Source organism: Vespa crabro, chromosome 1 (genome assembly GCF_910589235.1).
Source record: "Vespa crabro chromosome 1, iyVesCrab1.2, whole genome shotgun sequence".
NCBI lineage: Eukaryota > Metazoa > Arthropoda > Insecta > Hymenoptera > Vespidae > Vespa > Vespa crabro.
Window position 1 is genome coordinate 9,259,779 of NC_060955.1, and position 72,089 is coordinate 9,331,867.

Consider the following 72,089-nt stretch of genomic DNA (forward strand, 5'->3'; position numbering starts at 1 on the left):
AAAATGCTGGCTATTAAGAAAAGTTTCATTTTTTTTTTATAGATATTTCATATTTACATTAAAATTTTTTTTATGTATTATATTATATTTATCGATCACCAAAAATTGTTTTCGATTGTATAAAAACAAAGTGTATTAAAAAGAATAAAATTTTGAACCTTTTATCAAAACAGGAAAATAATTTTATTTATTTCTTTATTTTTTAAGCAATTTCTCTATTTCTATACTTTATTTTCTACTTTTTTTTCTTTCTTCAGTATATGCATTCAAATTAACGGTTTATATTACAAAATCACAATGGAAGAAAGAGAAAAAAACGATAAAATACAGTTTCTTTGAAGATATAAAATAAATAAAAACGAAGAATTAAATACTTTCGATAAATTTTCACAGCGAGGACAAAAAGCTTGTTGCTTCTCCGTCTCTGTCTCTCTCCCTCTCTCTAGTAGATATATATGTCTTTAAAAAAAAGATAGATACTCTGTGAGGCAAAAAAGTAGTAAGACTTTTACTAGAAAACTAACTTTACTAAATTCTTACTAGAAATTTGAAAGAAATTTACAAGATCACATTACTATCTTAGAGGTTATATACTGTCGTAGACGCTGCTTCCATTCTTTGTACCAGTGTTGAAAACCGTTTATTTTATCGCCTTTAAATGGTCTGCCACAGTTCTTTGGATGTTATTCATATTGTTATAATAATAGACTTTCATTTTAAATTTCAGTTAGAAGAAAAAAAAGTCTGCAGGATTCAAATGTGATAAATAGGAAAGCTATAAATGTCTTTTCTTAGAGTGACTACTTTTCGGTGACCGATATTATAGATTGACACAGAGTATTGTTATAATAAAGCATCCACCTATCTACAATGTTTGGTTGGATAACGCAAATTCTTTTCTGTAGTACTGATCTTTCTTAATGTTAATCGTCGATCTGAAAACACGAGTTTTTTTTTCTTGAAAATTCTCCTCTATCTTTCCGCCGAAAATCTTTTGGAACACGATTCGTTTTCTACACATTCTTGACCTTTTGAAAATAATTTATACCATTTATGCTAATTTTCACTACAGATTTTCTGAACATTTCCAGATTCAAAGAAATGCGTTTCACGATGCTCACACCGAAAAACTACAATAACTCACTCGATCATTTCAATGAGGTTTGGATATATAATTCTATGGCATAAATAAAGAAATATATGTCCAATTGTTTATGTCAATGAATCTGAGTTTGTAAAATAATGTTAAATTTTGTAAAAATTTGTAGTTCTTTTAAATTTTATAGACTAAAAATATAAAGATCCTATAAGCAATGTATGGTACATTAGCAAGCATTCTTCATTTAAGAATCTTGGATTCCAAGCTAAATGATATTCCAGTAATTTTCTTTTTTATTGTATCGATTTAAATGAAAATATACTAATAAATATAAACTAATTTATTCTTTTTTCCTTATTTGATAATTTAATAAGGCGTTACTATCCAATCTCTTATATTTATTTTCTCCATTAATAGTTGACGTGAATTTTGTGGTGATCTATGGTCAATAAGACATTTTCGTTTTGTATACTTTTATATACGAAAGAGATATGTAAGTATCAAATGACGTAGGATCTTATTCGAAGATGATTACATAATTGATTATTTGTAGTACTGTCAAATACGTGTCAACTACACAACTTTTAGCGTTTATTTAATACATAAATTAAAAGTTTTCCCGCTCTTGGGCCCTGCTACATGGCGCGCACTCTCATGCCATCATAATTTTAGAGTTGTTTATTTATTTTTTTAACTTGATAAAATGTTATTCTCGTCCAAAGATGATTACAGGATTTACTAACTGTAGGTTTTAAAAAAACAATTGGGAAAGTGGTAATCATTTTTGAACGAAACACTACATATAATTGCGTTATAATTGATTATTTGTAGAAGTTTAGAATACATAACATCTTATATAACATTTTATTGTACTTAAATATACAGACTTATAAATATAAAACTCAGTTCTTCAGTCATCTTCAAGTAGAGTAATATAATCGACGCCACGCAGAGCTTTCTTCTTTCTTTAAAGAACTTATTGACAGGATTGGTTGGTCTTTCCCTGACTTTCAAGTTTTAATTAGTTCTGGTATTTTAATATTCAAACCTGTAGCTAGTTTATTTATATTTTTCATAATAATAAGCACCAGTGTCTACATCCTACGCGAAGTAATTAGGAGAAGGAGAGCTATCGCTATTTCTGAGAGTTCTTTTAATTTTAAATTGTTGAGATTTTCTATTTCTTCAACGTTAGTGAACATCTGTTCCATGTCTCAAGTCTCAAAATACTTTAGTCTTGATGATTTTCTTTTAAAAGTACCTCTTCGAAACTTCGAAATGAAACCTTTGAAAGATTATTTTTTGAAATCAGAGAGATCTCCTCTTCCTGAATTTATGGTCCAATATCTTACTCCTTCATTAAATCTAGCTGTTAAAAATCTGATGACATCAGTGTTCAGAAAATTAAAGGCATCAAAGTTGGCTTCTTCTGCAAAAGTCAACCATTTTTTCAAGCAACCTTCGTATTGCTTTACTGTCAACTCTGTTATGGAGTCCAATATTATTTCATCCGCTTCGTCTGGGATTCTCCTGTTGAGAAAAGCTTGCCTGATAATCTGCCGACTACTAGTGAGAGTCTGAGGGCTAGTGGGTGATTCTGTTGCCTGAAAAGAGATTGTAATGTTTATTTTTGGTTTAAAAATTAATGGCAATTGACAGAGGAGAGAGATAAACAGCGGATACCATAGTGGAGCAGGCCAGAGAGGTGTAACTAAGACTCCTGGCGCTTTATCACTAATTAATTTCTTTAAAGTCGGTAAAATTAGAGCAAAAGGCGGAATGAATGAAACTTTTCATTTTTCCACGAAAAGGTAAAAGCATCTACTAATAGTTTGAATAATTTATTATTAACTCTTTGAATATTTTTATTATTAAGATGCTCTAGGAACTTGATCGTCTACTCTATATTAGCTTTACAAATTTCATAAGAACTATCTATACACAAAAAATCATTCAGGTAAATAACTGATAAAAAACTAAGAAACCTGAGCTTATTTACAATTGGTTTCATAATTTTTATGGAACTGTACAAAACAAACAGACAAAACAAACAGTAAGCAAGTAAACTGGTACAAATGACTCCTAAATCAAAACTTGAGAAATTTTCTACTAGCCTTATTCACTAGGATTAAAAAATAAGCATCTTCTATATCAATATTAGCCATGAAGGCGTTTTTATCAACTAGATTCTTTGCTGTTTTCAATTCTTCCATTTTAAAGTGTGACGCTCTAATAAACTCATTAAGTTTTTTAATATTAATTATAAATTTATCAGAACTATCTGATTTCGGTATTAGGAAATATGTTGATACAAACTAACTCTCGAATTCTGCATAAGTTTCGATAGCTTGCTTCGCAATTAGCTTCTGTATTGCAATTTCAACTCTAATATATTCGGCAGATGATCATGTAGGTTCCTTAAGTTCAGAAGATTGAACAGGGAAGTTCTCAAACGAGATATTATAACCCTTAAAGCAATCCAGGATGAATTTATTATTTGTTACCTCTCTCCAATGTTCAATAAAAAATCTAAGTCTGCCTACTATTTCCTTTATCTTATGTAAATCCTCATTATACTCTGCGTTTACTTCTTTCTCGATATCTGACTCTTTTCTGTGACAATCTCGATGATATTGTTGCAGTTCTGTACCTGTAGTTCGCACTCATGAATTTTCTCGGAAAGTGAGAGCCCACTTGTCTGTGTTTTATAGGTGGGCCTCTCTAGTTTCCCAGTGCAGAATATTTATTAACTATTTTTGTAGCACATGATTTCTCTGACGATTTTAATGTAATGACAGCTTTAACTATCGCTTTTGCTTCCTTAACTTGATCAGTTAATTTTTAATTATAAAGCCACTCGTCCAAGATACTAGCATCGAAAATTGGCTTTATATCTTTATCTAATATGAGTGTGATAAAAGATTTTCTTGCTTCTAATTACTGGTAAAAAACGCCTGACAAAACTTTTCCTGTATCCCAGAAATATTTTAACAATAGGGTATGATTAATAGGTTCTGTTGACACTTCCGCCAACATAGAAATTGCTGCACTCAGAGATGAAATAGCTGTTTCAAAACACAACTTTGTGTTTGTATAAAGTGTTCATCCCTTTTTTTGGCAATATTAGTGAGGTAACGTCATGATTAATCTTTGGTGCCTCAGTTACCAACTCGCCATTTCTAGAATATTTTTTAAAAAGCATTTTTCCAGCTTCTTTTGGAAGGCCTTTTTCCATCCAACCTTTCCACCATTTTTTTAATTTCTCATTAATTTCTTATTAATTTTTATCTGAGACTGGAACATTCTCATCCAGCACTTCTAGCAGCTCATCATCCTAATCCTAATAATATTCATCGTCACCTACGACCTTGCCATCTTCCGAAGTAGTAACACAAGTTTCTGTCTTAATTGACTTGTCATCAGCTGTGACTACTGGCGTAGCTGTTGCCGCGCTATTAAGGTCATTTTATCGGATTTATCAATAGCATCCGTAAGAGAGGAGATGTAATCATTTATATTATGATTCTCATATTGCATTATGGCATAGCAATTATGGAATAATGCCATTCAAAAATTAATATTTATCTTTTTTGTTCGTATAGAACTAGGTTAAGTTCGTGTGGAACTAACCCGTGCGAGTTTCATGTGGTAGGAACGCACATAAATTTTTTTTTTAAATCTAATCAAATATGACTGAATAAATCTTACCTTTATCTGACTCAATTGACATATTGAACGCCTTTTTGACTATTTTTCCGCCTTAGCCAATTCAGCAAGGTATTTTGCAATGTTGTCAACTTACCTCTGCAAACATCTTTTAGATATCTTGGCATATCTATTACTCTCTCTTGAGCGTGAGCGAGACCTTTTCCTCGATTTTCTCATAATAGCAAATCGTTTGCGATTTTTAATTTTTAATTACTTAAATAATAGCAATTTTAACTTTACGTGTCCGATGTTATTGACACAACCAAACAATATGATGGCATAAGAATTGGCGCCACGTAGAGGAATCCAAGAGATCGAGAAAAATAATGCTACAAATAATTTAACAAAATAAAATGCTAGATAATCTGTGAAACTTTCATGCATTTTTGTACACCGATTAAGTTATAATTTTTTTTAATAAAACCTTAATTTTTAATACATTAATCGATGCAGTTTTCACCCTCTACAATACATGTTAATAATGTTATGTCTGAAAATTATTATGTTTTATATTTTACAATATGTGTTAATGTTTCGATATATTTAGACAAACGCGTGAAAGGGTAAGAGAGCAAAAGAAAAAGAGAGAGAGAAAAAGAGAGAGACTGAGAGAGAATGTTTATTTTAGCTTTTTCAGCTATCAGTATTACATCAATTTATGTATTTATCTTATACTTCATGCGGATTATTTTACCATCAATATAATATATTCTTTTAACATTCTTTGAAATTAGTCAAGTCTTCCACAGCTTTTTAATTATATTGGTAACGCATTATACATTTTCACTCCTTCGTAGAACAAACTTTTTTGAGATCTTCTTGTTCTTCTGAATTTTATTACTATATCTCCACCTTGGCATGTTATCCGTCCACTTCTTGCTCCAATTATTTTCAGTCTTTTATTTATTTCCCTCGGTAGTAGATTCTTCACGGCTTTAAAAACGGATATGCATACATTATAGTTCAGTCTCTGTCTCACAGACATAAACTGTAATGTTTGTAGCATGTCATTCACCATTGGAGTAGCGATTGCATTGTAATATGATTCTCATCATTCTGTTTTGCACTATCTGCAGTTTATTCAATTCTGTTACGAACAGGGTTACAATGATTGCTTTGATTGCATTGTAAACTACGCACTTAGTATGTCTTAATAAATACAATTCACTTTTAGTATATCACTCGATATTCCTTCATCCGTACTCTTCTTTGTCGGAAGTCTCTTAATTATCTTCTGAAGGTCTTCTAATTCAATATTCTCAAAATAACACATTGCTCTTTCATCTTCCATATCTTCTCCGTTTAAAATTCTTCTTTCGTTTGGTCTTCCTTTGGAATTGAATTTACTATGTTATTAATACTTTGTACACAGAAGATATTCAATTTGTCACTCGTCTTTCCTCCCTCCGTCTCATTCAATATCTCAAATTCTATGTTATCTATTTCTCTCATAGCTATTGTTTTTCCTCTAATTATTTCTTTTAATATTTTCCCCAGTTTTCTCGGATCCTTCTTATTACAATTTAATAAATTTTCATAATATTCTTTTTTCTTTACTTTTATCAATTTAACTACTGCGTTTTTTTTACTTGGAACTAATCCCAGTTATCGTCTTTTCCATTGCCGATTGCTGCACTGTATGCTTTATCTCTATTGTTCACTGCTGTTCTTATTTTTGCGAGCCATTTTTTTCCTTCCCATGATCTTGGTATTTTGACTATCATTTTTGATACAAGCAAGTTTAACGTATCTACAATATCATTAACAAACATCTTTGTCTTCTGATTTAGTTCTAAATATTTTCTTTGTTGAACTGTACTTTTGGAAACTTTTATGAATTCATTCTTACCGATTCTAATATAGTTTCTGGTTTTAAATTTTCTGTGTTTATTTTCCGTAAAATTCTTATTTGACATGACTTTAATCCATGGATGATCCGTTATTTTTTTCTCATATTCTACCTGCATTTGTACGCTCATATTTGAAAATAGTAGGTCAATAGTTGTTCGGCTATTCTCCGTTATTCTCGTCGGCTTATTTACATATTGTTTCATCCCTAAGCTTGATATTTCTGATAATAATTTCTTTTTGTAGAACGAATCCACCGTGACATCTATATTGAAATCTCCTATTATTAAACAATCTTTTTTAATTGTTAATTCCTCTATAACATTCTCTATGTGTCATATAAATTCTAAATATGACAAACTAGGTGAATAGTACGCAATTATCACCCCTTTGAATATATTATCGTTGCTACACTCTAACAGTTTGCTTTTATTTTGTACGTTTTTAACAACTCATATTTAATTCCGTCTCTTACATATATAATAATACCACCTATATTTCTATTCTCCGCATATTTGATTATCTTGTAACCCGGCAAGCGCACTTTACTATCTCCAATTTCATCAGCCACTCGAGTCTCAAATAACGCTATAAACGCAGGTTTCATTCTGTCCACTACTTGGTGTCGTGTCTCATCATTATGGGCTACAAAACTTTGTGCGTTTGTGCACCATATCGTCTCTTCTTGCTGTAATTGCTACTCTCTTCATCCTACTCTTTTTTTCTCTTGCATCACTCTTTTGTATGTTGGGCACTTCTGATCGAGTCCACGTTCATCTTCAGATTTGGTTTTTAAACTTAGTGTTTACACATTGTTCTCTTCCTCTTTATAATCTTTCACATTATCATTTCCTGCATATTTAAAACAGATTTCTTCCCTTTTACAATATGATAATAGTCTCAGCATTTGAAGTATTGACTTACATTAATGTGGTAATAAACCCGGCATATTTTCCATCCTACGCTGAACTTCTCTTTGCTAAGAAGCTCATCATGGGTTCGTTCATATATTTCTATTATTATTCTACCTTCATCCATTCCTCTTTTATTCCTTTTACTGTAATTTTCCTTGGTTAATCTTTTAACGATTTTCATTTCTCTTACTTCGATTTTTTCCATGCAATTCTGTGTTTTAATTGTGTCAAATAATTCGTCATCAGATAACTGTAATTCCTCTTTGTTTATATTGACGATCTTTAATTTCGGCTTTTGTTGTACTAGTTCAGTAACTTTGAAGTTCTCACCCATTTTTTCTTGAACTGTTTGCTTCAATGTTTCTATCTCCTCTTCCCTTTCACATCCCATAATAACCGCTTCTTTGCTGCTTTTTTAACTTCGTTATTCCCACTTCCATGTTCTTGATGTCTGCCTTTTCCTTTATTGCCTTTTTGTGGCTTCACTCTTCTGTTGAAAGTTGAGTTTCACAATTATAATCTTTTCTGTCGTCATTTTCTTGGTATCTTCAATATAGATTCCTTTTCCTTGATTTGTTGGGCTTATACCTCCTCCTTGTACTAATTTTTTTAATTCATCTATTTTGTGCTTCAAACTTTCATCGTGAATTCACTCATTCTGTCCATTGTTCCTTTATATCGGCTATTAGCTAGTAACTTATCAATACATATACCGATACGTAGCGACTAAGTAATTAAATCTCAGTTAATGTAACTGGTTGTAATCGCTAGGTGCCTCGCTAATTACGTGTTACTATGGTAACCTTATGACCGCCCGTTCCATATTCACCAAATGAAAAATTTCGACAAACGAATATGTTGATATCACCGTGATTTTGATAACTATTAAATCCTTTGATACATCAAAATGCTCACCACAAGAAAAAAATCACATTGTACTACTTTCCGCATTATTATTGAACTTTATTTCATCGAATAATTAGCTCTAATACGGAGAGTCACGTAAACACGTCTGTTGTAAGAGAGAGAGAAAGAGGAAAAGAGAGAGAGAGAGAGAGAGAGAGAGAGAGAGAAAGAGAGAGAGAGAGAGATAGAGAGAGCCAGAAAGAAAGAGAGAACTGTCTCGAGTTGAGCCTTTAAAGGACTAAAGGAGATATATTTCTATGAATATTACGATTTTACATATATCTTTTTTAATTTTTCTTTTCTTCTCAAAAGTAAACCAATAAAATCATCAAAAATGTCAGATCATAGTATGTCATACATATTGATTTCATAATCATCGTATTTCTTTTTTTTTTAACATATAAATTATTATAGGCAAAATTTGATTAGCCTATAGACAAAAGAATATGGAACAGATGACCAACAAAAACAAAAAAGCCTCCCATAAAATTACAAAGCCGCCTGAAAATTTGCTGGGAAAGAAAGAGAAAAAGAAAGAAAACAGAGTGCGTGAAAGAGTACGTCTAAATGTATAGAAATATTGAAATAATTCAGCATATTTAAAATTAAAATAACACCTAAATTAACAATTTTTAGACAACATTATTAACAAGTATTGTGGAGGGTGAAAAACTGCATCGATTAATGTATTCGAAATTAAAATTTTATGTAAAAAAAAAGTGCAATTGCACCTTGCAACTCTACCGATGCACAAAAATGCATGAAAGTTTTACAGATTATGTAGCGTTTAATACCATATTATTTTGTCATATGACATTTTTCTCGATCTCCAATTTTTTCAAAGATATAGCTCGATCCAGTTCCGTGGAACACCCTGCGTATCTTTTCTTTAATTACTTTTTAGACTTTCTATTAGATCTGGGAATTGTAATATCTTTAAATGCTCCAACTTGTGTTCGATTTTGTATTCAATTTAATATTATTAAAATTAGCTAATTAATTAAATAAAATGTATTAAATAAAGTTTGTTAATTCTTTCAAAACTAATTGGCGCTCATTGAGTCTATAAAGCATACATAAATAATCCTATTGCAATGATTTCAGCGATAAGTACGGAAAAAAATAAACTAAAAGCGCGTTAAGAAAATCTTCTCCCTTCTGTTGATTCATCGTATCGGTCTGTATGCTTTTATAGGTACGTTGTATTCTTCACTCCGGCGTACATGATTAAAAGAACCAAGCTGAGACATCAGGCACAATGTACGATTATCAATGCTTACAAAATAACTAAGAACAGAAAGAGAAACGAAAAAACTTCTGGATAGCTGTCGATACTCTTTACATATTCGATTGATATTAGGTGCATTACATTTTTTATCTGCCTAAAACAACTCATTATGATAATAAAATGATAATAATATTTAAAAGAAACTAATAGATATTTTCAGGTTCCATTCCAAACAATATCATAATTCATAGTTCTTCATTTATCTTGTTACATTGCTTAATCTCAAGTGTTCCTTTTAAATGTTTTTAAAAATTGACAAACAAAGAGACCAATACATCATGGAAATCAAGTCTTACTGCGATAGATCCATAGAGTAATTAAATGACTTTACAGTGACTAATACACGAAGCGTAGGTAGCACGAGCGTTGCTTTCTGCGGTGCAATAAACAAAGTTCCTGTGAAACCAAAAGATAAAAGTAAAAATCATTTTCAAGATTCGATCAGGATAATAATAAACTCCTATGTATGTGTATATAAATAATCAAATAATATATTTTAGAATAACATTGGTATAAATATTGAATTAAGAATAGCAGACAATATAAAAAAACAACTGTGTCTAAAATGTCCTAAAAAAATAACATGGGAGAGAAGTAGAGAAACGAATCCGTTATTCTGAATGATAATTATCATTGATAGATCATAAACAATGATATATGTCTAACTAAATTTATTTATTATAAGAATAATTCTTTAAAAATATTTTATTTGTTTAACAATTTTATTGTAAATGTAATAAATTTGGGATAGCGTAATGGTACAAATATACCTGCATGAATCTATACAATATGTTGCAAGACTTTATGTCCTAAATTATTTTATTCACAATTTTTATTCGATCTTAATGATCAATAATTAATTCGAAATACAAAGTTTTTTACGCGAGACTATCATTTCTATTTTTCAAAACAAACTTTTACTTACAAAGAAATTAATATTTTTCGAAAATTGAATACGATTATCTCATGTAAAAAACCCTTATTTTTCAAATCAGCCAAATCGGACAAATATTGTGACCATGAAAATTCATGACATAAACCCTTATAAATGCATAGAATGAGAATATTCTTAAGAGTAGAACGTGACAATTTTTTATTCATATTTGTTAATGTACACATCACACTCTCAACGATTCACAGTTCTTTCTCCTAAGGGCTATCTATTATTATTGAGAACATTTGTCCTTGTGAATTCGTTGGATATTCTCTAAGAAAACTTGTATATAAAAAACACATTGCTATAGAAAACAGTATTATACAGAATGTTGATTTTTACTTGGATGCGATTACGACGACTCTTCTTCCAGAAATTCTTAATTCGCTATTTTTCTCAAGACTGTCCCTTCATTGTTTTTTCACGTATACCCCATAGCCTTTCTCATCAGGACGCGGATCACATATGAAATTATCGAACACATGAGAACGGTCATCAAGACAAAGGATCACACATGAGATTATTCAAACATTTCGAACGAACTATCCTGACCAATAAGCATCTTACTTTCCTTTGCCATATACTTTTTACTTGAACTCCTTCCTTTCCCGTTCCTTAATCATTATCGTTTTTGCGGATAGTTAGGAAATAAACCATCAAGTCAGTCGATTCAAATCATTTGAGCTCAAATAAGTAAGACAACCGAGTCTTACTAAAATCACTGGTCACCCCTCATTTCCAGGTAGCCGGCACAACTAATGATATACAATAACGAAAAACGCATATCATAACATATGTATCTAAATACTTAAAATACATTGTCATAAGTTCAATACACGAGGTGTCTTTAGGATCCCTCTAAAAAATTGCGTTCTTCCATTCATTTGCGAGAATGTGTCAAGTGGTATTTTTCTGATAACATTCGACAATTTACAAACTTTGTACCGGTACCCTTTTTCATCGCGATCAGTGGATCTACAACTTTGACGACTAGGAAGAGACTGGGGCCATATCATCGGTGCAAATTGACTATCATCACTGGTCCGGTGCGAAAAGCTTAATGTAACACGCTTTCATAGTTGTACACTATACTATAATTATATATCTTTTATTATTTATTTTAATTAATAGTTATCATAATAATAAATGATCTTTATTGTCAACCACGGGCCACAATAGTCTAGAAATCCGGCAAAACCTAAATGCTGAAGCACTTTCCAGGAGTCCATACAAAAATCAAGTTATAACAATAAAACGCCAAAAACTGATTATAGATACAGCGTCGGAAATAACGCAACGATTTTCTGTTAATCCTACACAACGGAAAATATTAAAATTTGTTACTATAATCGATTCGACAACACAAATAAAGACGAGCATTGAAAAAATGTTTCAATAAATCCACACAAACGTAATAAAACAACTAATACTACGTAAAAGAAATAAGTACATATGATATAATGAGTAAACAAGCAATTATCTGCCATATTCGATATATAAAAGAAAGAAATACTCTCACACTTCGACGAAGTAAACATAAAAAAATTATATTGAAACGAGAACTCAGATTTTTTAGACAATAGCAACTAAAACATCGTTATCGACTACAATAAAGACATCGATATTGCTCGCTACAACGCGAATAACAGTCATTATCAAAACGTCATTATCAAAAAGAATAATTTTAATAGGAATAACAACAATCATATCACTTCCGAAATAATTGTAGTGCACGCAGACGATCGTAAAGAAATGCATACTTCAGTAATAGATGAAAACGTGACATAAGAATCGAATCACGAGAAGCGCGATAGATTAAAATAGCGAAAGTAGGTTGAATATAATCCCATATATACGCATATTATCTTATTATATTAATTTTTTTTCAGTGAATTCCAATCTACAAAATTTTATTCAATCTTTAATTAAAAACTACCAAAACTATTAAATAATTATATTTAGTTTCAATTGTAGAGTTAATTAATTCAATAATCCTTTAAGGGGTCAAAACCCAGAACGCTCGAAAAATGGGTTTACTTTTCAAAATCTATAAACTCAAAAGTATCAATATTTTTTATTTTTAGTTACATGTTAGTTTATAGTGTAAACGATTTCTCTTACAAAAATTATTGGTAAATATTAAAAAATGGCGGTGTTGCAGCTGATGTTGTAGAGATTCTCTGCCGGAATGTGCGTTACTGACCTCTCTGAAATAAAGTGGAAGCAAATTTCTGTAATAACACATATGAAAAAAAAAATATTTTCTTATTCGTGAATGTTGTAACTATAAAGTAGCGGACGGATTTTTGTTTATCTTGAGAAATGGGTTATGAGTGAACGAAATATTGTTTTTGCAAAAAAATTTGACAAGAGAAAAATTAATGTTAAAAAAATTAATTAACGTATCGCAAAAATCGTACTTTGTAGATAATATATCTAAGAGTATTGTGTCCAAATTTCAAATCAATCAGTCAGGTAGTTTCCGAGATTTCTTTCCGATTAAATCGAAAAATGTAATTTCGAGAAAAACGCTAAAGAAAGTAAGTGTCCGGTTATTAGAATGTGGTTTTTTTGCTCATATTTAATTCCTAACCTATATAACGTTCCTTCAGCAGCAGAATGAGCATCTTGAAATCCTTTCTGAGATGATCTGCGAGTTTAGCGAACGTTTTTCGTATTTTCTTATGTTCGAATGTCCGAGGAATCTCAATGCTGCCTGTCGACTTTCATGTACAATTCGTAGCAGCGATGTCCGATTTCCAAATGCATGAAGTTCATCATCAACAGAATGCTTTTATAGCCATTGTACACAAGCTTTCCAGTACGAAGAGTTAACTATTAAATCTATCACTTTGCCCAAGTGATATATCGTCGATACGTTGTAAAACAAAGAATAACCTCGTTTATACCAAGTTCCGTCTCCAATAACAGTCAAACCTGAACCTTTTATCATTTTTGCTGTCAATTTTTGTTTCTCTTTTACAGCATTTTCCATTGATATCTTGCACACACTCTCTGCAGCAGTATTAATGTGCTTGATAACGGTATCGTAAAACGACTGATACATCGATTCCATAAAATTTTTTTTTCCTCGTAAACCAATTCCTAACAATCGGAATGCTAAAATAATTCATCTGTTTACGTTATATATATTTTTTGTAAGAGGACTAAAATTGACACCAGTTGGTTCGCAGGAGTCACACGAAATCATTAATGTAAAATCAAATCCATGAATGCTCGATTTCATAAACCATTCACTTCACCGTTGCATACTTTACACTTTACAACTTTATTGATTAAAAAAAAAAAACTGAGAAAAAACGATGATAAAGTTTAGAATTCCGTACACATACAAAAGGATATAATAAAATAGGTACGCACACTGAGAATGTACAAGTCGAACCATGCAACTCACCGTTCACAGTCGCCCGACCGTTCTATCTAAAAACATCTATAACTCCGTCAATTTTTCAAATTTGAATACCAGATATGACTTAAATTGTTCGTAAAATTTCAAAATTAATAAAAATGCAAAAAAACGATTTTTTGAAACTTCTTAGGTGATCAGACCCTTTAAGGCTATTCACCACCAATCACTTTCATAAACAATACATCTTACAAAGGACAGGCTACGCTCTGCCGAGCAATTTGTCTCGTATACACATGCACACAACTAACTAATGCTATAACCTTTCATCTTTTATTTAACTATCGATATGTTTATCTCATACACACACGATACAACTAATCAATGCTAAAACCTTCCATTTTTTTCTTCAACTATCGAGAGATTTAATTATCTCATGCACGCATATTCACACCTGACCAACCAATCGAACAAAAAGATGGAAAATTCTAGTATTAATTAGTAATTAATTGTAGTTCTAAGCGTGTGTGTATGAGACAAATTAATCGGCGTCGAACAGAGCGTGGTTTGTCCTTTGTGAGTTGCATGTTTATGACAGGAAGAGAAGAGACAGAGATATTGTGAGAGTGAGTGAGATAGAAATGCAGCGTGAGTAAGATACACAACAAAATAAGGAATAGGACAAAAATCAATAAGAATTACCGTATACGTATGCATGAATGTGAATGAGCATGAGATAGGCTACGGTGTGTACGTGAGAAAAGAACAGAGGAATAGTTTTGTGTAGATCAAACTAGGAATATCGCGGATGATCTTGAGTAGACTCAGTGAATAATAACGAAAAAGGTCCTGAGTGGACCAACAAAGAGTAAAAAGAAAAGTAACACAGAGTAAAGAGTAACGAGTAATGTTTTGAAGTCAGAGAAATAGGGAAGAATTGTAGTATCAGTATTAATAAAGTACGTATTAACCAAGAGTAGATGTCAGTTCGTATTTTCCAGATAGGGTTTCAAAAAATATCCTACATATATATATAATATCTCGGATTAATTATGTGAGGTGATAAACGAAAATATGTTTCTCTGTGAACAAAGAAACGACAATTTACGTTTATTATTCACACTGGTTAAATTTTATACTACACTCTCGTTCTACTTCTCTCGTTCACGTTCTATTTCTTACTGCCTGTTTCTCTCCCAAATCTTAACGGCTCGATTTGTAGGTAACAAAAGAATTTGTAGATAACAAAAGACAAAGGAAGGGCGGGCCATGAGACGCGCGGCAAATCTACCTGAAGCAAGTATACTTTCTTTACATATATATATAATAATAATAGTAATAATATACAGTGCATGACTTCTACAGAAGATTCATAAGAAAATAGCACTGGGAGAAAAATCTTGTAGATAATGTGGAAACGAACTCGTATTTTAATCTTTATTAAAAATAATATATAATATATATGTTTACTAATTATTAATTTTGAAAAAATAATCAACAAATGTATATATTGCATTTGTCATCAAACCAAATTGTACCGCTGATATATCCTATTTAGCATAAATCACCGCGAAATTTACGTTAGTCATCAGTGGAGAAAATAAATATGAAATTGAATAATAACATTTTACTACATTATCAAATAAAGAAAAAAAGAAAAATTTAGTTCATTATTTTTGTTTACATCGATACAATAAAAAAGAACTACCGGAATATCATTTAGTCTCGAATACAAGATTTTCGAATTATGAATCTTTATTTTAATTATACAGAGTTTTCTTTTCTTGTTACAAGTTTTTTTTCTTGTTAAAATTCTACAAATAATCGCACAAAAATAACAGTCATACAGTACTATGTAGCTCCTGTCTATTAGGCTTAATCAAGTTTTTTGTCCTTATATGAAAAAATGTTTATTTTTTTTATATGATTTTCAATCATTGTTGTAGTTCAATATTCGGTACATTTTACGTAGCTTATAATAATATTTATATATAAGTGTAGGAAAAATTACCAATGAACCCACGATCGGAAGTTTCTTTTACAATGTCTGTGTGTAAATGTATAGTATAATGTAGATGTTTTATCATGTTTTAGTCCATTTCATTGAATAATTCTAGGGCTTGATAGGGCAATTTGTACTTAGTTTTAAAAAGTCAATTATGCCTTCTAATTTTTGTCTAGTTCTTGATAAGGTTATGTTCAAGTTGTGATTTATAAAAAGATGTAGCTAATAGTTTAACATATTCAATAAAGTAGAATAAACCCGATTCAGAGTGTGGTTCTAGTGTATCTATCCTTAAGTAGGATCAATCTGAGATATTTGTTCCGGTATCTTTATAGAATTTTAAAATATGTAGATGCAACGCTGCACCATACTGGAGCATAGGTAAGTATTGGTCTAATAGTCATTTTATATAATAACATTTTGTTTCGGATTGATAATTTTGAGTTTTTGTCATTAGAAAATATAATGTATTTTATAACACATATGCTTTTTTAATTGTTTGATTAATATGCATTCTATAAGTAAGTTATGGATCAAAATACATTCCTTAATATTTTACAGAATTACTGGCTCTATGTTATGTCTATAAATCTTAATTGCTGGAATATTTTGGTATTATGAAAGTTTTTTTGAAAATTAGGGCTTCAGTTTTTATTATATTAAATTTAATTGTCCAATAAAAAACTAATATGTTTGTAATTAGTATGTTTTGTACTTGTTTGACTGCAACTGTTATATAAAACGAGTGGGTATAAATTACAGTATCATCAATAAAGAATACAATTTTAGTTTTAGGAATGATAGCCATATCATTAATATATATTAAATAACTTTGAACCTATTACAGAACTTTAAGACACCTGCTCTTAATTTTCGTTTGCTTGAGTCCGGATATTTATAGTTAATCATTTTATATATTTATCCGTCAATCCAGACCTTGTCAAAGGCTTCTTTGATGTACAGAAGTAGTTTTATTTTTTTAGTTAAAATTTCTTAATATCGTTGGCTATTCTCGTTGTTTGTTGCACTGCGTTATATTTCTCTCTAAAACTAAATTGATGATCTACAATGATCTGTTCGATTGTTTCATATCTGTAGAATTTTTTCCATTAGTTTACTTATAGTTGGAAATAGACTTATGGGTCTATAATTTCCTGGATCTATATGTATAGAAATGACTAGGCCTGTTTTCCTGTGTTGAGAAAAATGTTCAAGTTTAAGTAAATGGTTGATGTGAATGATGATAAATATTAGTTGTATAATTATTTAAAAGCGATATTTTAAATTCTATCATGTCCAGTGGCTTTCTGTAAGGGTAAAGTCTTAGCAATCGGTTTTATTTCATTTGATGTGATGTATTTGTGCCAGTCATTTAAAGCTCAATGGCTTAAGTAATTTCTAACATGTTCTATTATTGTCTCTTATTCTTTGATATTATTAGTTAAATTCATACCATGTATCTGCTCAAATTAAGATGCTAAAAGATTGGGTGTCTCCTGGTTTGTTACAGTTTCTTTATTACCTTTTGTTAATGTAAGGACGTGAGTTTAGTTAGTTTTTGAGTCATTTGCCCATTTCTGTATTTTCCTATTACTATAATTAAAGAGATTAATTAAAGTATAAAACAGTTGATATTTATTCCATAAAATAACAAAAGAATAATAATATTTTCCAAGAATAATAATAATATTTTCTAACACTGGAAGCTGAAATTAGTTTAGTAACGACGTTACTATCCTATCCCTTATATATATTTCCTCTACTGATGGTTGTCGTGCGTTTCGCGCGTCTAGTGCTAAATAAGATAAAGTGGCTATACAATTTTGTTTGATGATAAATGCATAAAAAATATATACATTTGTCAATTATTTTTTCAAAATTAATAATTGATGAAGATATATATTATATATTATTTTTAATAAAGATCAAAACACGAGTTCATTTTCACATTATCTAAGAGATTTTTCTCTCAGTACTATTTTGTTATGATTTCCTATGTAGGATTAATCCACTTTATATCATTACCGTCGAAAAATTGGTAAATCTATGTTAGTAATATCTTAGCGAGAAGAGAACACTCAATAGTGTAGTAGCTTAGTAAATATGAAAAAGTTTTGTTAACGGTTTCTCATTTAATTAATCTCCATTCATATATGACTGCTATTATTACTAATAACAATAATATATAATATAATAATATAATGATAAGAAATAGAAGAATTTATATTATATACATCATGTACATCCTAGAATACATATGATGATGATGATTTATAATAACAAAAGAAGTTCAAAGAAAGATATAAGTATAAGAGATTGAAAATATGAGTTCATAACCTATTAACACTATCTACTATCATACGAATCCTATCATTATATTACTCGTGAGAGGGGTGTATCTTATACAAACTTATACACCAATACAATGACGCATGGAGCATTTCGACACTACAACGAAAATCCTCTACTACTTCGTCTGATTTTATTTGAGTCATCGATTCATAGAAATTTTTAAGACACTGATAACCGCGTGAAACTACTTGTGCACGACTTACCCGATCGTAAAAAGAACAATATTCATTTCGGACTACAATATATAAAATTCTTTTAGTTACAAAACAAATGATAGCGACAACGTTTGATAGTAAATTATAATGATGTTTACGATCTTTTGATCCATAATCCATGATCCATCCGCAACAATGCTGATACAAGGAATATTGTCCTTTTAGACGAGCATTCCTCACTTCTTCCTTTGCAGCTTCAAAGCTGTACGCTATAACGAAAAGCTTCAGATACAACAGCATGGTATTTTACTCATATATTATTTACAAAGTATGGCATATTTGTCACTTCACAAAGTTCTAATCGCGAATGTCCGCCACCTGTAGATATTATTCCGGATATCGTACAGATGTTGATTCGAATTTGTTTTCGATATATCATCAATATCTGTTTTACTAATCAAAGTATATACATTTTAGTTTCATGATGTTAACAAAACCATTACGGGATTCGAAAATTGGATACATATTTGCGACTATTTGTAGGGGAAATAAAGAGAAATTAGAAATATTCGTGCTTACCTGTACAGATTCCATACGTGAATTCTGTGAATTTACATACTGTATATTCAATATTTTAGGTACACTTCCCATTTTTTTCTGGAATATTAACATTTTTTCTGTCTTTCTGGTTCAGTAAGTCTTCAGTGCTAGTGAATTGTCTTGTTCTTCTTATCAGATTTCCTTTCTTTGTTGGCATTTTTTTTAAATCATTCGCTAAATAAAACTAGTAAGCTTAGTGAGCGTGACTTCGACTAATTATGACTACCAAATAAAAAACGGAATAAAAAAAATACATTATAAACTAGTGATACAATCATAAGTTAGAAAGATAAGGAGAAACGATAATGAACAAAAACGAAAGAAAGTTTCTGTTGACATACATGTACACCCTGAATAGTTTACAATACTTCCTCCTAAAGGCCATATATCATTATTAAGAACATTTGCTCTCGAATTCGTTGGATATTCTCTAAAAAAACGCATAGATAAAAAACACATTGCCACTATTGTCCGAACTTAGATATTTTTAGTCAAGCATGTAGTCTTCGATAATGTATCGAACCGGGCAATAAATAAATAGTCAAAGTAGATTCCTAGACAAAACGAGTCATAAGTTTGTTTGGCACTTACCCTTCAAATATCAATGTAACACTCATGACTTCATACGATCATTAGGACAAAGGACCACACATGAGATTATTCAAACATTTCGAATGAACTATTCTGAGACCTTCACGACCAATAAGCATCCTTCTTTTCTTTTTCATGTACTTTTTACTTGAACTCCTCTCTTTATATTTTCTTTTCCTTTTCCTAATTTCATTGACGCCTTCGCGAATAGTTCGTGAGAAATTATCGGTCAGTCACTATACACATTCCGAACTCAAAAGAGTAAGACAACTGAATCTTACTAGCATCATTGACCATCGGTGGTATCCAGCAAAGTTTAAATCGATCCTCGTCTTTCGTATACAAATCAGTAAAACAACCGAGTTTTACTAACATCACTAGTTATCCCTCATTCGGAGATAACCAACACAACAAACGAAACACGCGTATTACAATATATGTATCAAATACATTCTTAGGGATCTTTCAAAGAAATCGCATTCTTCCATTAATTTGCGGTATTTTGTGCCGCCACTCTTTCTTATCGCGATCAGTAGGTCTAAAACTCTAACGATTAAAAAAAGATGAGGATACAATCCTCCATGCAAACTGATTATCATTGTTGGTCCGGTACAAAAAGCACAGCATAACACACTCTCTTAATTACACATGTACAATGCAATAGTTTCGTATTTATCGTCATATGTGGTTGGAATTAGATGTACCAATTGAGGGATGTCGAGATTATGAAGGACACGATATGTTAAGAGTTCGCACCATTAGGTGAACTGATACATTCTTTCTTCTTTTGTTATTATAAATTAAATTATTATTATAAATAATTATATATTATATACATCATATAATATGTATATATGATAAATATAAGTATATTCTACTTTTTCTTATCATTGTTCTTATTACTATATTATTATATTATATATTATTATTATAGTAATAGTAATAGTAATAATAGTAGTAATAATAATAGATCACCGCGAAACGCATGTCACGTGAGGAAAATAAATATAAGAAATTGGATTGTAATATCATATTAAACTATCAAATAAGGAAAAAAGAATAAATTAATTTATTATATTCATTTATATCAATACAATAAAAAGAAACTAACGAAATTATTTAATCTCGAATCGTTTCCTGAATTACGAATCGAGATGCTTGGAATGTGCTACATATTGCTTATACTCTACGTCTCTAGTATATAAAATATAAAAGAAACTACAAATTTGTCTAAAATTTAACAATACCTATTTTAGACATGAATGGCTGGACACGTATTTCTTTATTTCTGCCATAAAATCATATGTCCAAAGCTCATTAAAACGGCCGAGTGAGTAACCGTAGCTTCTTCGTGTGAACATCATAAAATATATTTCTTTCCGTTGAGAATGGTTCAGAAAATATGAGCATTATCAGTTTAAACAAACAAATAAACAGACAATCGTCTATTTCATGGAAATAAAACACATACTATTCAAGCATGGTATGAAAATCAGTAGTCGGAGTACAAGATTTTTTCTTTTGCGAAAGATTCGATGGACGCAACTGTACGAAACATTGTCTTCTCGAAAAATATAAAAACAGTGTTTACGTCAATGAATCCAAACGTAATTCTTGATCGATTTTGATGAATAAGATCTCATTTTAAAAATAAAAGTTTAAACAAAGATCTTATTTTTCCGAAAATTTCGAAAATTTTTATTTTTATACATAAACTATTCTCGAAAAATACTAGTTTTAGCAGGATCTTTTTCAATGAAAATAAAGCATTTTCAAAAATTAAACAATTACAAGACAACCAGTGGTAGTATATAACACCTCGCCAGAAAATAAAATTCCCGTGTATGATGTTTTCATATTCAATATCCAAGCGAAAAAATAAGTAATTGTAAAAATAGAAGAAATAAGCGAAAATGTTTAAGAGCTGACACAAAAAACAAATATGAGGGTACGTATTATATTCTATTGCACCACATGTTATTTAATATTACATTTAATTAAGAATATAAATATTATAAAAAGTCTAAAAGAAACAAGTAAATCAACGAATAATATATAAGATGGAGATAAAGTATAAGCGATATGCACAATATGAAAAAAGAATAAACTTTCAGAATACAAATAAAAGAAATAAGAAATGAGCACAACAAAATTTGTGCGAACGAACATAAGGTAAGGAAAGCGAGCTAAAGAACTTAGTGTAAGGAGAGTTTAGTCAGAGTTATCGGTCGGAATATTTTCTAAATATGACAAATAATGCTTGGCATGTGAGTAACATATGTACATCCAATGAACAAGTAATTGGTATCACATTCTGACAACTCAGGATCTATTGTAACTGAAACAACTGGTGAAATGATATATGAAACATTCGTATAACGAACACCAAAAGTTTAAAAAAACAGTTTTATACTTCTTTTGTTCAAATTATATATCAGACATACGCATTATTTCAGATTATATGTGACATATAATTCGAAGTGTAAAATAAAAATTTTTCCAATAAATAGGCTTGACGGTCTATGTAAAAATACGCTTAAGATACCATCCGAGCGACGGAAGATTGTGAATCAGTAGAATTTACAAAATATACTTTTTTCCATAGTCGGGTTTCGACCCGAACCAGCGGATTCGTAAAAAGCACACCAATGCACCATCCTTATGTAAACTACTTCGCAATTTCCTCCCCTTTCTCTCTCTCTCTCTCTCTCTCTCTCTCTCTCTCTCACTCACTCTTACTCCGTACTTTAATTCGATCATATACCAGTCTTTTTTCTCTTTTCAAAATTCATATGGATTAGACATAATTGAAGTTTTTGAAAAATTACAAACACATAAAAAAGTTTTTATATTATTAATTAATTGTAAATGTATTATGTAATATGTAATGTTTTTACATTATAATAAATGTAAATTGTAACAAATTAAAAACTATTAATTATTAATAAACTTCATATATAAAAAAAATTTAGATTCTGAATAATTCGTAAGTTTTTTTCTAATTGTATAAATGTCAAATATAATCAACAAATTTTTTCTTTTTACTATTACATTTAAATTCTGATTAAAAGTCAAGTTCAACAAATTAATCGCTTATCAATTTAAAATGTACACCATCACTTTTATACTTATTATGTATATTCATAACTGATGTACATTCTACATTATATATTAGGAGGACCGGAAAGTAATGTCGCTTTCTTAAATTAAATTCAAACGAATAAATTTTTAACAAGTTTTTATTTTTAATCACAATCAAATATCGACACGCACAGAAACGATATTACTTTCCGGTCCACCTAATATAATGATGGTGATTTATAATAACGAAAGAATTTAAAATATATTTAAAAGAGAAAAGTACAATATAGCCAATCTATATTCGCTAGTGTCTCACAAAAATCTCCGTCCTCTTTTTTGAATGCATTTTATACATTACCTCGAGTGCTAATTTTTCGTACGAATTCTTAATGAATCTTGGAATTGATCTTTGATACGAGATTGTATCTTCAATAATTTGGGCACATAACTACCCACCAATAGATATAACCAATACTAATAAAATACGACGACAAATACGAAGCACTTATTTATTTTCGTCCATTATTTCCTTGTCTTCCTACTCTATAATCATAAGTTCATAATACTTGCTTTTGGTCAGAACAAATGGAAGAAAATCTTATTCACACGGTTTCAATTTGGATCTCCAAGATCATTGATAAGTCGAGCTCCCATCTTAGTAGGATCTTCTAATTAACGTTTTAATTAACGATTAATAAACCATTTTATCAAAACTTCAAGGAAAATATACAATCTTACAATACTGCATTTTCTTTTACGTCAACAAATGCAAATATAATAGATACATGTTCTCGATAATAGGCATTACGTTTTTAAAATACAAAACCAAGGTATAGATGTCATAAAACATCAAACATGGATGTTCTACTAGTTAAACAGAGAACTACCAAAATTTGCATAATTTATATGATTAATACGGATCTTGCTATTCAAAAGAGAATGACAGCAATGTTGATCTGAAGTAATACGAATTCTTCATATATTATTTCGTCGCATCAATAGACTTTATGATTCTATTATGATAATATGCCGTAGTATGCTGTAATATAAAGTTGTGTTAACAATTGTCAGATACTATTTTTATTCCATTATATCAACAGACAGATTAAATCAATAATGGATTGTTGATTCATATCTTCAATTACAACAAATAATTTAAAATTCATTAAACAGAAGCAACATCAACTACGCGTTGAATTGTATCAAGAACTGGCAAATCACTTAGCAAAAAGTAACAACGAAACTGTGGGTAGAAAATTGATTTTATCATTTTTTGAAAAATCTCCAAAAAACATGAGAGAAAGATGTTGTAATGCAATGTCCATTTTTGGCCGTTTATATTCATCTAATTCATTTGTTATATTTGCTGCAAATCCAAAGTGACATAAAATAAATCAAAATCTTCCAGAAGATAAATATGTATCTGACCAAGTAGATTTAGTTGCATGAGTTTTTCATTTAAAATTACTTTTCATGATTCACATCAATGATAAAAAACCTTTCAAAAGATAGTACAATGTTTATTCAAAATTTAGTTTATAAAGAAATTTTATAAATAAAGATTTTTATATAAATATGATTAAGCATAACGATTAAATATAGCTCGAAGGCAGAAAGGTGTTTTGTCATTGGGCGATTGGGCGCAACATGGAAGCAGATCCATATAGGATCTTGCATACCTATCAGGATCACTTGATTTAGTCTAATTAATCTAAATAGTAGAAGTATCAAAGGGGGAGTGGTGTTTGTTATTAGTAGATCTAGGAAAAGGAAAGAGTTGTATTTGATGTTTACTGGATCACTATTTCTTAGTGAACGAAATAGAATATTTTGTGAAGACAGACATTCAGCTGAGATTCATAAAATAGAAGTAAACTTAAAAAAATAGAATTATAGATTTTGCTTGGAAAAAATTTTGACAGTCTTTGTTCGCCCCTTTTAACCTTAGGAAGGAAGCGGGATCTGATAATGAAAGATGACTTAGTTCATAAAAATAGCCCTATCTATACTATACAGCTATATACACTTAAATAAACATACAAATATAAAACATTCAGAAATAAAATATTAATATGATGCATTAATTGTTTATTAAATACGTTGTGTTGATTATTTAAAAAGAAACCAATAGATTTATCGAAGATATAAAGTCTTTTTAAATAACAATTCAGCAATATAATGCTTATGATTCTTCCGAATATCGAAACGTGAGAAATGAATACACATTTCTCTCTACAATCTCTCTATATTTTGCAAATAAATTTAGGTATTTGGATTCACGAAATTTTCAAAATGATTAACATAACCCAAACGCAACTGGATACCTATCCCGCACATAAGGAAAACCAGTGAAAGATTTTTAAGAAAAACATTTTTTTTGTAATCCAGGTTTTCCTTCACGCACATATGGAATTGGTATTGTGTTAGATTAATTCTTACAAACAATCGCAGCTCGCGAAACGAGTGGAGCGAGCAAGTAACATGGTGTTTCTATATAAATAAAAGTTCAGAGATAAATGCGATTATCGCGTCAGCTACGTCTGTTTCGCTATCATATATATATATGATAACGAATATATATTATATATATTATATATATTATATATATTATATATATTATATATATTATATATATTATATATATTATATATATTATATATATTATATATATTATATATATTATATATATATAGCTCCTGATTTTCTTTTCATAACATACTGCCGACCAATTTGTCTCATATACGCACGCACACAACTGACTAACGCTAGAACTTTCTATTTCTTTGTTCAATTGCAGATTGGCTTACAAACATTACTTTATTCTTAATTACAAAAAACTTATAACTCAACTTTAAACTAATAAAAACATGCGTGTGCGGATGTATTCAAAAACCTTCATATAATAACAGAAAAAACTGATCAAATTCTTAAACGTAGTCATTTTGACTAAACAAAAAGCGAAAGCTGCCGAATTTAGTTTTTAATTATTGCCTAATTTTGCAATTATTCTGTGACGTACTTATTCTATATTCTGCGTTCAATTAGTCCAGTTTTTTGTTATCTGTAAATCAATATTTAATAAACATAATGGTTGGCTTTTATGCGTGATATGGTAGGTATCTTTATTTCAAGTATCTCTATGAGGAATATCATTATTATATTAACTACAAACTGCGATTTTTACTATTTTTCTCATTTGCTATTTACATAACTCTTTGATGTATAAAAATACATAAAACAAGAATGCTTATATATTCATTTTATTAATAAAAACTGTTACACTATTATAATTAAATTTCATATAAATAAACTTAAAACAGACGTAAATTATTCAAGTACTGTATATTAAAACCAATTTATTAAGGAAAATGCTACACTGAGCTTCAAATTTGATAACAATTGGTTTATTTAATAACAATTGTTTTATTTGGAAAAAAAGACATTAACATCTAATTCATTGACAATTATGAAAAGAGGGTATGCAAAAGTATGTTAGTATGTATATTAAATAAAATTTTGTTAAGGAATAATAATGGGGGGGAGGGGATAACACAAAACTTTAAGCTCGTTTGCCAGATGAAGATTATAAAGAAACGTACACATCACTATTATCATCATACGTGAAAGCAATCCATCGAACCAAAACTGGATATAGCAGTCAAATACAAATAAACAGTCATCATTTCGACTACCAAAATAAGAATCTCAACATTACACTCACTAATTAATCTATTACGAGCTATCAAGCTACTGGTACAGTTATCTCAAAAATCATTTTATGAACCTTGAAGTATTTTGTTAAATTATTTGTAATCTTAAATGAATTATATTGTGCTTGTATTGTTCAAGTAATCCTACTATAGTGAGTAACATTGATAATAAAAACACGTATCAACACGTATCTCAACAAATCCATTTCCTCGCCTTCTTCCCTCGATTTCTTTCCGCAACAAGTATTCATTAATCCTACTTCGAATCACCATTCTTCACTAACTTTCGTATATTTGTAAGCACAAATAATAAAAGATATATTCTTTTAAATATGCATTTTATCGATCTACAAAGCCGTTTTAATCATCCCATCTTTCGAAGGAAATTGACTTTAGTAAGTTTTTGACCCGGGACGTGACATGTCGATTATTTACATTAATTAGTTTATATGATTTCGTCAAAACAAATGATTTATATTTGTAATTTATATTTCCGAATCTAAGTAGACTGTGTACAGTGAAAATTGCAAATGAATAAAAGAAAAAATAACTGTAAAAATATGAAGCTTACAATAAAAAACATTTATGAAAAGATTTAATTCAATAGTACTACTATTTCAATCACGTTTTACTTTTGCGCTACTCTTTTAATATTTTCAGTTATATTGCACTCTTTATGTGTTTTATGTGAAACCGAATTAACATTAACATTCCGTATTGAAAATTTTCTAAAAAGCAAAATACATTTTTACTCGTCACTTTTTTTCAAATTTGTAATTATAAGAATCATATACACTGTAGGAGTTATCAACTAAAGTATCTTTTATACAGCACGTCTACGCACTCCTCAACATCGTCGCGTAAATAATTATTAAAAACAGTAATTAGAATTACAAAACACAAATTTTTTTTACAAAATTTTTTTATCACTATGTAATTTATAATATTTTGTTTATAATTTATCATAAATAAACAATTTTAAAAGAAATTGCATAAATTCTATCATTTCTACATTCCACGTAAATTTAGAAAGAAGTACGAATATAACGGTCGATATCAAAAAATAGTGATGCGCTTCAGTTTTTATTTTATTTTACAAAGCTATATAATAATTAATAAATTAATAAAACATAATCTATACAACTGTCAATTTTGTGAATATTAATGTTAAAATATATTTCTTTCCACTTTCAAATTTTTTCAGTTTAATAATCAATCTAATATGGGGAAATATTTCTGATTGTTGGACTCTTTGCATCACTTTTTATTTTCTTAAATTATCGTTATATAAAGTAACATATTTGAAAAAACTTTCTTCTTAATAAATAAGCGCATTAATACTTTTTCAATTATTTCAGTTACTTTCTTTCACCAAAAAAACAAGCAAATTATAGTTATATTATCGCATTTATGTTCGTAACATATGTCTTTTATTATTTTGAACAAAGGTTAATAGACCACCACAATAGTGTATTCATAAAATGTTAGGTATTTATAGTATTTATCTTTTTCATTAAATATATACAAGTAATTGAATATTACAGCTGTCAGATTCCATTTTAAAAAAAAAGAAGCATGACACCAATCTTTCGATGCAGCATAATGTGCCACTATTTTTTTCAACTATGAAATATTTTCTATAAATATAGTGCATCAAAATATTTCACACTAATAAAAAACTTTGCTTCTAGTTAATCCGGACATCATTTTCATTCGTTATGGTATTTCAATTTGCAATAAATTTAAATATTTTACATTATACGAATAAGTTAATCTTTCCTTGTAATTTTTAATTCATAACAATTAATTCCAACATTTAACATTAAACAGATTTATATCATTTTTGTGTTTAGTATTTTCAAGTAATAAATCTTTGTCTCCCTGTCTTTATTGTACACTTCAATTGTTTTTTTTGTTCATTTACTTGCTTATATGTAATATTTCAATTTATCCTAAATACGAAAAAAAATGAAATGTAAGAAAACTGAAATAATAAAACAATTTTCGAGAATTTTTGGAAATAAGGACATAAAAAGTTCATATTATATATATTGAGATGTTTTCTGAAATAATTCTTTCTCAAAAATGTGGATTTTTTTTTCCGCTATTCTTCTCTTCCAGATTTTTCTCATCACTAATATTATTTAATATTAAGTGACCTTTTTCATCCCTTTGTAATTCTGCCAATGATAAAATATAACACTATGTTAAATCTTATCTTTTTATATTTTATTGCTTTATATTATTAAAATATAAAGAGATTTATATTTTACAAATTCCTTTTTTCTGCCATTTTATTTTTTTCGAGAGACATATGAGATCTACATTAATGTATCGGAATAATAGTTCGATAGTTCTAATGTTATATTTTTAATAACACAAACTAAATATCGCATTGTAAATTTAACATAATACGTAATTCCAGTCTTCTAACGAATATAATGAGAAGTAATTTCCGTAAACAACATGCAAATAATTCTACTTATTTTTAATACAATTTAATCCACTAGAAGTATTGCCTATTTTGATACTTCGATAGTTTCATTCGCATCATCTATTCCATATAGAAAGTAGAAAAAACAGAAACAAAGAATCTTATTTATTATCTTATATAAAGAAAGTAAAACTATTAAAAAAATTTTGCTAATATTATAATAAAAATTATTTTATTATAAACAAAATATATACGTTTTTAAATTTTTATCTAAAATTTTTGAGAATCATAGCTTTTGAATATTATAAATGATAACATTAATAATCAAAAACTATCAGATGTTCCAATTTTATAATATCAAAACCTTAATTTTATATTATGTACATAAAATTTGTAATTTTGCTGCAATTATTATTCTAGAACAAAATATTATTTAATTTCATATAAATTGATACTATATTACTTTATTGTTGATAATAAATTATACATATATTATACATACATTACAATGACATATAAAATATTATTTTCAAAAATATTTATCACAGTTATAAGCATTTAGTCATTCTTTACTTATTCTTTATCACCATGAAATGTCAAATATTACTGATAAAGACTTCGGAAGCTGTATAGGTGATTTAGCAAAATTTCTTATTTTGACTCTTTCTTATTGTTAGAAACAGTTTTAGTTTACTTATGTAGTCAAAATTTCATTTGATTATATTCTTTGTTCTTATATGTTTGTACACTGCCTGACATAATTAAAAAAACTATTATTAATTATAATTTTGTTATTATGTATTTATCGTATATTCAAATTCTATGATATAGGTTAAACTATGACGTTACTGTGTTCTAAATAAATTAAAAAATCTGCATGTAGTAATATTTGTAGATAGTTATATTACTATATATATTGACTTGACATGATAATTTCTGTAGTCATTGCAGAAAAACTTTAAATCGTCATAAATATAAAAGTAAGCAATTGTGACTCTATATTTATAGGATATTTTCTATTTGTTTCGTTCCCTTATTCCCAAAGTTCATATAGATCATTCAATTACACCTTGTATATGGAATGTATTTGAAATTGTTTTCTTCAATAGATTATTTATTGTTTTTATAAATGTGTAAAAATTATTAATTTATCTTTTAATTATAAATATAATTAAAAAAAATTAATTTATCTTAATATGCTTATATATTAAACGTTAAATAAATCACATCCAATTTACACATTACAAAAATATTCAGACAAATACTTCATTTCTCGATATATTTACAAATAATGCGATTATTTTTCTAGAAATAGTTTTAATTAAAACATAACATTTGTTTACAAGTGCTTCGTATGAGATTTCTTACGAAGAGGCAATATACAATTCAATCATTATATTGCCATTTTACATGAAAATGTATCATAAAAGTAAAAACATTTCATTTAATCTATGTCAATTATTAACTTTTTTTTGGGAAAAGAAAAATTGTATCGCAAAACCGCTACTATACTTAATTTGAAATGGCATTAATAAATATAAAAAAAAGATAGATTTGAATAACTTTCACAAAGTAATCGATCAAAAATGATAAATGAGGAAGAAAAATGACAGATTATTTGAAAAGTAAAAAAACATCTACGATTGAGTGTTAACATTAGCAAAATTTCTAGATGAAAGCAAGAAAAATATAAGCACACAAACTATTCAATGATTACTTTAAAAAAACAGTTACAATAGGAGAGCAACTATTAAAAAACCATAAGATAGCAAAACAGATAAAAAATGTTTAACTTTTGCAAAAAGTATAATTTTGAAGTTGCGAGAAAGTGATATTACTTCCAATCATGAGTCTAAAAAAAATATCTGATTTGGATTAACAATACATGATACGACATCAATCAAACATAGCTCTAAATCCAAAAAACTTGTGAATCACTTTAAAGTATGGAAGAAATGTTATAATCTGGGAATATATATTGAGTGGAAGAATAAGAAAACTTGTTTTTATTGAAGATATTGTGGATAAGAAATATTTATATATTTAACAAAAAATTTAATGCCAAATGCAGTCAGTATAGGTAAAGATATGTCAAATTTTACTAAGATAATGAACTGAAGCATAAAACATGAATTATATGAGTATCTACAGTATAATTGTCAGAAATTGTCATAAAATATTATAGCCTCTTTCTTCGTCTCCAGATTTTAATTTTATAGAGAATCTATAGGATAATTTTAATAGAAGAATAAAAGCAACAGCAATAAAGAATAAATAACTCATTAAAAGATTATAAGATTGCAAGAGATTATGAGAAATATAAGAAAACAAGTATACAGTATCTTCAAAAAATTATATTTAGTATGCTGAAATGTTTGAAACATGTAATAAAACAGAAAGGTTATATTACTAAATATTAAATATTGAGTTTCGATTTATAAAATATTAATTATGTATAATGTCTAAATATTTTTGTAACGTGAAAAATGTTTGTGATTTCATTTAATTTATAACACTATTTTATTACTTCGAGTTAATTAAATAAATTATACATATTTGTAAAATACAATAAATATTCTATCGAAAGAAATAAATTTGAATTCATTTCTTTAATAAAGATATGGATCGTTAATGTCAACCATATATATGTGATCAAACATTTTTGTGATTAACTATACCTTTTACAATGTACCCAACGTTGATGATATAATCATCGAAGTTTAAGAATTTTATTTTTTTCATTAGTTGATAATTTTGTGTTAGAATCCACTTTTTTTAACTTCCCACAGTGTTTCATTATAAGTAAATTTTGAAAGACTATTTCAGAACACTATCTACATAACTTGTTAACTTTAATTGTTGTATATCATGTACGAATTGGTTTCTTTTCATTCGTTTTCTCTTTCGCACTTGATTTTATTTGTTTGCTTTATATTTCTTATTTTCTCCTTTATTCTTCACATTTCTTTTTTCTTTTCAATTAAATTCAACAACGAGCCGTAATAAACACTAATCAACATTTTATAAAATACGGTTACATATCAAGTACTTATGTTAATATATTAGCAATCGTTTTGTTTTATAATGTACTTTAGTTCGTAACGCCAAGATGTTTATAACATCGTTTATATAAAGCAGCACTATCGCATATCTCAACCAATGAGACTCATCTAAATCTTGAAAATCTTAACCAATAATAAGCAACTTCATATTTCCATAGTTAAAGAGGTTTTGTAATGACGTCATTAGGCGTGAAATATAATAGACTAAAGAACAGGCGAAAATTAAAAAAAAGACAACATAATAATTGCGCTGAAAATATAACTTCATTACTTTCATAAGAAAATGCAGGATGAAATTTTCAAACAAAAATGAACCCTATTTTTAATGTCACGAAGAGTAAAATTTATTTCGTTTCAGGACAAAGCATAAAATGTATCGCACCATATACATGAAATAAAACGCTATTATCAGCGCTAGTGCACTAGTGCGTTGAACGTAAAATATATGTTATATTATATTTTGCATAGATTAAACTTGATATCTATACATGAAATCTGTTGATAATTTGATTGTTTATAGTTTTATAAAGAATCTTAAGTAAAACGTATAAGAAATGCAGAAAGAGAGATAATTACCATTTTTTATGTTATTATGTATAATAAATTTATCACTTTTAAGATCATCGTCCGATGTGATGTAATTTAAAAATCGTTCTAATAATTTATTTTATTATATCTTCATTGTCATATAAAAAAAAACAATGGTATTGTTCATGCTTCATCGATTAGTTATTTTTGGATCATGTAATATTTACTCAGTGTTTTAAATAATTGGAATATATTTCTAATTTTTTGACGTAATGTTATTACCATATTGTTATAGATATTATATTTAATTCTAATATAGGAGTAATGTACGTAACATCAATAGAGTATAAACCATTAATATATGTATTTTTATTTGTTAAAATATACAATAAATATAAATGTTATTTGTCAAAAAGTAAATTATATCTATTGTTTAGCTATTATACTTTCCAATGGAATAATATCAACTTATAGATTTTTACTCATTACGGAAGAATTACTGGAGTGTATATATGCATATAGACATATATGTGTAACTAACCTTTCTACAGTATGTCGCCTTACTTACACTATCTCATGTTTATTTATTGTTAGCCTAGCTATAATAAGGTGATCTTTTATTTGCAGCAATTAAAAAATTACAATAAAGGAACAGTTATCGGTGATATAGATCATGTATTTTCAAGCCTGCCTATATGGACTGGTGATTTTTCAGTTGCTTCCAACTAGTCGTAGAGTAGGAAGAGTAGCGAGTAACAGGCTGTTTAGAATGCAAATCAAACAACATAGAGTACAAACATATGCAATTTTTATGAAATTCATTTCTTATTTGAGTCATATAACAACTATTTAGTTATTCAATGCTTATGTACCAGAAGAGAATTTCAATTTTTAAATAATCAAACTATTTAATCGCTTATCATAGAAGTTATCAATGGATTATAAGTCTTATGAAATATATATCGTCTTTATGCAAACTGCTTTGAAAAAATTGACGATTTTACATTATCTGATATCAGTTCAGGGACCCTATTCTTGAAATAGGTGCACATCTATATGTGAATGGCAAGTTGCAAATAATTGCTATGGTAAATCCCCAGAACATTACTTTTGACAGTTGGAAGTACAACATGTACATAATTTAGGTAGCAATGAATATCATAATTTTCAGTGAAAAAAGGTAGAGCAAAAATAAACATGTACATATACAATATCAGAATGCTGATAGAAAAACATACAATCTTTTTAAAAATGGATTTAGAAGGCATAAATACACTTTATGTTTCTCTAACTATTAAATATAAATATAACTATATTAAATAAAAAACATACAAATTATGTCAGCATTTATTTAGTGTTATGCTACTTAATTATATTTTTTATATTAGGAATTAGGAGTAAGATAGTAATGAGGATATATCATATATTAAACAAAATATTTTATTTATTTTTATAATATATTAATACAAATTAATAAATTAAATATGATACAGGATCTTTTTAATTAATCTAATCATATAATATTTTTGATCAATATTTGCAGGATATATTTTCCAATATATATCTAACATATATTTTCCGATGTTACTAAATATAAGTCAACGTGAAGCGTATACTTATGTTTCCAATTGCGAATACTATACATATATATTCAAGGATACCGTCTCAGAAACGTGTACGCATTTTTACTATTCGAATACGTAACATTGCGAATAAGTTATGGAATAAAATCTCAGTTCTTTGATACATGTGCACTATCTTATGTGATCATATTTAACAAACATATATTTTGGAGCGATAAATCAAGAGAAGGGACAATGCGCTTTTAATTCTTTTTTTCTGCTTTCGTTATTAATCACATATAAGTCAAGCGAAAGGTAATAATCTTAACCTATCAACTCATTAACCTTAAACTTATCCTATTTTAGACGTTAAACTTAGTAAAAAAAAAACGATTTATAATGGATATAATGAATTTTTTGAAATAAGGTATAAAATCCATTACATTACGTCAAATATTTTTTTTTTATTATAAATAATATTAAAAAAATATATATATGTTTATAAATATTGCTACTTTCAGGTATAATCTTGAAAAGCATACAATTTCTTCTTACCATAGGAACAGTTTTAGAAATGAGTCAAATTAAGCAAAAATCTCTCATCAAAGGTGAAATATTATAAGTGTAATTAAAAAATAATACAGAATTTATGTTTACGAAAGTATTATTAAAATATCAAACATATTTCTGAATAATTTAACTATATTTGTAAGCAAACATAAGAAATATATATTTTTAAGAATAACTTTATGAAATTTTTTCTATTAGATTTATTCCACAAGAAACAATCAAGAAATCAGAAAAAAAAATTAAACGAAAAAATCAGAGAATGTAATGGCAAGTATTTAATCACGTATATTAAATCAAAGAAAATATTCTATAAATATTTGAATATATGAATATTATATGTTATTATTGAAATATATGAATATTATATGTTAGAATATTACTTTTCATAATCATGATTATTTATTCCTTTTTATAATAGACTTATAGATTAAAATATTTTTCTGTTGTAGGTATTGATTATCCATTGGACATATGGTTTATAATATCAGAATATATTAAACCAGAAGATATAGGGAAATTTGCTTGTATTTGTAGATCTTCTTACTATGTGACTACAACTGCAAAATTTTGGTTTCATTTATATAAGATGTATGTTCTACATACAATTTTTATTTTTAGAATATTATGTTCTCATAATAATTATTATTAATATATAATAGTTATTACAAGTTCGTTCCTGGTATACCAGAACGCTTGCAGCCACATTGGATGGTACTACGCCATGAATTACGTTTTTGCGTCATCAGGACATTGCATTATTCCTATTTTGCTGAAAGGAGTACATTAAACTATGTATCACAGTTACAGCAAAGAGAGCCACATTCTCTTGTTAAAAGACGATGTTCTCTCATGTGGCACAAAGTATATTGCTATTTTTATATTTCAATTATATTTCATACTATTCTTTTTTCTTTCACAAAATTACATATAAAAATATGTTATAAATTTTGACTAATGGAGCTTGATAAGAATAATAAAATATAATGATAATGAAAAATATTAAAACATCCTAATCAATATTTAATTATTCCAGAAAGGAATTAGTCGATGGTATTTTTTTTTCAAATTAAAAGAAATATCAAGAATATGTAATCGTACTTTGACACAACAAAATAAAAACATACATGAAGAAATGAATGATATTGAAAGAGCAGAAAAGATAAATGCAAATCCAGAAGAAGGTTGTAAAATTTTACGTGTATGTATTTTTCCCATTAAATGCATTACATAAAATTAGTATTTAATGTCAAATATTAACTTAAATTGAATTTTAGGTAAGATGTGTAGAATATAGCAAATTACCATTAGTAATTGGACTAATTTTACAGAAACTATCAGTGACCTTAATGCCTGGTCTTAAATACTTGCGGTTACAGCTTGGATTTGGAACATCAGATATTCCAAATGCATTAACAAGCCAAGTTATACTCAATTATGTAAATGATTATGAAGTTTTAGATTGGTGGCATCCGCGTTATCCACATCAAGATACAATATCTCATTTATGTGAGGTAGGTAGTACTATACATTTATCCTCGGATGATACATGGGAATAATGTCTCTATCTAATTTCTCGCAAGAATATTATATTTTGTCTATTTATAAGTATTATATAAAAATTAATTTTATAACTGAAATATATATATGTAAATGTTATAAAAAAAGTTTCAGTTCTAATTGAATAACCTAAACATTCGATTATTTCTCAACATTCGTCTCAATATTTTTACATATTGATTTCGTACAAGTCTTTTGGATATTAACGAGCTGTAAATAATTGTCATTTCTATTCTGTTATTTATTTTTTTCAATAGTATTTTATAATAAAACATAATATTACTATATCTCTTTTAGCCAAGGTTTATCTATTAAAGCTATTCAGCCACTTATCACTCGAGACGTGTATTATCTCAGCAAAGAGTATAGGAAGAAATGTAAAAGCGTATTAGAAAATCTAGTTCCTCCTATTCATTCTTTCTATTGATTCATTGTATTGTATTCAGTGTATGCTTATATAGATAATCACGCTATCGATGCACGTGAATTGAAGAACTGAGTTGACAATGAGACATCATTTAATGTATGAGCGTCAATTTGTACAGAACAAAGGCAAAATGTATTTTGTAAGAGAAACGAAACGTGCGATTTTTAAATAGACATTAATATTTTTCTCATATTCTATTGATGTGCATTACTCTTTCTACATCTGCCTAAAACAATTCATTGTAATAATAGACTGGTAACAATATTATTTAGAAGAAATTAATAGATATATTTACGTCCTGTTGCAAAAAACATTCCAAGTCCTTCGTTTATTTTGCTACATTGTGCTGTATAAAACAATTCGTTACAAATAATAAACTGACAATAATATTATTTAGGGAAGTAGTAGATATATTTACATTTTGTTATACAATATAAATCATCGTACTGAAATGACGAACTACTGTTCCAATTAATTTAAAGATTATACAACCAAATCTATGTTATTTAAATATGTTAATTTATTTAATTTATGTTGAGAAAATATACGTCGGGCTTCTAAAATGTTTTTTGAATAGCGAGCTTTACGAGAATCGTTGATTTCGGGCAGAAGGTATTCATCAAAGGTAAGATTTTCTTACATAAAAGATCTTGAACTTGGTATATATAATTATCAGAAATTTTTAACTTTGACACTTCATTTTCGAGATGCATGAACGTAATTTTCTTACGTTCAATTCTCTCTATCGACGTCTTATCTTTCAATGAAACAGGATATTTTATTATAGGGAATCAGCATCAATTATTCTATCGGGAGAAGTAGCCAAGAATAGTTGATTATTATATACAATCAAACTACAATTTTGAATATCTAATCCATATTTTGTGGAAAATTGAATTATTGCCAATGACTCTCATTTCTCCACTTCGTATTTCTATTTTCTATAAAACAGGATACTGAAACGACTCAATTAACTTTTTATAAGAAGTATGCAATCTTCTTTTATTTATTTTGCCGAAAACGAAAACAATCATTCGTTTTCGATCCTGTTCAGTCCATACGTTCGATAAAGATTAAAAATAAAGAATTAAAGAAAAAGAAATTTGAATCCACTTAATATCCGTATTTTTGTCAAAATACTACAAGTTGAGGATGAAATACGAGAATAGCATTGTAGTATGTGTGTGTGTTGACGCATAAGTGCATCCCTCAGTTGTTCACAGTACTTTCTCCTAAGGATCATATATCACTATTGGAAATATCTAGCCTTAGGAACTCGTTGTACATTCGCTAAGAAAGAGCATAGATAAGAAACACATTGCTATTTTTGTCCAAGCTTGGGTATTTTTTAGTCAAGCACGTAGTTTTAAACATGTGTGTGGCCGGGCAATAAATAAACAGTGAAAGTAGATGCTTAAATGCGACGAACCAAGGATTGTCTGGCATATTCATTGACACGTGATCTGGTCTACACGATCATTAGAAGAAAAGGGGCATACATGGGATTGTTTAAACATTTAAGAGAATTATCCTGACCCGCTCCGACCAATAGGCATCTTTCCTTTCCTTTCCATGATCTGATTATATTTCAACTCTGCTCCTTCTATTCCCTTTCCTAATCTCATTATGATCTTCGCGAGAAGTTTCGAGAATGACGATAGTCATAAAAAGAAAGCGATCAGTTAGGAGTAGTCTCTGACCAAAGAGAGTCATTATAGCCGCACCCAAGTAAAGACCAATATTCTGTACACTACTATTTTCTGGAATAAATATATATCAACTGTTTTATTTTAATTAATCTCGGTTATCTCTGACTAGAAAACACTCACAAAGCTAAGATATAAATGAGTATTGTATCACGTGATGATCGACCCATTACATTGAGCGATTTAGAATGCGATTTGACATTCAGTTTAAAAACTTAGCTATCTCTACATGTGTCCCTTTGCATTTTTTGTAAGTCGCATATAAGTAGTATTCCTATTAAATTTTGGTGATTATAACGGCCTTTCGAAATTGACAACGCGACAGCATAATTGGATGTGCAGTTTGATAAAGATACGATAGTTGACGTGAACTCGTTTTCCAAGGATGATTTTAAAGCTGTTCATTAACCTTGGTTTTTTAATGGTTTATGCCATCAAAGAGAACAGGAGAATCTTAATCGATTTTAGCGAACAAGATCGTCTTATTTTAAAAACGAAGGTTTAATCTACCCTATCATTTCGACGAATTTTTGAACAAGTTTTGTATTTATACATAAACTATCTTTATGTATTTATACATAAAAAATACAAAGGACATCACATGTAGAGATAGTTTTGGTAGTAGTCAGCAAAATTGTCATTTCAGTATGAAGATATATATTGTATAACAGAATATAAATGTATCTACTACTTCCCTAAGTAATATTATTGTCAATTTATTATTTGTAACGGATTCTTTCAAACAACAGAAATAATGTGACAGAATAAATGAAGGACGAAGAATTGGAATGCTTTTTGCAACGGAATATAAATACATCTATTAGTTTCTTTTGAATAATATTATTATCGGTTTATTATTATAATGAATTGTTTTAGGCAGAAGTAGAAAAAGTAATACATGTAATGTCAATTGAATATGAGAAAAATATTAATGTCTATTTAAAAGTCGCACGTTTCGTTTCTTTTACAAAATACGTTTTGGCTTTGTTCTGTACAAATTGACGCTCATACATTAAATGATGTCTCATTGTCAACTCAGTTCTTCAATTCACGTGCATCGATAGCGTGATTATCTATATAAGCATACACTGAATACAATACAATGAATCAATATAAAGAATGAATAGAAGGGACTGGATTTTCTAATACGCTTTTACATTTCTTTCCATACTGTTTGCTGATATATGAATAGCTTCAATAGATAAACCATGGCTAAAAGAAATATAGTAATATTGTTTTATTTTAGTAATTTTATAAAATAATATTTGATACGTCGTGAGGGCTCAACTACGAGAGTGTTTCCAGATACGCGTTTTGCACCTGACCAGCGATGATAATCGATTTGCATGTTTTGCAAAATTTCCCTCCTCTTCCTTGTCTTTAGAGTTATAGACCCACTGGTCGAGATGAATAAGGATGGCGGCACTGGGCTAAGATATCGTTGAAGGCCGTTAGTTAAATATCGCGTGCCGCGTTCCCGCAAATTAATGGAAGAATGCACGTTCTTTTAAAGGATTCTGTGAAGCTTGTAAGGTAGTGATAATAAATATTGCGCGAATTGAAGCTATCATTGAAGTATATCAGTATATTTGTTGAAATAACAATTGTTGATGCTCTTGTAGGATTGTGAATTAGTTATGTTGCTGCGTTTTAGATTGTGCTTGATATCTCTGATTAAGGCATAGCCTTAAATGCTTTGATGCAACTCTCTGTAAATTTCTCTCAAACTATCCATGAAGGCATTAATGAATTAGAAAAGGGAAATGGAAAAGGAGGAATTTAAGTAAAAAATGCCCGGAAAGGGAAAGCAATATTCTTATTGGTCGTGTGCATGTCAGGATAGTTCGTTGGAATGTTTAAATAATTCCATATGTGCCCTTTGTTCTGGTGATCGTGTAGACTAGAGGGTGTCAATGAATATTTCAAAATTAGACGCCAGACAACCCTTGTCTCGTTGCACCTAGGCGTCTACTTTCATTATTTATTTATTGCCCGGATTGACACATTATTGAAAACTAGATACTTGACTTTTTAGTCATTTTTATGCTTAAGCTTGGACAAAGATGGAAATGTATTTTTTATCTATGCATTTTCTTAATGAGTATCCAACGAGTTTCCAAGAGCAGATATTTCTAATAGTGATATATGATCCTCAGGAGAAAGTATTGTGAACAATTGAGGGACGCACTTGTGCGTTAACATTATTGAAAAAATACATAACATAGAGTAGAAATGACAATTATCTATAACTCATTAATATCCAAATGACTTGGTCGTTTTACCTCATTGATAATATGGAAGTGTACTCACGTTTTGGTTTTTATTAAAATAATATATAATATATAAATATTCCTTATTTATTATTTTTCACAAAATAAGCGACGAAATCATTGAACGAATCGAAGACATATATACTTTACAGGAAAATAGCTTTTTTGTGTACCTCGAAATGCGTTGTAGAATAATTTTTGTAATCCTATTAGGAAAATACGAACTAACTAACTCGGATCATTTACTCTTAGTTAATAAGGATTTTTTAATTAAAATATTACAACTCTTTACACTTAAGTTGTTCTACTTAAGACCACCGTATGTTCTCTTTACTCTGTACTTCTTTTCTCGTTTCTCTTTCTCTGACCTATTTAAGACTGTCCTCTGTTTTTCGACTATCGATCAATTTATCTCATGTATACACACACACCTGATTAACTCTAAAACCTTCCATCTTTCTGCTCAACTGGCGATCGGCTTATCTTATGCATACATACACACGGTTAACTAAATCTAAAACCTTCCATCCCACATAATAGTACCAAATGTAGATTAAACATTTTTAGATGCTGCAAAATTACGGATTTTTTCTAAAATAAATATTTATACAGAATCTAGTTTTTTTTAATGTTTTCCTGTTGAAATGTGATATCTAGTGCGTTTTCAGCTTCGCTGTGCATTGATATGATACATCGGTTAGTGCTGCGTCTCGTCATTTATTCATTTGTGTTATCATTTTTGTCAAGAATAGATAAAATAATATCATCATCATTCATAGTTGTATTATTTTTAAAATATAATTTTTATCTATATTTGAATATCATTTATCATTTTTTATTTATGTCTTAATATAATCATTATTACAGTCTTCGAAACTATATATATTGTGGGCCAAATTATCTAATTTACGATTGGTTTCAATTTGGCTCTTATATATAATAAGGCTATGTACATACATACATATGTGATTCACTCTGTATTCAGATAATTGTATTCGAATGATCGAAATTCTTATAATGAACTTTAGGTAATCGACGTTCTATTATACTTCTAATAATAATTATTTTATTAAAAAAAAAAAAAAAAAAAACAAATAATTTACATATATTACATGTATTTTTTATAAGTTCTTGTATAATAGATATTTAATAATTGCACATGTTTTATACTCATTATTATTTACTCAAATTAAGAAATTTATTATATACGATTGGTAGAGATAATGGACTTACAAGAAAGAGAAGATAACTCGGATATTCAGAAGATTCTGAAACTGAGTGCAAATATATAATAAAGTCCTATTTTTCTGTGCTATAATTCGATTTTAAGGGAAGAAATCACATATTGAAAAGTATTCAAAATTTTCTTTTTGATGCAATTTCTCAAGAATGAAGAAAAATATTTTTAAAATGTTTAAATAAAAGTTGCATCATTTTATCTGGTCTATTAAACTGTATAACGAGAGTTTTTGAAATATCCATGATTTTCGAATTATCTTCATGATTTTCAAATTACCTCCCTCCATCATCATTTGTTAACAAAATTTTATTTAATATATATGTTGAAATACCCCTAGATAATCTTTTCATAATTGTCAATTAATTAAATGTTAATGGTTTTTTTTAATCAAATAAACCAATTATTATCAAATTTCAAGTCTATTTTTGCAGTTTCCTTTAATAAATTAGTTTTAGAATGTAATATTTGAATAATTTACATTTATTTCAATTTTTTTTTTCATAAAAATTATTAATATTATATTTAATTATAACAGTGTAACAATTCTTATTAATAATATGAATATATAAGTCTTAGTATTCTTGTATTGTTTATTTTTAATAGCGATAAAAATAGCGACAATCAAGGTTTGTAATTGGTATAAATATTCTTCATAGTTTAATCTGTTCCATGGTCCAAAAATTGTAGCTAGGCTTGATTGTTAACTATGAGGCAATCATATAGTTCAAGGAGTAAAAATAAACAATAGCAATATATTGATCCAGATATATACAAAAAAACAAGTGAAAAGAAAAGACTATATTCCAAAATAATGAAAAAAGATTCTACAATAATCTAACATATGAAAAGAAAAGAAAAATTTAATTATTGGAAAACAGACAGAGCATTCTGGAATACTATATGAAGTAACCGAAAACACACAACAAAGGTGTCACATGAATAAAGCAAGAGAAAGAACAATATACATATATAGACACAGTACATGAAATAATAATAACTAAAACAGGATTAGCAAAAAAAAATAAGAAGAATGCACGATTGAACAGCCTTAGACAGTATTCAAAATTTCAGATAAAAGAAGTTTAAAATCATATATGAACCATTAATACACATATGAATCATAAATGACATCATATAGCACCCAGAGAGAACATTTAAATTCTTAATGGAATATAAAACATACATCAAGCTGAAAGATGAAAATGGAAGCATAAAGTATCCTGTAAACTATTGCTTATTTGCCTTCTGATATTGTATAAGTTATCACATCATTGATTACATAAACAATAGAAGTACACTTACAAGCATACAATATATTTATAGAAGAACAAAAAGGATGCAAAAAGAACAGCCGAAGATACAAACAGCAACTAACAATAGGCACTGTCATAATGAAACAAACAGAAGATCACAAGAGAAATATGTACATGTTACATGAGATTATAGTCTATAGAAAAGCATATGATATTATTTGCTTTTAAAAATCTTAGAAATATATATGATACTGATCACCAAAACAAAACTCCTCAGCAATATAATGTAGACATGGCGCACAATTATACATTTCAAAACCAACAACTTTAACACAGATATACGCAATGATGAAATTAAAATACAAAAAGAAATTTTCCAAGAAGACTTGTTATGTATATGTTTTGTATATATTAAAATAAAAAAAAATTTTTCAAACCAAATATTCAAGACTTTTTGTTTAATTTTTTATTTTTCAATATAATGTATGTAGGATGGAAAGTTCTAGAGTTAATTAGTTGTGTGTGTGTGTGTGTGTGTGTATGAGATAAGCTGATCGACAGTTTAATAAGTGATGGAAGGTTCTAGAGTTAATTAGTTGTGTGTATATGTGTATGAGATAAGTCGAACGGCAATTGAACAGAAAGAAGGAAGGTTCTAAAGTTAGTTGTGTGTATGTGTGTGTATGTATGAGATAAATTGGTCGTTAGTCGAATATCGGAGGATAGTCTTGAGTAGACCAAGCGGAGAAGAGAAGTACAGAGTTAAGAGAATATAGGACAGTCTTGAATACATCAGGGAAAGAGTAGAATGACCTAAGAGTAAAGAGTTGAAATACATACACATTAATAAAATCCTTATTAACCAAGAGTAAATGATCCATGTTTGTATCTTACAGGTAAAGTTATGAAATATCCTACATATTTTGGGGGCTCACCCGGGATAGAAATAGATACGGACGTACGAAACTTGATATAAAGTGTCATACAATGAAAAATGTAAAAGATGAATCGAGTATCATAAGAGGGCATGAATTGTTCATCAAAAGAATTCAAGATTGAAGAGTTGAAGGCTATTATACCGACGCTTTGTCTCATGGATTCAGGCCTATACTTATGCAGAAAGATGGAGAAACAGGAAAAATTCATTCGATATATTACGCGACCGGACGAACGACACCCGCGGGAAGTGAGTACGCAAGCTACAAGTTAAAGGTGCTCGCGATATTAAGAACATTGTGACAGTTTAGGATTTACCTGCTGGAAATCCCTTTCAAGATTATTGCGCTGTTTTTTGTTTATATGCGATAAGTCTTATTAATATAAACATATATTTCATTATTATTTTTTATAGTCTATTCTATATTATTTAGTTCATTATATTATTATAGTAATGATTATTTATAAGGATAAAAATGTGTACACTTACAAAGTGTAATATTACTCCAATTTTATTTTAATTTACCTAAGACTGAACGGTAACCGTAAAGTTACGCATCGATAGAAACTGGGCATGCTGTGATCGTCGGCTTTTGGATGCAGGACAGAAGAAGCCCGATCGCGTCGCTTGGCATTCAAACGGTTAAGAAAATAGAGAGTGATCTGCGTATGTTGGTACCCAAGGAGTACTACAGAATATTATGAGATTGGTTATTTCGCCGCGAGCAAGACTGAGATGCTCCTGAAGAAAGAGTATTGGATTATATGGTCGCGATCAAAGATGAAAAAGATGATCCCCAATTGCGTGGAGTATATTTTAGCTACGAAAAAAGATGGTAAGCTAGAGGAGTTCCTTAGGCTCATTAACAAGGGCGAGTTCCCTTTAGATATGTTTTATATAGATTATCTCGGACCGCAATCGTCGGTATGAAAGAATTACAATTATATTTTCGCAGTGATAGATAGCTTCTCGAAATATACTTGGTTATGTTCAACAAGAACAATTTCGGCGAGCGAGGTTATTGAATGTTTTAAGAGACAGACTTTTTGAAAATCCGCGATGACTAGTATCGGACTGAGGAACTGCCTTTATGTCGCGCGATTTTGGAGAATATTGTAAAGGAGAAATGACCGAGCATGTTTTAATCGCGACAGGTACTCCGAGAGGGAACGGGCAAGTTGAACAAGTGAAAAGAACGCTCATATCACTACTAACAAAACTAGCGCATCCGAAAACGGAAAAGTGGTATGATCATGCGCAGCAGTACTTAAACGTTACGAAACAACGTAGTGTCGGCATCACTCCGTTTCAAATATTGTATAGAACCAATGTGCGTTTACACGAGAATTCAGAAATCCTTGATTTCCTAGAGAAATGGCTTATCAACTTCCAAAGCGGTCGAGAAGAGCTATGTAAATTGGCCGCGAAACAAATAATTAATAAACTACAAGGTGAGAATAAAAGGCCCTATGACAAGAAGTGTATGAGTTTTCGTCCGTACCGAGAGGATGACTTAGTGACCGTAAAAAGAAATCAGCTAACTAAAATTAGCAACTCCGTACTTAAGTTCTTATAGAGTAACCCATTCTGTGAGGAAGTAGGTAATGTAGTGTGTAAGATAGGTGAGTATAAAGATCTCATGATTCGGCTTCACTTGATCACATGAAGCCTTGGGTTGATTACGCAAGCGATCAATGTGATGCGGAATACGATGGATGTGTGAAGGAATGAGTGAAATAGGTAATAAGCGAATACAAAGTGCGAAGTGAAATGTGAAACAATATGTCGTCAAAGTGTAGCTAAGTGATAGCAGGTGATCTTAAAGAAAAAAAACAATAAAAAGTCTAAATAATTTCTTTGATAATAGCACTAGTATGACTCCAAAATTCTTCACGTATATAAGAAACATGAAGAAAGTATATATGAAAGACACCATATAACTAAAACACAAAAAGCAATCATACTATAAACGTGCAATATTGTACAATAAACCAAATGTACACAGATGATATCAAAATATATGTACCAAATAAAACACAGCGAAACGAATTATTATAAACTACAGAGATATATCGACAATTATATGAACAAGAAATTTTAAATCACAAATTTCAAAGTGCAAAAAATTACATATAGAAAAAACAATAGATAGAAAACCTGACGCAACGAAAACTACAAGGTGAACTGATTAACATTATAGTATGAAACATTAAGTATACAAATATCTCGAATTTCAGTAAAACACAAAAGTGAATCCTACGAATATCAAATAACATCTACAAAAATAATATAAAGTCAGATTTTCAGATTACAATATACTCAGGAAAGAAAAGTTCGCAATGGCAATACGAGATAAAGTAATAGCAACTAAAAACTATCTAAAGTACATAATTAAATGCTCACGTACACAAAACGACGCAAGAAATGTGAACAATTCCTAGAAACAATATAACAGAAGGATGTGAATTATTAATAGAAGGAGAATATATAGACTGATACATTATACCAGCCCAAATTATATAAAAAGCAATTGCCAATGTATATAATATAAGATAAAACAATCGCCAACAATTATCATCGAAAATGAAGAATACGAATTTTATTAGAATATATCAGTACATATGGACAAAATAATAAAATGTAATAGACCAAACAATACATTCATAAATAGACTGCGGATGTTTATGCATGATAAATATGCAAAGAACATGACATTTATGCATGAAAAATATACAAATATGCACAATAAATATGCATTTATGCACAATATTAAGTATATACTATATTAAGTGTTGAGTGGAATATTAAGTATCTTAATATTACACTAATATATAAATAAATGATTTAGTTGTTTTGTTGTATTGTGTTAAGAATTACAGTAAATTATAACTATTTTTTCTAAATTGGATGGCATTAGTTGGTAGCGTTTGTTGGTAAACATTAATTTGTACGTCGAAAATGACCACTTCACATCACATGATATTATCGGTGCATATTTAAATTTACTTAAACAATGTTGCGGAATGCCCATTGGCTTGTTTATAAATTTGCTACTTAAAATACGTAAAATTTTATTTAATTCTATAAATCCTATATTTTTGTTACATAACACTTATTTTTTTCTTAATTTTCTCTCCGTAATCATTGGGAATGTTTTGCAATTGAACTATACATTACATATATATTCCTATTGCATGAACTAATTGTAAATTTATGATTTCCAATTTTTTAATCGTAGCCGGTAATGTGTTTGAGCCTTTGTAAACATTAAATTTTGAAATAGTTCGTTTTTTTGAAGTAGTTTTAATGATTGCAGTATCTTTTTCTTTAAAATTTAGAATTACCTATTAACATGAAAAATAATATGAATATAGTTTTATCCAAATCTGTTTAAGTTCATATTATTATTAAAATAAATAAATAGTATTTATATTTTCTTAATATTCTTGAAGTGTTCAGCATAGAATGATGCTGCTAGAATTCATGTACCCCATTTCATAAAAATTGGTTCTGGTGGTAGAGAAGTATTTTTCAACGTTTTATGATACACTTTTATGCGAAGTGGTGGTTTTGAAAAGATCTTTTTCATGGATGATATTACTTTGTTGACTAAAAATAAAATCGGACTTCCTCAGAAATTCTGTGCAGCCTTTGTGATATATATCATATTTTCATAAAATAATTATCATTTTTTTTCGACTTTTACTATATATGGTGCTGCATTTGTTACAAGCAAAAAAATTTTTTTTTTCGTTATCATTTGGAAATAAAATTCTTAAACCTGAATTCACAAATCCAATTATTGTTGCATGGTTAGTTTCTTCCAATTCCTTAAGCATAACAAGTACGGTTTGGTTACTTTATTTTCACACAATTTTCCAACGATAAAATTTGCAATATATTGACCTACGGAATTAGTGATTTCATCCACATATATCCATATATAGTGGTCTGCTATGTCCTCTCTGATATTCTTAATTGCTGAATTGTAACAGTCGTTCAAGTAATTTTTACATATGTCTATATATTTAGTTAGGAAATTCTTTTATATATTATTATTTAAAGTACGTCATGGTATGTTGGTAGCAACCATCGCTTTTGTTAAATTCAAACAAAATTCACTTTTTTGGCACTTGTTTGGTCTCAATTTTCTGCTTCGAATCTAGCATTTATTTCATCACTTTTTCTTTTGTGAATAGAAATACTTACATATTGAGTTAATTGTGATTCGCGATCGTACTTTACACTTTCATTACACGTTTGACAAAACAAATTTCTATTCAGGTTCCATAAGTTTATCTATTTTTTATAAAAATATACATTTGCATAAACATTTGCAATCTACTCATAAGTAAAATAAAAAACAATTTTATAATATCTATATAATATCTAAATAAATTTACTAGCATTTAACAAACAAAATGTTAGAAATGAATAATTCCGAATGAATAATTCTGCCAAATGCGTGAATGTGGTTATCGAAATAATATGTCTGTGACGATCTATCCGCAAATGGAATAAAATATAGCGCAAGTAGAACATACATCTCCGGAAGATAGATAGAAGAAAACAGAGATAGTCAAAATATTCGTTGCCCGGAAGACGAATACTACGTAACATAAGGACTAACTAAAAGACATATCAGAAGTCGATACAGCACAGCATTGCATTTTCTACCTTTAAAAAATCCAAAATAACTATTTTGACGGAACATCATGACATAAATGTAGGTTAGGAAAATGTTCGTGTGTGTATGTGTGTGTGTGTGTGTGCCGAAAGAATGCTAGGAATAATATATATAAAATAGAAACGTAATTTTAGGAGTATAAGCGATATGAGCGATATATGAGAGAGAGTATATGAGCCCATATTTGGAAAAAGCTCACTACTCCCTTGTTAAATGTATGATTCAATAATTAAGTTTGAATAAATTTTCAAATTGGTTTAAGCAACGAACTAAAGATACTCATACAAAAATACGTAGAAAGAAAGTGGAACTTAGTAGAGCAACTGTTTTCGGAATGAATGGTTTTATGATGTCTTTCTCAGTATGTTACAATAGATTTTAACATTGTTTTTTATTTTTTGTTTCTTGAAGTCAACAGAATGGTTTTTATTCAAGATTTGTTGAAAATCGCCGGTATGTTTAAAACGTTTATTCATTATTCATGCAATTATATTTTCTTCTTCTTTCATATGAATATTTCTGTAGAAAATTAGGAAATGTAGTTCAGTTGTTGAAGTTGTCTAGGCAATACCTTATCGGTTCGTTGGTAGAGAGCATAAATCAGCGACTTGTGGCCAGTGTGGATGATGAAATTTCAGTCTTCTAACAGATGATGAAAATGTTTGATGGCTGCGAAAATGATAAACAGTTCGTGATATACACGCTGCAGTTATCTTTTGTTTTGCTCAATTTTCGTGAAAAGAATACCTGCGATTTTCACTCTTTATTCTTTTTCTAATTTAGAGCATCTCCGATCTGAAATATCGGTTAAGAATAGAAGTGTGACAATTGGCGAGATGCACGATATTGTTATTGGATTGGAGATTCTAATCTTGAAGTTTTAGAAAGACTCGATTGATATTTGGGTACATTCAATTGGTGTTCTGTCGTTTTTTTAGATATTCATTGAGCGGAACTTGGATTTGGTGTTAGAATGTATGTTCGATAATATGTAATTTATTCTGAGAAAACAGCATGGATCCTTGATAGTGATTGAATCAGGATTGATTTTCAACCTGTTGTTTTTAAATTTTTGATAGAATATCTTCAAGTATTGTTAGTGTTCGTCGATGCTACTTGAAGCAATGATGACTTCATGAATATAACAAAATAGAAAGTTAAACTTCTTGAAAACAGAGATAATATATTTTTGGCTGATTTGTCTCGAATTATTTTGGCCAAACATATTACGACATATTTAAATAAACTAAATGGTATCATGATGGCTATTTTAGGAATGTTCTCTGAGACCATTGGAATTTGGACTCGCTGTAAGTCCATAGCGAAGAAGATATTTTCCTCGTAGAAGCAATTGAATAGATAGTGTATGAATGGTGAATACCTATCTGCAATCGTAGCATATTTATTGCGGAAGCCAAATTGATGATCAAGTATAAATTTCTTTTCTGCAATAATTGTTTTCAATCTTTTTTGTATGACTTTTTCAAAGATTTTAGATATGATTGGTAAGTAAAAAGGGCTATACCAATTTTGTATCAGATGTTTTAACAAATTCTTCTGGTGTTTAAAGAAAAATAAATGCCATTTTTGAATTAGTATTTCTGGTTATTATTAGTAAAAGGGCGCGAGAATGCTAAAGAAAAAGATGGAGAATATGTAAGGGTGGATATAGTAATAGGGGCCGTGCTCTTTTTGGATAAGGTTTCTGAAAGAAGTTCAATAAATAGCAGCACTATAGAAAAATTGTTACTGTTTTATTGCTACTGTATAGAAAAATTGTTTCTAGATTAGGTATTCGAAAAAAGTTCAGTAGTAGGTGTGGCACTGCAGAAAAATTTATGCCAATTCTGAATCATATATTTATATTTGGCGATGGCAAAAAATTATAGTAAGGTGGGTATAGATTATACAGGTTGTTGTAGGGTTAGAGGTCGTTGGTAAAGTAAGGAGGGGTGATAGCTGAGTTTGGCGACTCGTATATCACGTCCGGTGCTTTGTTGGGAGTTCGTATTCGTGGTTTGTATCGAAGAATGTATTATATCGTACGATCGAAGACGGTTATGGCGATGGTGGTGGAGATATCGTTTTCTATAGATGACGTAGATCGCAGGTATTGTTACGTTTCTGATCGCGTTTTATGTTTCTGTTCTTTATTTGTTTTTTTCTCTTTTATTTTTTTTTATTTTTCTTCTTTTCTTTTCCCAAGTATTTTGGCGATGGCAAGGACGAGGATACCACAGAAATTTTGGGGAGCTAGTCCGGAATTGAGATTAAAATCAAGGTTGTGATTGTGGTTGTAATACTTGCTTATGAATAAAGTGTAAAATAGAACGATAAGATCTTATTACGATGAGTACAAGTTATGAGGAAGATATTTCTCGCATTATTGTCGAAAATAACCAGACATAAAAACTGTAGAAAATGAAGTTTCCAAAATTCAAAGATGAATTTAAGTAATGAAAATCGAAAATATCAGGAAGGGAAGATAAAATGAGTTAGTGGAATGCTTAAAAGCTGTCTTACTGCTGAAAACAGCTAAAGAAGACAAAAGTGACAACAATGACGAAGAAGACGCAGAGGAAGACGTAAGTCAATGGAAGTTTTCACTATCAGAGATAAAGAAGAATCAATGCAAACATTTAGGGATGACAAGACTGCAAATGTTTACAATTGGCTGAAGATGAATTCGACGAAATGCCAATTCTATGTAATTTGATACATTTTCAGAAAGTAATTTAGTAATAGTCTGTAAAAGACTATTAAAAGTACAGCAAGGTAAGCTTACTTTTTTTAATAGTGTAGATTCGAAACAAATTTGTACGTTAGCTGAATTTAGGACGACTAGTTCCGTAGATGGATGTACATATCCATGTTGAATACCGTTATGAGGTATGATCTTATTGGAATAGTTTTCTTAAGCGATAAGGATATACATATTTAAGACGGAAATATTTTAATATCAAAGATTAATATTATTAATCGTGAGAGCGCAACTACGAGGGCGTTTCCAGATACGGTCTCACAAAGGATCAGTGATGATAGTCGATTTGCACAGAGAAAGTTTCTCTTTCTAAGTTTCTCTTTCTAATAGTCAGAGTTATAGATATATTGATCACGATAAATAAGGGCGGCGATACTAATAAAGGAAGCTAGGATAGCGTAGTAGGCCGTCAGTAAAATACCGCTCGCCGCGTTCCCGAAAATTAATTGGAGAATGCAAATTTCTTCGGAGAATCCTGTGGATCTCGTGAGATGCAAAACAATATAGTGTGAATTTGTAGTTATCACAATATATTTGTCGTAGTATGATACAATTGTTGATATATTCTTGTGTAGTGAAGTATGTTGGCTATTTCTGAGCCAGTAATGTAATAAGATTTGGAGAATTGGATGTTTGTGAATTTAAAGGATGTAGTTTTGACTGCTACAATTTAATTTGTGTTGGATACCTCTGTTTGAGGTATAGCTAGTGATATTGGTAAGACTCCGTTGTCTTACTAGTGAGTGCGAATGCTTGAATGCGACTTGAATGTGTAGATTTCTCTCGAACTATCCACGAAGTTATTAATGAATTCGGAAAGGGAAATGGAAAGGGAGGATTTAAGTAAAAAGTACTTGGAGCGGGAAATCGATATTCTTCTTGGTAGTGGCCGTGTTGAGATAGTTCGAGAGAAATATTTAATCAATCTCATGCGTGGTTCTTTATCTTGGTGATTGTGTAGACCCATGAGTATTGCATTGATATTTGAAAGGTAGATACCCGGTTCGATACATTGTCGAAAATTAAGTACTTTACTAACAATGTCTAAGTTTGGACAAATGTGGCAATGTGTTTTTTATTTTGTCGTTTTTTTAGCGATTATTCAAAGAATTCTCAAGGACAGATATACCCGAAAAGAAAATCCATTTTTTTTTCTTTTTGTTCTCTTGATAGTTGAAGTATTACGAACGAATGCAGAACTTACGCGTGTTTCGTTCGTTTAATAAAATTGTGGTAGAAAAAAAATATCGCATATGTGGTTTGCTTCTATTGAGTGATACTAATTTTTCGTCTCGCCGTAATTGTGATGTATTAAAAATACGTATTTTTAGATTAGGAAGGGAAGTTGTGGTTTCGAGGGTTTACGTATTCAACGATACTAATTTTTTATCACAAATCATATTACGATAAATTTTTATTTATTTCTGGTTATAGAGAATTTTTTTTATCGATCCACGATTTATGCGACGCGTCTAATTCGAGCCATTGCAAATACACATTGTCTCTTTTCCATCGCAATACCTTCTCCATCAAGTAAACGTCCGAATTTTTTACTCTTGTTAATACCAATTCATAAAATCCTGTTTCGATTTCGGTTTTCCATAAATCTTGAATTATGTTACAGAGTTCATGCATTTCACAGATTTAATTTTAAATATCTCATTGGTCCAATTGGCCGTGTATCTTTTTATGAACAGTTGCTTGTATTTACTGATACGAACAAAGTTGACAATTTTAAATTTGCCTGAAGTAGTTATTTTTACATAGCTGCAGATAAAAGACAAACATTTAGCGGAATTTTACGACGCCACGTCCATAGGATTTATGCCGATCGTTCGATGTTGTGCTTATTATAGTCGCGTACGAATTGCTACAATATTTTAAGCTATTTATAATTTTTATTGTAAATAAACGATTTCCACATATTTTCTTTGAGAGTTCTGTTTCAGGGTTCAATGATCGATGCTTACATAACGCTGCACATGGAGTAATCAAATTAAAAAAATTTTTGTTGTAAAATTCTTTTTTATTGTTGGTTTGTAAATTCGTTTGTTTCGTCTATGATTTTGCAAAAAGCCTTGACTATGTTTTGATCCTGTTTTGTCTTCGGAGGTTCCATCCACGCGTATTTATAATATGTAAAATATGTATGTAAAATAAAATATGTATGTAAAATATATCGCTAACCGTTAAAATGTATTGAAATTTTAGTTTGCGCTCAAATATGCTCTCATATTCATTATGTCACTTGCCAAAGATCATCGTATTCTTTGATGATCACGTATCTTTTTAAGAATCTTCTTCTAATTGGTGACAGCTCTTTCACCAATTGGTTTTTTCCTCGCTCATTTCTTCGATTTCCAGAACTCTATTAGAGGTTTCCAGGGAATTTGAACTTTCTTTTGGATTTCTACAAGTTTCAATTGGATTTTTTTGATTCACTTGTTTCCTTCGTTTAATAAATTATTTATCGTTTCTATTGCAGTCAAATTATTATCAATTTTATTACATATTTGTTACTGTACTTCGTTTATCGCCATGTTGAAATGTTTGTTTGCGTTATCGATTCTGTCAATTCCTTGTGATGATCCGTCAGATTTTTAATTAATATAGAAGCGTTGAAATTCGTACGTGTGAGGCTAGTTTACAATTTGAGTACTTATCTTTTTCTCCTTTTCGCTCACTTTCGTTTCGATCCATTTATATAATTAGATAATATCGTAAACAACATAGATCTTTCATCGTCGAATTGTTTATTTATTCTTCTTTTCTTTTCGTCTAATATTTTTTTCAATGCACATTTATCTGTTTCTTAAAATATAATCTTTCAACGATTTATTTAAAGAATTTCCTTTTCTTCTTGTACGCGATGTCGTTCTTACTAGTTTCACTAAGGTTATTATCGCTATCGTCGTCATCGTTATCATCATCATCGTTGTCCTTGTCGTTATCATCATCGTTGTTGTCATCATTATCTTTTTAAAATTTTTTTCCTAGATATAGTCATCGTTATCATAATCTTTTTTATTTTCACATCATTTTTGTTCATAAGAATCTTGTTGCAAAGGTGCGGTATTCGGTTTATAAAATTCTTGTAACATTTCATCGAATTCTATTTTGTGTCATTTAAATTTTTTGAAATTTTTTTGTATCACTTCATTCATTTTCGTTATTTTATTGAAATTTGCTTTTGTTTGATGTTTCCCTTTCTTTTCTTATTTCTGTTTGTTTCTCTTCCTTTCTTTTTTTCATATTTGATAACGATTCCATTAATACTCATTTGTCTAATAATGAAAAGAAAAATCAAGTTATCGATTCGACAAATAGAAGATCACTATTTTTTCATGAAAAGTGTTTTGAAATCTATACTCACATAATGTCATAGTCGTTAAAACCACTTCTATATTGTCTTTGAATGTTGCTGTCTTTATCTATTAGGGAAAAGCCATTTTTTTCTCCAACAATAATTACATAATTTTTAAAAATTATTGTAATCCATATCGGTATTAATGTGTTTGACTTATATGTATCGTGAATTAACATTATCTTATTGAAAAATCATTATAAAATTAGCATTATCTCTTATGAAATATTTTGGAATTTTTGTATAAATTTGACAAAAATAAAAGCTGTCTATATTGGAATGTCTTTTCATGGAAAAGTATTCTCTTATAGTACATTACTTATCGCAAGCCACGTCATTAAATATTAACATTGAATCGGATAAAACTTTTTTCGATAGAAATCACATCATTGTTCTTCCAAATAACTAATATCGTCTATCGCTGAGAAAATATTTTCGAGATATCGATATTTATGTTGTTGCAACGATTTTGAATAAACGTAAACATTTTTAAAACGTAAACTGTTAGAATTTTCTATCAAATTTATTATTAAATTGGTTTTTCTACAATTGGATGACCCGCAAATAATACTATGTATATCCGGTAGCAGCTTACATATCGATAATACGTATTTGTTCCTTATCGAACATCGTATTCTCACACAATTGAATCGCTATTGGTTATTTTATGAAATATATAACGATGATAAACGTTACGAGATATTTCAATAATTATTGTGATTGTCATAATATTTTTCTTATTTATAATAGATATAGTACAAATTAATACTTTGTAGCTTCGTTTCTTTAGTACATCGAAGAATGGTGGACTGTAAACACTATTTAAAGAAATTATGCAAATGCATTGATAGTGAGCGATTATTAAATACTATTATCGATACGCTTCCTGTTAAGTTACATATACAAGTTTATCATTCTTGTGATCCAGTCACATTTACAGAAAAAATTTACAGAAGAAATTGTCGGAAAGAAAAAAAAATGTAAACCTGTTTGATACTGCTTGTCATGAACACGACATTAGATATTTGAAACATAAAAATGCCTAAAAACGCCATATAGCGGATAAAATATTGGCAACATTTATTAAAAATGTATTACCACGGAAGTTGTAAAATTTGGATGAATATAAAGAGAAAATTGAATGTTGTGAAACAAGGAGATTTAATTTCGTTGTTATCTCTTCTTGAGATGTTAGGTTCTCACGTAGGTGATGCAGCAAGTATTGCTTCTGTAGTTAATAAAGTAAATAAAGTAAAAACTTTTACTTAAAGTAAAAACTATTGCTTCTGTAGTTAATAAAGTAAAAACTCAAAAGCAACAGTTTTAAAAAATGAAAAGGTTTTTCGAAAAACATGGATTATATTTATTTCTGTATGAACATAACACTGCATAAAGTATGAAGAGAGAGAAAGAAAGAGGAGATGAATGAACAAACAAAATGATTTACCTAAATATATGAAAGATAAATATATCGATATTCAACTACTTGGCCATGAGATAAAGTTATCTTCGTCTAAAATTCGTGATAAAGTTTATGTGGATAACAATGGCATTGCTTCGATATTTAATGACATAGAATATGAAATAAATTGAATTGAAATCGATTGTAGCAAAAATATTGATATAACTATAGAAACTACAGAGTTTGTACAAGTACGGAGATTTTCGTTGTGGATTAAATAAATTAAATACGAAGTGTCGAAAGTCTGCTCAAACGGATTTTGAAAAAAATCTTTAAAAATTAATGAACAATGCTGTATTCGGTAAAATAATGGAAAATGTTCGTAATCGTATCGTTCAACTAATAAGGAAATAGATAACGAAGGACGATAAGGTATTGGTTTGTTTCTCGTAAAGTTAAACTTTTATAGAAAAATCGTATACAAGGAATTTTAAGAGTTATTTAAAAGAATTTTACGAGATATTTTTAAGATATGTTTGTACAAATTCCATTACAATTACATATAAAACCACAATTAAATATAATTGTAAAATATTATATGCTGATATCGTTTGATATATCAATTTTTACATAATGATATTCATAAAATTCTGAAGAAAGATTTGATTTGGCACGAGCGATTATTTGATAAACAACGTATACGATATATTATTAGCGAATAAAAAATTATTGGATTTGATGAAAGATGAAAATAATGGAAGAATTATGCGCGAATTTATAGATTCAAAATCAAAAATGTATGCTATAAGAAATAGCGATTGTAATTACAGACTAATGAGTTTGATTTACTTGTGTGAGGAAAGATGGGAGAGAAAGGATGAATAATTACTCAATGTGCTTTTATTAAACAACGATGGTCGATTCGCTTTATATATACTTGTATTAATTCATTTTCGTACAACCGTTTCGTTTCTTCTCTCTAACAACATTGACTAGTTCAAGAGGATGTGCTCGCGTTGCGGAACATTTCTGAAAGAACACGAACGAAACATATTGAGTTACATAAAAAAAAAATAAAAAATGATGCATGATTAATTTTGTGCACTAATAGCTAAACCTCATATTACAAAAAGTATAACCAATAAGTACATACATTCAACGAAAAATTAATTTCAATGATTATTTAGAATATTAGCTCCGTCATAAAATTAAAATCGAGAAACAGAATTGTATAACTAAATCATATAAACGTTATACGATAATATAAGATAAAATCGTGCATCATTTATATGATGATAAGTGATATATTTGTGATGATGATGTAACTATGTTACCATAGGATCATTATTCTATTATGAAATAAAAAATTGTTTGATTCACAAGTTTTATTTCTTCATCACAATGATAGTAGCGCGATATTTTCTCATTTCATAATTTTTAATTTTTCTTCATCTGATTTTTTAACAAAATAAGAAATTTTTTGCTTTTTTCCCCCTCGTTTTCATTTCTTTTCGAAACCAATTTCGGAATGAAAAATAAGATACTTCTTTCCCGTTTTCCTTTCATTTCTTTCTTTTCTACACTCACGTCTTTAACTTATTTTTGCCTCCATCATCGTTATCTATCGTATTCGTGTTCTTCGAAATTCCCATCTTAACGTCGTTATTGCGTCTACTTTCTATTTTTTTATTTCATTCATTAGATCAGTATCCTTCAAATTTTTATTAGCGTTATCATCTTTTATTTCTTCTTTTTTCATCTTTTTTTACTTCTATTTGTTTTCTTTTCTTTTCTTATCGTTATCAAAACGTTATAAAAAATGACTTTGTTGTATTGGCGTCAGACTTTCTCTAGATGTTTTCTCGCGGTCGACGCGTCGTTCACAGCCTTAGCTCTATCAGCTACGTCACCGTTTATACCTTTTATCGTCAAAGTAAAAACGGTGGAAAATCGTCGCGTTTCACGATCGGAAATATCCTCTATTTCTTTTTTCCTTTTTTCTTCTTCTTCTTGCTTATCTTTATTCCCATATTTACGAATTTCATTTTAGTTTTCACACAGCAAGCGAGGAAGTTCTTTCTCTTAACGATGACACATCTTTCGGTTCTACATTTTCGCATTCGTCCAACCAAAATTTTCTTAGCTTCGTGTCGTTTTTGAGATCTTTAATTCGAAAATAAGCGTTATCATGCTCTCTGCAAACTATGTCCAACGGGTTTACGTCTTGATTGCCATGCTCAAGTCTTTGTAATACGGTACATGTAACTTGAATGGGAGCACATTTATAAAATTGTTCAAATGATTTCGCTTGTCGTCTTACTTATAAAATTCAAAAGACTATATCTCTCTCTCAAAAGACTATGTGTTTTTTCTTGCCTCTTACTGTCGGTAGGAGATAATTGAGAAACGCAACAAAAGCGCGATCGTATAAATACTCTCTCTCTCTTTCTCTCTCTCTCTCTCTCTCTCTCTCTCTCTCTCTCTCTCTTTCTATTTGTCGACGACGATGACGATGATGACGATGATCATCGCCATGCCATTCGTAAAAAAGTATCCACATTCACATCACACCGAATCCTCGGCTCAACAAACGACAACGACAGCTCTATGTATACCAAACATCATTTTTAAAAACATGGTCCGTTGCTATTTACCGGCATACTTTGCGTGATATGCAACCTATCCAATTACGATAAAATGAACGTAAAGATCGGTCTGTTGAAAAGTCTGAACGGTCTACGATTTGAAATCGTTTATTTGTATTCAAAGTCGCTTCGAAGCTGAAGTATCGTTACTTGCGGGATTTATTAATAAATGTGGAACGATATCCCTATTATTAATTAATTAATAATAGGGATATCGTTCCATCTGCGCAAGTTCTATCCAGCTCAATATTTATTTTCGATGACGTAGTATGCGACGATGAAGAACTAATGAAAAAGTACTTTTCGATGGGTAGATTTTTAAACGTGGACTACTTTTATCTGTTTCAGTCTTATGCGAGAATACCGAAGCATTTGATTCATGACTATGTCAATATACTGATTTTGTTCAAGCAAGATGGAACGAATTTGCGACACATCTATAACGATCATGAGAAAAGAAACACGTCATACGATAATTTTCACGATCTCTGTACCGAATGTTGGCAATGGAAGTATGGATTTCTAGTGATAGACAAGGATAGTCATATATCCAGAGGATGTGATTGACGAGAATTTAACGAGTACGTCATAATGAAATAATCCCAATCGAACGAATTCCAATTGAAGCTATGCGTCAAAGTAATCATCATCATTATCATGAATCAAAACAAAAAAAAAAGAAAAACGAAAGAGGAGGACCGTTTCAAAATTATAAGAAAAATGCGTCGAGAAGGAGATCATTGTGTAAGAAATAGATAAATTCAGTATTGCGATACATGAGAAATATTTATCGTAGAAAGTTCGAAAAATGGATATAGCGTGGAACTCAGAAAAAGTATTAGCATTGACCTTAATCTCAATGCAAGAATTTCAACGCGACAGCGGATGGATCTTGTTGAAAATATTCTGTTTATCGGTAAGCATCAATAAGTACCAACCCTTGTTTGTTGGATACAACGTAGTCACAATATTCCCTCGAAAGATGTACTCGAAGAAACCGATGATTAATACACATTGCGAGAACGACGCATGCTTCTTTTGGTTTGTCGTAGCGAATTTGTATTCTGTCGACAATCATGTTGGCAGAAAATCTTCATATCTGCAAGTTACGAATATGTTTATCACCGAGGGATTTTCATTTGCGACGAGCATGAAGCAAATAGAAAAATCGGAACATCTCAACGATATCTCCGTAAACATGTTCGTATAGGAGTAGAAGGAATGCATACCATTGGTCGTCACGTCGAAAAAATGCGAAAAATATGCGAATTTCCTTTTCGTCGTGACGTCGAATGATCTCGTGCGATATTATTTCGTTTGTATATAAAATACATATCTCGAGACTGCTTTCGTCACAAATGAGCAACCTGCAGCACAAAAAATATATCTGCGAAAGGAAAACAATTGTTGAAAATACAAAATAAAGTATGCACAACGATTTGTTTTCTAAGATACGATTTTTTTCCAGATGCCCTCATTATTTCCAATCGTAAAAGCGATCGACTGCCAACGAATAAACATATAATTCTTCCCACAAAAGAAGTGTGGGAGTTTATTCAGAAATAGCCGAGATTAATTAAAATAAAACAGTTGATATATGTATTTATTATAATAATAATAATTATTATTATTATAACTATTATTATCCTTATTATTGTTATTATTATTATTACGGTTATTATTATTATTATGGTTATAATTCGTATTATTTTTATTATTATTATTATTGTTATAATTGTTTTTATTGTTACTATTGTTATTATTGTTATTGTTATTAATGATAGTATTTTTATTACTGTTACTATTGTTAATTATTATTATTGTTATTATTCTTATTATTCTAATTATTATTACTAATTTCATTCTTGATATTATTCTCGTTATTGTTATTGTTGTTTCTTTATTAATATTGATGTTAATTTTATTATTGGTATTAATATTATTATTGTTTTTACAGATATTATTGTTATTTTTGTTATTATTGTTATCTTTACTATTATTGTTATTATTGATATTATCATTACTACTCCAATTATTGTTATTATTGTTATTATTCTTATAATTGTTATTATTGTTAAATATTGTTACTATTGTTATTACCGTTATTATTGTTTACATTGATAAACTTGCTATTATTGTCAATATTGATAATATCGTTAATATTCTTATTCTTGTTAATATTGTTAATATTGTTATTATTCTTAATATTTTTATTATTGTTATAATTTTAATTATTGTTAATATTGTTATTATTGTTATTATTGTAATTATTGTTAATATTGTTATTATCGTTAATAATTTCATTATTGTTATTATTGTTATTATTGTAATTATTGTTAATATTGTTATTATCGTTAATAATTTCATTATTGTTATTATTTTCTATGTTGTAAATATTGTTATTATTGTTATTTTTGTGAATAATTTTATTATTGTTATAATTGCTATTAATGATAATATTGTTATTACTGTTATTATTGTTAATCGTTATTATTGTTATTATTCTTATTAATCTAATTATTATTACTAATTTAATTTTTGTTATTATTCTCATTATTGTTCTTGATGTTTTTTTTTATTATTGTTATTATTGTCATAATTGTTATTATTGTTAGTATTGTTATTACTATTAATATTCTTATTATTGTACTATTGTTACTACTATTAATATTGGTGTTATTGGTATTATTATTATTATTGTATTTACTGTTATTATTGTTAAAACTGTTGTTACTGGTATTATTGTAATTATTGTTAATATTGATAGTATTGTTAATATTGTTAATATTTTTATTACTGTTAATATTGTTAGTAGTGTTAATATTTTTATTATTTTTAATATTTTTAATATTGACAATATTGTTAATGTCGTTAATATTTTCAATATTGAAAAAATAGTTATCATTGTTAATATTTTTGATATTGTTATTACAGTTATAATTCTAATTGTTGTCAATATTGTTGTTATTGTTAATATTATAATTATTGTTAATATTATTATTATTCTTAATATTGGAATTTTTCTTAATATTGTTATTATTGCTATTATTTTTAATATTGTTAATATTGATAATATTGTTATTTTTGCTAATATATTTAATACTGATAAAATTATTGACATTGTTAATATTCTTAATATTGTCATTTTATTGTTTTATTGTTAATATTGTTATTATTGTTATTATTGTTATTGTTGTTATTATTGTTATTATTGTTATTATTGTTATTATTGTTCTTATTTAAGAAGTGCTTAAGGCTTTGCCTTTTGGCACAACGAGCGAAGAGACGCGACCTCGACGCTGCTCCCCTAGCTGCAGAGTATAAAGAGGCCAAAAATGTTTTGAAGAGGACCATCAAGGCCAGTCATCGACGGTGCTGGAGGGAGCTGTGCCTGGATTTCGATCAGAATCCGTGGGGATTAGGGTACCAGATTGTCACTCGCAAACTGATGACTTACACGCAAGGAATCCCTCAGGTCGCGAGGACTTTGGAGAGCATCGTTCATACCCTATTCCCCTCACAGCCGAAGAGAGAGATTGGCACGGCTGCGCCTGGTAGCCCCGAACCGACACAATTTATGGAGGAGGAGCTACTCTATACGGAAGAAGAAAGATCCAGGTCCTGACGGACTTCCAGCAGAATTAATTAAAGCCGCCGCGCAGAGTCACCCTGAGCTCTTGCTAAACATGTGCCTCAGGGGGGGCATCGTCCCCGCCCCTTGGAAGAAAGCGAGGCTTGTGCTCATCAGCAAGGGCAAGGGTCCAGCAGATGCAGCTTCGTCATACAGGCCTATCTGTATGCTCGATGCGGCTGGCAAGCTCCTGGAGAAGCTGCTTAGGCCACGGCTGCACGCAGCCGTGAGGGCAGCGGGCTGTCCCTAGCAGCGCAGAAGACCTAGATCGTGCTACTTACGAAGAAGTGCATTAACACCTTGCGCAGCTTCATTGTAGGAGAGGCGACGGTCCTGACTAAGTCGGCTCTCCAATACTTAGGAGTAATGCTCAACAGCAAGATCAATTTTGGAGAGCATATAATTAGGGCAGCCAACAAGGCGGCAAAAGTAGTAGCCTCGCTTGGCATACACATGGCCACCGTCAACAGTCCCCGACCGTGCATGAGGCGACTACTGATGCGCGCCGCTGAAGCAGTGATGCTGTACGACGTGGAAGTCTGGGCTGAAGCGCTGCGACACGAGAAATATCGCAAGCGCATAGCTACGGTACGGAGAAGGGGCGCTCTCCGAATCGCGTGCTCCTACAGCACGGTCTCTGAGCCCGCGGTGCTAGTGGTCGCGGGGGTAATCCCGATTAATCTACTACCCAAGGAGAAACAATTCGTCCACCAGCAGAAGCCCGTTCTGGGAAAGGAGTAGGCATCAAGGATTGCAAGGTATAGCAGCATCGAGGCCTGGCAAAGTAGATGGGAGCAGGAAACTAGGGGCAGATGGACTTCCCGACTCATCAGTCGACTAGAGAACTGGATAAACCGGGAGGTGGGAGAGGTAGATTCCTACCTCACCCAATTCCTGACAGGGCATGGCCTGTTCCGCTTTACCTCGCAAAGATGAGGAAAGTAGCAGATGGCACCTACCACTATGGCGATTCAACCGTCGACGACGCCCACCATACATTCTTCATATGTGCACGTTGGAGCGCCGAACGATTTGCCTTGGAGCAGGACCTCGTTGTCGAGAAAATGCTCCGAGTTCAGGAAGAGTGGAACAAGGTGGCCTGGTACGTCATGGCCATCTTGCGCAGAAAAAAGAAGGAAATGGGCGGCCCATATTATTCCTCCATCGGCCGCCTTACTATGTTGCGAATAGATGACTCTTTGTAGACATGCAGGGTACCGGGGATTTAATTCTCGAGGTAGACCAAAAATAGCTATGGGACAGACACCCAGATTAAAGCACCAATTATTGATATCTTTGAAAAAGTAAAGGAGTTACGCTGCAGGGAAACCGACCCCCCTGTTCCACGGCTGGACAGTGTGTACAAGGAGGCTTATAGCTGTCATTATTTTACAACTGCAATTTTATGCCGCTGCCTGTCTTGGCCATCATTGTATAAGAAGCTACTAGTTGCAATAATTCTTTCGAAGGTTTATCAAATATCGGACGTATATCACCACAAATGTCAATCAATGATATATCCTAAAAAGAAAGATGTGGAAGAGAGGGAGAAAAAGAAGAAAAAGTTGCTATGTAAAAAAATGGAGAAATCAGGGAAAATCGTGTTGCAAGGTTTCCCCATTGATGATCACATTGTGAGTACGAGAAAAAGAGAAGAGGAGGAATTAGCCAAATACAAAGAGATACTGAAGGTCATGAAAAGTGCAACCGAGTGAAAAAGGAATATCAGTACAGATGACAAGGAAGGCATCGTTATGTTGGGAGAGCCCCTGGATGTCATTGCTCACCTGCGAGCCTCGTGGAAGGCCACTTAGCTTTCAGGAAGGGCTCAACAGACACGAACGTCATGGGATATAACACGTGGTATGATATCCCAGGTTGAAACAATAGAGGGGCCAAAAAAAAACGAACAGCGTCAATTCCGATTGTGGAGAAGACCGGAAAAAAGAAGAAGGAGGATGCGCCTCCCAATCCTATCTGTACGGAGGAAGCCAAAGAAGAAGGATCTAAAGAAGAAATCAGCAAAAACAACCGCCCAGATACCCGGCGATCGTGAAAATGGCCAAAGAAGTCTAAACGAAAATAAGAATAGAAAAAGGTGGACGAAGCCTGGAGGCTCTTTTGATCAAGCCGAATGGAGGACGAACATATACGGACGTGCTCGGGGAAAATCCGTAGCAGAACTAAGCCGGAAGACGCAAAGGCAGATGTGAGATCGATCCGACAAACAAGGGCGGGGGAGGTGCTCCTGGAATTGGGCAGAGATACTAAGGAAAAAACCGCCTTAGAAGGCATGCTTAGAAACATCCTAGGGGACAAGGAGACGATCCGCCATCTCGTACCTAGTGTGGCGATAGAGATTAGAGACCTTGATAGTTTAACTACTGCTCAAGAAGTGGAATAAGTGATAAGAATGGACACACATGAAGGTTTCGACGAAAAAATGAAGGTAAGGACTACGAAAACAAACTAGAGAGGGCTCAAAGTAGCCGTCGTAGAAATAAGCGAGCAAGGAGCAAGTCGACTTTTAGAGTCGGTGCATATCAAGATAGGGTGGGTCAATTGCAGAATAAGGGAGAGAGCGGTAGTCTCAAGGTGCTACAGATGCTTTGGTTGTGGGCATACCGCTAGGAAATGCCAAGCAGGCCCTGACAGAAGTAAGCTCTGTTACAAATGTTGTAAAGATAACCATCAAGCGAGAAAATGCCGGCCCCGGAAATCTGCATGTTATGCACGCAGACGGATATAAGGATAAGAAAGGCTCGAGCATGACCACGCTCCTGGATCGGGGCTTTGTAGCATCTTCAATGAAGCTCTCAATAAGGTCAAAAAATCTTCTGCGATGACGCGAATACTATAAGCAAATTGGAACAGAAAGAAGACTGCCAATGAGCTACTTTATCAGCTGGACCAGGAGAAAAGAATAGATCTATTGATCAGTGAACAATATAGGGACAAGACAATTGTTCTTATAATTCTCTGATCATCACGGCTCAGCGTCCATCTGAATCCTGGAGCCAAGCAGTATACCAGTAGAGAGTCACGGAAGTTGCCGGGAGTTCGTTTGGATTAAAAGTGGGGAAGTAACTTATTTTAGTTGCTACCTCACACAAACGAACATATCTACGAATTCCGGGAATAAATAGACATGCTCAAGGAAGTGGTTCGAAACACAACAGGTAACATTTTGATGGCCAGCGACTTCAATGCTAAGGCAATTGAATGGGGAATGCCGTACTAAAACTCGATAGGCGAATATATGGTAAAAATGGTGGCCAGAACAGGGCTCTATGTCTTGAACGATGGCTCTACCACAACCTTCCGGCGCTCCGGATATACTAAGATAATTCCGGACATCTCCTTCGCTTATGGGGGCTTGTTACCGCGGCTGAAGGGGTATCGACGGCTACACTGGAAGCGATCACCAATATATTACCTTTATTGTACACGGAGAGGCAGAGGAGACAAAGCGACTCCACGTAGATGGAACCTTCACAAGTTGGACACAGGAGAATTTATTGAATCATTATCCAGAAAAATAAAAACGACCGAGACCCGAAGCAACAACGAAGTCTATGACCGAAACACTTGTCGGAGATATTATCCGCCACATCGTCACGGCTTGCGAATTCACCATATCGCGTAAGAGACCATGCCACGGCAAGCGACTTGCATTTTGGTGGACTCCAGAGATCGAGGAGCTGCGCCGAAAGTGCATAGAATTGAGCCGGCGATCTGTTACCGATACAGTACGGATTCAGAACAGGGCGATCGGTAATCGACGCGATCTACGAGATCACGGAAGCAGTGCGGAATGTGGAGTACCACATCTGGCACTTGTGCCGAGAAGTCTTACTGGTGACGAATGACGTGAAGGACGCTTTTAACTCCGCTAGATGGAGTTACATCATGCATGCGCTGGAACATAGCAAGAACTTTCAAGTATCAAAGTATCTTCTGCACTTGCTTGATGACTACCTGAAAGATGGAATGTTAATGTATCAGACTACGGGGGGGGGTAGAGATGGATGAAGGTCACGACTGGAGCGGGGATCCATCTTCCGACCGGACATCTGGAACGTGGCGTACGACAGATTGATGAATACAGAAATGCTAGAAATGTGGCTCTTTATGGATATATTGTAAAGGTGGATACCCGAAGGGTGCCTGCACCTATGCTACCTCGCCCATTAGGGCATACGCTAAGAAACTAACTACAGACAGCAGCCACCACAACGAAGAGACCGTATTCGGAAAAACTTCTGCCAGCAGGTAGGATGAGCAGTTTAGCCACGACCAACATCCTCGCAGCAACGGATCACCACGCTGATGCCAGCCGTGCGCACGGGGAACCATAGTGGAGGCCCACTCACAGTACCATGATCCTTTACACTCGTTCCGTAGGATGGGATGGGATTGGAAGGATAGCAGGTTTAAGGAAGAGTTTGATGGTAGAGAAAAAAAAGAAAAAAAGAAAAAAAAGAAAAAAAAGTAGAAAGATGCATACGAGCATCTCCGACCCTATTCTGTTCGAGAATGGGTTAACCTGAGAAGATTACAGGCACTCACCCCCATCACCAGGACTCCGACAATCCCAGCTGAACAGGACCCATTAATAACCCTTAATGAGGAGGGTTCCTTTGAAAAATTCCGCAAAGAGGGAGAAGGCCTCGGCCGTGGAGACAAGATGTCTCGCTGCTTCCGGCCAACTCCTTTCACAGAGAATTTCTTCCAGAGCCAACCTCTGGGTTTTGAAAACCGGACAGTCGACGATGTGATGCGAAACCGTGTCCTTTTCGCTACAGTGATGATCCTTCAGTGATGATGCTCAGCGACGTCAGCTTGGCCTTAAAAGCTCCGTGTCTTGTAAGAAACTGAGATGTAAAGTGGTTAGGAGAGACAAAACGGGCACCCATCCTGTTTTTGATGTCCGGGGAAAACGCGTATGTTGTCCTTCCCTTTGAGGAGTTCTCCTATCTGGACTGCCAATCTCTAGAAGTTTCTTCGTCGACCTGCCTTACTATCACGCGCATATTCTTCGTGCCTTCTAGTTTTCGCGTCGCTATTTCGGTGCTCCTATTTTTCCTAATACCGTATTATCTACGTTTCAATAATTGGAGATCAATCAGCGGCTCCGCTGCTACTATGCAGAGGGATTCCGTCGCGATTGTGCGGTACGCAGAGGTGACCGAGATGAGGGCTGATCGCTGGGTCGTGCTTAACTTTTTGAGATGCTCTTCGGTGCAGAGATCCGACCATCTTGCTGCCGCGTACGTGACCCGAGGGATGAATACGCTCCGATAAATCGCCCGAAGAGTCCAATGACAGAGTCCCCATTCGCTGGCTGCTAATCTACCTAGCTTCGCGAACAGTGGTCCGACTTTATCGTTAAGGTAACGGCAGTGTGTCGTGATCCCCAGCCCTTTGTCAAAGTATACCCCGAGGTATCTAATGGAATTCCTAAATTTAATACTATTGTTTCCTATCTTTATGGTGGAGGGCCTATTGGCTAAATCGGTCTTTTTCACCGTTTTCCGCTTCCTATCTGGACGTTGTCGTCCCCTTCTATCAATGGGTTTCCTCTTCACCCAGTCACTCTTGAGGACGATAGTTTTCATCTTACGTTCGGAGATATATAGTTCCGCCGTCGAGCACCATCCGGTGATGCTGTTTACCACACGATTTCCTTTCTCCTCGAGTTGTTTCATAGAATCTCCATCTATAATGAGGGGTAGGTCGTCCGTGTACGCGATCGCGTTAATTTTCGGGGATTCCTCCAGTATCCGGAGGAGCTGGTCGAACATGAGGTTCCAACAGGAGGGACCAAGGACCGATCCTTGTGGGCATTTTCTCGAGGTCTGCTTTGAAACATCATGTTCTCCTAAGGCGATTTTTACTTTGCGGTCCGCGAAGTAGCTAGTGGTGACGTTAAAAACGTTTCTCGGATAGTCCCGATCTTGGAGTGCCTTGAGGACTGAAGGCCACCAGACATCGTTGAAGACACTCGAGATGTCGAATAACAACGCAACGACATATCTCCGTGAGGAGGCAGAAACGATTCGGCGCATCTCTACTATCGCGTCTTCAATGGAGCGTCGCGAGACAAAGCCAAACTGTTTGTCCGAATGTTTTCTCGGCGCGAGGGAGGTTTCGTTAAAGCGCAACTTCAGCAGCTTTTCCAAAACCTTCTCTATGGCGGAAAGAAGACATAAGGGTCGGTAAGACTTGGGGTCTTCCGCGTCTTTGTTATTGCCTTTAAGGAGTGCTCTTAAGGAGCCCTCTTTCCAAATAGATGGGAAGATGCCCCATTGAAGGCATCCGTTAAAAAGATCAACGAATTGGAATGAGATAGCGGCAAATGCTTTCTTGAGCACGCACACCTCGATAAGATCCGGCCCCGAGCCCTTTCCGTTTTTGAAGGATCCTATGACACGCGCGACCTCTTCCTTCGTGAAGAGATGGGCATCCGTAGTATCGGGAACGTTTCTGGAGATATTCCGTACCGCTCGTTGTTCCGCCGTATCTTCGGACACGCAGTCATCTGAAACATGCGTATTGAGGAGGACCCTTGCCGTATCACGAACGTTCGTAGTTTCCCCGTCTCTAGTTTAAGAGTGTTAATCACTCTTTCGACGCGAAGTTTACCAGCCTGTTGTTTGTAGATGTAACCCCACGGTTCCGAGTTACCCTGTTCCGTGACGAATTTCCTCCAGCTCTCAAATTTGGCACGTCGTACCACTTTACTATAGTCCCGCAACGACGAACGATACTCGCGCATTAACCTGAGGCGTGCCTGATAGTCTTTTTCTCGCTGGAACGCGCGTCTTAATCGAGATACCGCTTTCTTTTGGTTCGTTAACGCTGATGTCCATCATAGGTTGGACTTCCGGTGAGCCTTTTTACGGGGCATAGATCCGGAGCATGCGGTTTGTAGGACACTTGTGAGCGCGTTGGCTCGTTCTCTACTTTTGAAGCCGATACTACACTGCTTCCCTCCAGCCTTGCCGTGGAGAGGGAGAGTAGGCGCTCGGCGAACAAGTCCCAGTCAGCTCTCCTGGTGTTGAACCTCCTGTTCCCCGCGCCCCGAGTGCAACTCCCTTGACCCGACTCAGCCTTCGGGGGATGTATCGCGATATCTATTGAGTTGTGGTCACTGAACGTTCAGCCTGTTCTGACTTCCATTGGCCTATAAGTTAGCTCATGGATTGTGACGAAAGGGTTACGTCGATGTACGAGGAGCCTCTCGTTGTCCAAAATGAGGGTGGCTGCTTCACGTCGTTAATAACTCTTAACCCGAATGCCCGGATGAGGGCTTCTAACTTCGAGCCTCTTTCTACTGTGCCCTGAGGGCCCCAGAGAGGCGATCTCGCGTTGGCGTCCAGTGATACTATTACTCTCTCTCCCCTTAGTGGAAGAATTACCGATTCCAAGAGTCTAAGGTGCTCCTCTATTTCGTCGCTGTACTGAAAGTAGTGCGAGATAACATAGAAAGAGGAGCCGGGTGCTTGCACTTCTGCACAGACGCAATGCGGAGTGCTAAGCTGCGAGATAAAAACCAACGCAATGTTCGGGTTGGTCGCCGCGACCGCCGACCAGGATCTTTCATCGCGGATGGCAACTATCCTTGTTCCGTTGCCTAGTCCTATAACTTCGTAACCTGTCCCGTGCTTTTGGACGTACGGCTCTTGCAAAAACAGCACGTCCAGACGCGTCTGGGTTTGCGGACTTCGCCCGTTACCGTTCTAGAATGTCCCATGTTTAACTGCAACAAATGAATTTTCAAGAACGCGCGATTTACGGGAGAGGGGGTCTTGGCCGAAATCATATCAGTACGCGAAAGTAACACGCGACTATAGCCTCTCGAAGATTGGCTACCACCTGATGCAGTCCGGGTTGTACGGGGTTTTGAACGCAGCGGGGGCTCGCTCGGTGAGTGGCCTTAGACGACGATCGCGCACTCTACCGGCGTATTGCTGCGTTTCTACGCTGTCCTACGCTGAAAGTGCATCCACTCGTCACCTTCGGGGTCACGCTAGCTGCATTCAGCGATGCTATGCACGAGCTTCTCCTCACCACGCTAACCGTCCCTGGGAAAGCCTCCACCCGAAGATCTGAACGGGAGGCTAGTTTACCTCCGGAATATTTTTCCCCACGGACAACCATCATGGAATTTAAGGGAGCCACTTCTTTATTAAAAGAAAGAAAAGAAGCCGCTAGAAGAAAACTTGAAGCTGAAAGAGAAAATTGGACGGAAAAAATGGGGGAAGTATTACTTAAAAGTATACTTCCATTAATGGCGGAGTGACGATGTAATGATCAAACAATAACATTCCGTGATGAGGGAGAAAAAAAAATAATAAAGTACTTAGTAAAGTACTTACAATAAACGAAGAATTCAAATGAAAGAAAAATTATTAAATTACTTTAGTAAAAGTACTTTAATTAGATGGGGACTTAGAGAAAGAGAGAAAAAAATTAACCCTTTGAACTCGAGGGCTCTGGAGCGGAGCCATTTAAAATTTGTCTTCAAACTCGAGAGCTCCGCTACGGAGACAATGCAAATAATTTTCAGTTTTTAACATAAGGACAAAAACAAATCGTAAGAACTATTTATAGGATATTTCGCTTTTGGTAACAAATGACGGTCGCGGCTCGCGGATAATTATGCTCTCGATAACAGCAGACATTTGTATTTTTTCACTAAAATTGCTTCAAGTTGCTGGTAATATGAATGAAAAAAAACTTCGAGTGCAAAGGGTTAATTATTGTATATTTGATCATGCAAGACACTCTGCCATTAATTTGGGGTAGTTCCATCATGGCTACATCACCGCTTCGCGTACTATGACAAACCTCTAAAATTTAAAAAATTTTGAAAAATTTCGAAAGATGTTTTTCTTAACCACGGACGACAAGGTCTGTAGAGCCATGCCTGAAGTGTTTCCCGCGTTCCTAAGATTTGAGGTTAGGAGTGCCGCAGGTGTGCTAACTGTCTATAAATAAATTACATGCAGTCCTACCACTACAAATTTCTTATCAAACTCCAACAGCCGATCAGTGTACGCCGTGAATATAGTTGCATTTCCGTCGCAGTGCTGAAAATTACAGTTGAGTCCATCATTCGTTCATAGAGTATATAATGCACTTCCGTAAAAGTGAACATAACCTCCTTGAAATTAGTAAGTACATTTTTCACTAATTATACAATAAATAATCAATCCTCAGTATTGATTATTATCACAAATTGTTCACCGTGCTTTAATTAACGAGTGAGATATTAATTTTTCACCGGCAAAGTAATGTAGACCGGGAAATTTCAACAAAACCCGGAGCACCCTGCAATACGTCTTTCCCATATCGCGGCCATGATGGAATCTCCTTGTGGGATATGCGGGCGACATCGCTGCCCTCATCGCGGCAAGTAATGTTGAATTAGCTCAGCTAAAGCTGAACCAAGTCATGTGGACAGTCAACGGCTGGATGGCAGACAACAGC

The 72,089-nt window shown here is 31.5% G+C and overlaps 2 protein-coding genes and 1 long non-coding RNA gene across 7 annotated transcripts; 2 read left to right on the forward strand and 1 right to left on the reverse strand.

The window, feature by feature from the left end:
• Window positions 1–27,303: 27,303 nt before the first annotated feature.
• Window positions 27,304–32,095, reverse strand: LOC124427240. Its single transcript, XR_006942922.1, has 2 exons — window positions 31,671–32,095; window positions 27,304–28,738 (listed from the first exon to the last, which is right to left on the reverse strand). It is a non-coding gene; the product is annotated as an uncharacterized LOC124427240 (long non-coding RNA).
• Window positions 32,096–32,918: 823 nt separating this feature from the next.
• Window positions 32,919–34,286, forward strand: LOC124427566. Its single transcript, XM_046970650.1, has 3 exons — window positions 32,919–33,132; window positions 33,210–33,285; window positions 34,126–34,286. The coding sequence occupies exons 1-3, from the start codon at window positions 32,944–32,946 to the stop codon at window positions 34,284–34,286; spliced, it is 426 nt and encodes a 141-aa protein (XP_046826606.1). The 5' UTR covers window positions 32,919–32,943.
• LOC124427559 (transmembrane protein 183-like) lies at window positions 34,256–44,090 on the forward strand. Of its 5 annotated transcripts, XR_006942987.1 has the most exons (9): window positions 34,256–34,459; window positions 34,666–34,752; window positions 34,913–34,981; window positions 35,164–35,302; window positions 35,374–35,575; window positions 35,748–35,912; window positions 35,989–36,225; window positions 36,380–36,483; window positions 36,569–36,890. XR_006942987.1 is itself a non-coding variant. In XM_046970634.1 (8 exons), exons 2-8 carry the CDS (start codon window positions 34,719–34,721, stop codon window positions 44,073–44,075), a joined length of 858 nt encoding a protein of 285 aa, XP_046826590.1. In that variant the 5' UTR covers window positions 34,256–34,459; window positions 34,666–34,718; the 3' UTR covers window positions 44,076–44,090. The 5 variants fall into 5 exon arrangements, 4 of the variants coding, with proteins under 4 accessions (XP_046826590.1, XP_046826565.1, XP_046826579.1 ...); XM_046970634.1 differs by lacking the exons at window positions 36,380–36,483; window positions 36,569–36,890 and adding an exon at window positions 44,064–44,090; XM_046970609.1 differs by lacking the exon at window positions 36,380–36,483.
• Window positions 44,091–72,089: the final 27,999 nt, after the last annotated feature.

Coding starts and splice junctions, on each gene's coding strand:
- LOC124427566 (XM_046970650.1), top strand. CDS start 32,944: ATGTATTTTTATTTGTTAAAATATACAATAAATATAAATGTTATTTGT. Junction 33,133..33,209: donor GTGTAACTAACCTTTCTACA/GTATGTCGCCTT, acceptor TTTTATTTGCAG/CAATTAAAAAATTACAATAA. Junction 33,286..34,125: donor AAGCCTGCCTATATGGACTG/GTGATTTTTCAG, acceptor CAATATTTGCAG/GATATATTTTCCAATATATA.
- LOC124427559 (XM_046970599.1), top strand. CDS start 34,719: ATGAGTCAAATTAAGCAAAAATCTCTCATCAAAG. Junction 34,753..34,912: donor GCAAAAATCTCTCATCAAAG/GTGAAATATTAT, acceptor TTTTTCTATTAG/ATTTATTCCACAAGAAACAA. Junction 35,303..35,373: donor TGGTTTCATTTATATAAGAT/GTATGTTCTACA, acceptor AATATATAATAG/TTATTACAAGTTCGTTCCTG.